We start from the raw sequence: 71499 nt of genomic DNA, 5'->3' as shown, positions 1-71499 counted from the left end.
CTTCAGAGGGATCAGTATAGGCATGATGACCATCCTTAGCATGTGAAAATTATTATGATTTCAGGGACAGGAAAACCAGGAGAGAGATGGAGCAAGGGAAAAGATTTCTGGTACATATCAGGGCTGGCAGAGATAATAGCTGACGTGTAAATAAGGATAAGGGTGGAATCTGAATTCACTAAGACCAATAGAAGCTTTGTTTAAAGAAGTTGCAGAGAATGCAAGATGAAAGCTGGATTGGAAAAAGGTTCAGAGTATTAAGTGGACAAGAGAAACTCTCTTCAGGAATGGGTAGCTATTGGAGTTAGTCTACCTAATGAGTTTAAAGAAAGGTGATAGTGTTGTCTAGAGACCAACACAGATCTATGGGAACATCTGGGCAAAATGGCATCACAGGAGGTCAGGAGCAGGTATGGATGGATATGGATCCAGGATTTGTGCTAGTGGAAGGTTGAAGAGAGAGAAGATCCAAATAGCTGGGGCCTTCAAGAAGCAGAGGGAGAAATACTGCATGACAGAATGGCAGAAGTAGTACAGGGGGCACAAAGGCATTAGAAAAGCAAGTGCTGGGAGATGACTGGCTTGCCCAGATTCTGTTTAAACCCTACAGACATACCTTTGAAATCCATCCCACCTGACACGGTGAAGTTTAGTGCTTCATTCTGCTCTGGAGAGTGAAGGTTTGTAAGAAGACTGAGACAGCTTTAACCCAGCAGTGATCATGCTGTACTTTCAGCTAGGCCAGGTTAGATGAATGTCCTGTTGCACAGAGGAGGGAAAGTTATTTTAACCAACAAAAGATAGTGGATGAGACTCTTAAGGTAACAATTAGAAGGTTTCTAAATTCTATCCAACAAGTGGATATGCTCTGAAAAGACACTTTGCTTCGCATGACATTTGGGAACACTCCTTAGGTGGCTGCATGAAATCAGGTCCTGTGCTGCTGGACTTCTGGATAGAGATCTCTCTCCTGGTGACTCCACCAGTGCTATGGGAAAAACAACCTTTGAAAGCAGAACATGGCAGAAACTTTAAAAAAAAAATGTTTCAGCAAATTCCATTACTGAGACAATAAAAGAAGTGAAAGGATAGAAATACCTGATCTGACAGAGGAAAATAATGCATTAATACAACCATATTTATGAACAGACTTTTTAAAAAGGGGTGAGGGAATGCTTTTGGTTAGTCCCTTTCCTTGGCTTTCCTCTAGCGTATGCTCATGTTTCTTCTGGCTTGTTTGGTGTTCCGAGCATCAGGATTATTGCAATATTCTTGAAGCTTGAAAGCAAACGGGAAATCAGCAGTCCCAGCCCTAACCTTATTTCCTGTGCTGCAATGCAGACAACCCAAGGGACCTTTAAGGTCAGTAAGAAAGACATTCCCTATCTTTATATTTAGAGGTTTTGTTGTTTGGGTTTGGGTTTTTTTCTTACTTGTTCAGCCCCAATGTTGGCAGCTAGGACTGTATGTATTGTATGATTTTTATCTCTGGCCCTACCCTCCTCTGTGAATGGTCAGCTTTGTATCTACTGTCCTCATCCTCTGCACTGAGGTCTGTAGTTGAAGGCAACTTAGCTGTTGTTAAATTAAAAAATAATTTTAAAAGGTAAAATAAAATCTTACTTAGAGTAAAGCAGTGGTGTTTCTGCAGGAATGCTCAGATATAACAGTAGGAGCAAGTGCTGAATAGCCTCCTTTCTTCCTTCTCGTCCCATCTTTCTCGCTCCTGAGACAAACAAATCTCCCTGTTGCCCTCCATTTTTGCCAGTGATCCAATGCAGAGAAAGCCTGGCTCAGGATCCTGTGCTTCTTCAGCCCCATGTCCAGCTATGCAGTGTGTATCTGACTGCACAGTGAAGGTGTGCTGCAGGTAATATAGTCCTTGTCCTGATGGAAGATGTCCACAGGGAAGAGCATGAAGGGGAGAAGTTGTCTCTTCCTCTATGGCCAAAATGTTTCAAGCCAGAGTGAGGCAAATACTGACAGTCATGGAGTTTTTAAATAAACAGATCTCCTCCTTCTGCTGGAAAGAAAAGTGTGACAGGAAGAGATCTTTGATTCTATACCACAGCCACCCTACAGCTGATGTGTTCACTTCTAGTAACACAAGGAGTAAGTTGATGGATCAAGCAGAAAGCTGTGATTGCCATACGATTTTGTACTGGACTTTAGATTTAGGCTGGACACCTCCCAAGCTGGTGCAAAAGTGACTCTTGGTTTAATTGAATAAGCTCTTTGTTTTTGTCAGTTGTACTATTTTGTGCACTGTTCAAGCAGAAGAGTTAATCTTCAACACACATTGTATTTATGGACTGCATGTTTATGATCAAGTCTCTTGAATTCAACCTTTCCAGTTAGCAAGTGAAACTCTGTAAAATTAGATGAGGGACCTATCCCTAACATTTCTATATGAACTTTTAACTGTTGCAAATGCACATCATACTGTTTTGTTCAGAAAATTATATACTTTTACCCAATGTACTGCTACCTAATTGTTTTCCTCCAAGACTTTCTCTGCAAGTCCTCTGAAGCAACCTGTGCAGAACTTAATAACCAGATTTTAAACATTGTGTTGACTTCATTCAATCACTATTTGTAGTTTGGATAATTATCTGAAATGTCATCTATCTGGAATGAATAAATAGCATTAGTAATTTGGTAAAGGTTGTATGGCCTCTTTTGAAACAGTAATTCATTACTGTTACTTTTATAGTAGCTGTGGTAACAGTCAAACAAATATACAATTTATGGGGCCACTTCTTAAAGCTGTTAATCTAATGACCACGTTCAGATTTTAATTAAAAATGTCTGGTAACAGCGGAAAAAATACCTGTTTGGCAAACTGTCAACTTTCTTTTGGGATAAAGCTCATAATTTTTTTTTTAACTTATGAAGTTTAAACAATAAGTTTGCTTTCCATTTCATATCATAAAGCAATCATGACATAAAATATGGTACATTCTGCTAAGAAATATAGGCCAAATTAGTTCATTTTTTGTAAACTCTTTGTCCAGGTCTGTATTTACAGCCTCTGACAGTTTCAGATATATTTTTATGAATTTAGTTTTAACTCTGTAGGCTGGAACAATCTATCACTTAGTGTACATCTATCACTTCAGTAATATTTTTTTCAAAGATGAAGTAAGGCCAAGTAACCTGTTGTATCATGTATTTGTTTCTTTTTAAATAAATGTCAATTATATATTTGCCTGAATTTGGTTTATTGAACATTTCTAGGTTGTTACATTTCTGGATTGAACAAATACTTTTGCACTGTGAATCATCAGTTGAACATTGTTTTCTTACAACTACTGATGTTTTAAGCAAGTAGAGCCTCAGTGTGATGTTAACCAGAATATTATCTCTTTGGGTTACAGGATTTTCTTACATAATACTCTTTGCTGTTACTTCCAGGTTTCAGCAGCTGTTAAACAAATATTGTCATGAAGTGTGTGCAGATTTCAGTGTTTAATTTCCTCTGTGCTATTGTTTGTCATTCAACAAAATATAAGTATAGAAGGTTGATCAGTAGGAAAAGTACCTTCATTAAATGGTGTCCTGGAAAAAGCTGTGCATTTATAATTGGCATTTTCTCTAGCTTTTGCTTCAGAAGAGTCAATGTAGGAAGCAATAGTTATTTTTAAGGTACAAGTTTTTTTTTATTTGATGGCATACTAAAAATATCAGAGGTTCATGGATAGGCCAGATTTGTAATAGTGTCTGTGCTGCTCTATGAGGAGCCCAGAATAGACTCTTGGTGATCTGTGTTTTTCCTAGTGGAAAACTGGGAGTTCCTGTGCTCAAGGTATTTTTTTTTCTTAATACTATTTACTTAATATTGTTTCCTACTTAAGTAGCAACCTTTGTGAATCATATCTACTTTGTCTCAAACTAGTAGTGAGATCTTTGTGTGGTAAGAGTGTTTAAATGGAATTTATCTGTGAAAATTGTAGCAGGCAAAGAAGCCTTGGAGAACAGATGAGCCATTAGGTAGATGGAGGAGAGTGAATCTCATGGCTTGAAATCTCTGACAATTCCTTTTAGTTGGAGAAATGTGTTTACAAGCTCATTAGGGACATTTGCCAACTTTTGAACATCGCCTAAAAGGCAAATCTCCCACCACCTTTGGGATTTAGGGCTTAAACATGGAAATGGAGAGAGTTGCCTGTGAATTGTAAGGCAGGTGTCTGACAGTGAGCGTCAGCATTTCAAGGAGGGAAAGGACAAGGAACAGAAATGTAGAGTAACAGTCCCTATCTGTTAAAAAAAATAATCACTGAAGGTGAAACATAATGCTCTGGCCAGAATGAGCCCTGAGCACAAGACTGTCAAGTGGTGTTCCTAATCCTACTGCTGCACATGAGTTTTTATTGAACACGTGAGTAAGCAGGTATATTTTAGTAGATGTTGTAACACAAATTCTGCCTTGAATTAATCAGATTTTTTTTTCTAAGTATTTTTTTTCATAACTTCACAATGAGTGATGCTATGGAAGGGAGAGGAAATGGAACTATTGAATCCAGGATTTTAGAAAGAGTATAAATAAAATGTGAAGGCTATTAATTAAACTGGTTTCCAAATGAACAATCTAATCTCTTGTCTGTGTAATTTCATTATCTGCAATTTGAAAGGACTCATATTTTTTTCCTCCAGTGTTTTAACAGCAGATGTGGGCTAGACTAAGTGCGTTAATTGAGAGAGATTGTTTTTCCAGTTGCCAAGAAACGGACAGTTTTCTTAAAGAATGCAGTGTTGTACTTAGAGTCTCAGTGTCCCCCGGTTCTCCTGCAGGGTTTTAGGAAATGGATGTTCTGGTAACTAAGTTACCCCTGACAGCAGTGGCACCAGCTCGGCTCCACTAATGGATGGAGAGATCCATAGGCACTAGCTGTTGTTCAAACATGTTGAACATTAAAAGAGAAGCTTTTTTGTTCTGCCAAGGACTTTATACCTTCAGGAAATGGAATTAGATTTTCATGATGAAAAGAGAAGATGTATTTAAATGAAGATTGCTGTTTAAAAAAAAAAAAAAAGCTTAATAGACTAATAATAAACCCATTCCAGTCTGGCTGCCAGCTACTGTGAACAACTATTTGTGCATGTTGTGTGAGTGCTGTGGTTGCATTCTGTAAGTTTGCTCCCTGATGCCAGTGATTCTGCTGTATTGTTCCTGTCCTAATATTGACAGCAAAAAGTGGGCCAGGAAATCCTGAATCTTTAACTCATAAGAATAATGAGCCAAGAATTCTGATTAGCTTTATGAGTTAAGAATGTTTAATGGAATGGGTGATAGATGTTTGATAACCTTTTCTGATGTAGTGTGCTTTTTACAGTATTTTTTTTCCAAGCTACAATTATTCCACTTTATAACTGAGGGTTTTGTGCTTCTTAAATTGCAGTCATCATTTTGTCAATCACTCATGCCTCCTTGTGTTCCCAGCTGCTTGCTTCCAACCCATCTTTCCACTTTCCCATTTCCAGTGTGCCAGCTTCCTTCTTATGGCACTTCAGCTCTGTAATTCTGTTCAATGTTCTCTCTACCATGGCTTTGAGTGACAAACAGAGGAAAGCATCTTCTTGAGGTGCTTATTTTTCAGCTTAATGTGGACCCTCTGTTCCCCCAACAGTCTTGGTATTGGCTCGTGTTAAGGGATGAGACACCTGTTTCTGTGTGCTGAGCAAGCAACCTTTTCCTCCCTCAGACCAGACCTGCCTCATCCCCAGAGCTGCCCTCGGGCTGACCTGCTCCCTCACTCAGGAACAGGGGACAGGCCCTGCCAGCCATGCTACTGTGCTGGGGGTGCAGCTGGCTCCTGTGGGAGCTGGAACTGGTGCCCCCCAGGCTGCATGCATGGAGAATGGGAGAGGCTTGATTTGCCTGCTGGCTTGTGGCACATCTCTGGGCTCTGTTCCTACCTGGATTTCAGCCCTGATGGTGGGAAAAGTTTCCATTGGAAGGGTTTACTTTGAAAAGGCTTACAATCTGCATTAGCAATCTGTTCTGGTTGGGCTAGCGGAAAATGTGCCAACCTCCACCTCTCCATGTCCCTTCATGCCTTTGGGAGAGGCAAGGCTTCCTGACTCAGTGATGTTTGTTTCTTTTTGTGATGCACAGTCATCTGTAGCAATCACGCAAGATTATTTGACTTTCAGCAAACTTAATCCTGAATGATTTGGAGAATCAATACAACAGAATTTATATCAGAGAACATTGGGCCAGATTCACAAAAGGATCTAAAGGGCTAAAGTGCAACTTAAGGGAGAATGTATCCACAAGCATCTGAGAGCAGCCTCCAAGACCTCTGCTCGACCACTTGTATATCCAGGTATCCATGTTTTTGACAGACAAGCTATGTAGACTCCTGGAGTTGGTCAGAGCCCCTGCAATTGTGGATAAGAATCTCTGTACGTTGTCCCCTCAAAGAGCCTGCATGTGTGAAGTGTGATGTGAGCATGAGTAAGATGTGGCGATTAAAAGAAGGTCAGCAAAAATTACAGAACTTGCAGCCTCGTTGTCCTTGAAAGTTACAGTAGGTCGCAGGAGGGAGCATCATTTTAGAATAGCCCAGAGGCCCTCGCTGAGAGAAGAGAAATGAGCTCAGCACCCTTTACAGCTAAAAGGAGCAGGAGGTCACATTTTCCCCTGCACAGGAAACCTTAAACTCTGCAGTTCTTCTGCTAAAGGGACCCCTTCATCCTCCTGTGTGAAGACCAGCCATGGTGTTCCAAGGAGATATGCATGGGGCTAGGAGAGTCTGGCACTGTGGTCTCACCATAAGAGACATTTCCTCCAGATGCAGATCTTGTTTCTGGCTGTTCAGGCTGAAGCTGCTTCTACATTTAGCATGAATGCTGGGAAGGCGGCCATCCATCCCAGTGTTTGCACAAAGTAGATCCAGAGTCTGTTCCTTGTGCCCTGTGTTGTTGTTGTGGTATCAGGTGTAAGTTTGTTCTGTCCTGAGGAATGATGTGGACATTTCACACCAAAGCAGATTTGGACTATAGATTTGGTCTATACCTTGTTTTCTGGATGATGCTAAAATCTGGGGAAGATTTTCAGGCATTCTTCCACATGGATGTTGTGAATGGTAACCACAGCCATTGGAGCCTTTCACTGCACAGAGGATGGGCATGCAAATTCCATTCCTGTAGCAGAGCATCACCTGTACCATCAAAGCAAGCAGCCAACCTACAAGCCTCAGCACAATCTGTGTCTGTCATCATAATGCTCAAATAAACTGTGCAATGAGTTAGGGCTGTAATACAGTAGGCCCTGGAGATGTGATTTGCGAGAGATAATGTAGTTAGTTACTATATGATGGAAGAGTGTTCTTGGCATTTTGTGAAGATAAACATTGCAACTTGGCATTTCTCTGTGAGCAATGAATTTCTGCCTGCAAATGTCATTGCCCCTCCTTTTTATCAATACTTCAGTGCCATTTGGAGCTGTTGATAAGCTGTATGTCTTCTCTCAATTAGAAGCCACTGGACAACTCAGCTGGCATTCCCTTCCCTCATCTGTATCATCAGACAACAAGTTCACTCTTCAAAAAGCAAATATTTTTAATATTCTGGGTAAGCTACAGGGTTAAATTCTCATTTTTTCTGTCCTTCAAACAAACTGGTAGTAAGAACAGGTGCAGAAAGAAATATGCCTTTTGTATTAGTAATAGTGTTTGCTAGATTTCAGTCTAATCAAAGACATTTTCAAGCAGCCTGCTGTGAATCTGGGTTCAAAGTATCTACTATTGAAAATCAGAAATATTTGACTTGAATCTACAGCAGCTAAATATAAAAGTGTGATATTCTCTGCTCCTTCACAACACTGGGAAGAACTCCAAAGGCCTGGGCTGAAGAGAAGAGATGTAATGTCCATACATGGGGGTAAAAATAGCATGAGGGACTGACTGGAAATAATACATTCAGCCTACAGCCATTAAAGGGAAACAGTAAGTCGAAGCAAATGCCTTTTGACACTTTGTTTATGAGACTTCTCAAAAGTGCTTGTTCTTACTCTGTCACTCGCTATCTTGAAGCTGAATCTCATTCTTTCAGGCAAGGCAGAAGTACTTAATGCGTCCCTGTCCCTCTTCGCGTCTGCCCATACTTGTCATGACTACACAAAAATGTAGCTTTAGCAAAGACCTGTTTATCAAATCAAAGCATCTTGAAGGCCTATCTTGTTTCTATTAATATCAGCTACATAGTATGAAGTTGCACTTTGTTACAACAAAAAACTTGCCTCAGTCCCACCACCTAGACATGTCCCTTCTGTCCCTGCTGCTTTCTCTCTAGCTGGCACTCAGCTCTAATAGTTCATAATAGGCTCCTGTGCATCATCTGTACAGTCATTCTCATCCTTCAGCTAGAGTGAAGCCTTTGAGGGGAAGAGCGTTTGCATTTTGATCTTCCGATAAACCTTTTTTATTACTATCATCTCCCTGACATTTTTTCCTTTACTGTGGCTAAGTAAAATGGTATTTTCTTCAAGTTTTAACACACCTATAAACTGTGAGAGTAACAGGCTATCAAAGTACGAAAGATACCCTGCTGTTTGCTTGTTTAGAGGTTTGAGGTGGGGTTTTTTTGTGTTTGTGGTTTTGTTTTGTTTTTAAGGCCATCACGTTTCAGTTACTACTTTTCATGCATTCACCCCTTCTCCAAGGTGTTACATGCAACTGTATATGTTTATGGCAAGAGTTTTCTGTGCAGTCAGTATACACACAAGAAGCTGATTTTGATGGTTGTTCTGCAGTGGGATACAGCTGCAGAGCACACCTGGCAAGGTAATGTGAAGGAAAATTTTCACTCATTTCATAACAATGCCTGGAACTACAGGATCTTAATCCTTTCCAAATTTAAAACAAATGACCTCGAGCTTCTTAAGAAGGAATTTTTGGGTTTTGTTATTTTAAGTTGGTTGTGTCTGAAGGGAACCACATGCTGTGATCTTGAGTCTAAACAAGCTGTGAAAAAGGTTACACAACTGCGTGCAAATAAACAGCTGTTAAAGCCACACAAATGACAGAGCCAAATCTGATAGAAATAAAATAGCAGAAACTATGTTCATACTTACTTAAGCTTCAAATGACAAATGATTTTTTTTTTTTCTTTTTTCCCCTTTTTCTGTCCTAGGTTGAACTGATTCAGATGCTTTTCTGGAGGGGACAGAGAGTCCTGAGAACAGCCTGGTTTACAAAGAGGTAAGAGCTCTCTGGAAAAAAGAAGCCAGGCTGGTGCTACTCTGTTCAAGGTTTGTTTGCAACTGTGTTTTTGTGTAAGTGCATATGAACCTTTGAGGATTGCTGCTATTTCACATTTTAGCTTTTCCTCAGATGGTGATTATTCAGAAACAAGTGTGGGACACTGAGTCCGTCAATTAATTCACTGTATTCTGCCATTGTAAGGCTAGCGCTGGTCTCATGCAAGATGTGTTTGGTATACAATATGCCTTTCTTAGAGTCAGTCTCATCATGATATTGGATTAATATTTTGTGATATCCGTTTTAGCTGCCCTTTTCTGAAATAGCCTTTTTTTTTCTGCTTTGCAGAAAAAAAAAAAAACCAATAGTAAGGAATACTGTCATTTTGTGAGCAAAAAGAGGTTGGAGAGACAGTGAGCTCTTGTGCCAGCACTATAATCGACTGAAAGGCAGAGAGCCATGCTGCTCCCTGGAGCTCCTTGTACATTCACTAGCTCAGAGCACAGTAGCTGGAGTTTGGGTCTATTGACATCCACCATGTACTTCTGTTAACCAAAACTTCACATGTGACTATAAACCTGCACTTTCTGGGCCTGTGATACCTCCTCACTTGTCTTACTGAAGTAATATGGGAGAAGAATTGAAACCAGATCTCCTGAAACTAGACTGCAATCTGAAGAATCATTTCACTTGTGCTCTTGCTGCTTTTCTCCTCTAACCCATCTCTCTCTCAAAATCAGAGGACACTGATCTTCCAGCTTTTACAACCATTTCTGGAAACCCTGGTTTCATTTGTCCATGCACGATGCTTTTTGTGGAAACAGAAAATCAGTTTCTAGTATTTTAATCCTAGTGCTTCCATAGAAATATATGCTCATACTTATATCTCTGCAGGAGGAATAAAAAGTCTTCAAACACCAAAAATTCTGTCTTCAGAACAAAATATTTATCTGAAAAATAGTGATGGAAACTTATTGACTTATAGAGGCTGTAAGGTAGCATCACTGGTGTTCATGTGGCTTACATTGGTGCTGATTTTTATTTCTTCCATGTGTGGAAAATATAAAGGAGACATCTGTGCTATCTTTTCATAGCTGTGACTACAGTCATCTTTTCAGGAGTAGCTGAGTTGGATAATTAAAGGGCTGAATAGCACAGTTCTTCATACCTCGCATCCTTCACACTCCGGTCTAAAGCACAGCCATGATCACAGCAGGACTTTTTTGAGAAGAAGCTAAAATGGGAGGGTAATGTAGCTGGAATTTATCGTTCAAGTCTCCCACTACTCTGAATCTTATTCCATCTAAATGCTTACTCCAAGTAACCACAGTATGTTTCACTCAAAATTTTACTAGACACATTAACTGTCCATTAATGGCTCTTGCATTGCTGATGTATTTGTAGCCCTAAGGAAAGGGAAAGCAAGGCCACTGTGATATCAGTTTATGTAACACAAAATTTGTTTCTTGGAAGGCTCAAGGCCATTAAGGGTAGAAACTACATTAGAATATGTTCCATATGGCAGTTTCTCAGGTACTGTGATAGCTAATCCAAGTTAATAATTAAAATCCATTTCTGTCACTATTTCCTTCTGCATTCAAAGAAGGGCTGGAGCTTTTCTTTTAATATCATGCCACCTTTTTCTCAGTATGTGACACTGTTGTCATTACCACAGCACACTTTTTTTTTTAATTATGTAACATTTAATCTGGGTAAACAAACAAAGGGAAGAAGGCTGGCTTATTCTTCATGATATTTTTAAGTTGACCCCACAGTGATATTAGTGATTGATGGAGCACAAATAGCACTCGCAGCTTTAAGATTCCTTTTCCAGAGTAATACTGGGAAATGTCCTCTGCTCCCTTTCTCCTAGCCACATGTTTTGAGGTGCTATGATCTTGGCTTAGGCAGCCACAGACAGTGCTGTCCTTGTGCTCAGCAGCATTGGCAGCCACTGCACTCAGTAGGAGCTATTTCAGGATTTGTCTGTGCCAGAGGGACTTTCAGAGGTTGAAGGTATAAGACTAGCATAATAAGGAGAATAAGTTCAACTTTTGTTTGATGCTCTTTAAGTTTTGGGATATTTCACCATTTTTCCAGTTATAAAATATGAGGGTTATATCCATCAGCCTGGCAGAATGCTCTGATCTTATCACTGGCTGGTGCATTAAGAAGCCCATAAAGGAACCATCAACATTACAAATACAGGAACTAGGTGTAAATACTTAGAAATCTGAGCTTCAAAGATTAATGTACCTCAGGTGTTTTGGTGTGTGTGTGGTTTTTTTTTTGTGTTTTCCCAGATAAAACCTGTTCACTGGGAAATTAAGTCCATACACAAAATAGGGAATATTTTGATGTCCTTCTTGAGTACAGAGGAATATCACTTTGGTGCTCTATCACCTAAACAAATGAAAATGTTTGGGCTGAGTTACACGAAATGTGAAAGAAAATGAACACAAATCTCTCCCACTTGGCAGGGCAGCTCTTCAGCCTCTCCTCATAGACTCAGGTAGAGCTGTGAAGGTTTGCTTGAGACAGAACTTAAGTTTAGTGATACCTGGATGTGACCACCAGCTGATGTTCACAGGGACTCCACAATCTCAACTATTTGCCTTTGGCCTCTAAATGCCATGCTAATTTTTCCTTTTAAATTAATTTCCAAAGAGCTGCTGTTGGAGCAGCTGGAGATTCAGGAACACCTCTGTTTGCAGATGCTTTCACACACTGTCAAGAGTGGCATCCAACCTGCTCTCTGATGTGTGGGTTGATTCACTTGCCTGTGCCAAAGATTTTTGTTCTGTGCTTTTTCTACTGCACGACTGTCAGCTTTAGAGGTCACAGCAGGAGCCCTCAGACCTAATACAGCTGCGCCTGCTGCTCCAACAGCTACTTTATATCCCAGGCAGGTCACAGCACAGGACAAACAGCAGCTGTGCTGCCAGTCTGTGAGTCAGAAAGCATCTTCCACCTGGGAAGAAAACTGTTATGCCAAAACACATATTTTAATTTTCCAGAGTTAAGAAGATGGTGATCAGTTAACTTCTACTTAGTGTTGTGGAACCGTGTGACTAGAACTACATCATAATGCTTTAAAATGGGCGATACTGTCAAATTATAACTTCTATATATTTTCACTTTTTTACTAATATGAGAATAAGGAGCTAAATGAAACATCTTCACTACTGTGTGACTTCACAGCTTCAACAATCTATTACTGAAGGTTTACCAATGACACAATCATGAAACCAGCTAATTAGAGAAAAATGAATCTAGCCTGAATCTCTCCTCTTTCAGTTTAAAATCATTATCCCTCCTCTTATTGTAACAGGCACTGCTAAAAATTCTGTCCCCATCTTCCTTATAGGCCTTTTTTTAAAAATGCTGAAAGGACTGAAATGCTGAGTAACTTCCATGCATACAATAAACTAATGCAGTCAAGGAAGCGTTAAGAGAGTCAAGAATCTATCTGCATTTAATATATTATTGCAAAAAGTATTTGATAGTATCTTATTTTTTGTGATTTTTAGCAGAGGGGAATGCTGTCATACACTTCCTGTCTCTAATCCATTTCCTGTGTGTTAACAAAGGGTAAAAAAATACTTGGGTACAGTGCTAAAGCTGTGCTGGCTTTATATGAAGACAAATTCCTGAGGCTGGGTTATTGTGACTGGTCTGAAAAAATGTTGTGCATTCTTCTTTCTTCGTTTAAATAGAAGCAGCATGGCAAGTTTGCGAAGGATGGGGGTGGAAGAAATGTTTGCTGTTTTCAGAAAGTGGGCGAGGAGCTAGAATACAATTGAAATTAGATTGTTCAGATGGTCCTTTATGGTACAGATGAAACCTGTTTGGATTGAGTTTTTTAGGTACTTTATTTTAATTGCCTTGATTGTAGTTTTTTTGAAAACTCGTACAGTCTACTTGAGGGTGAATAGGAGCTCAGCTGTAACCTGGCAGGAGAGGATGAGGAGGGTGGTTTGGGCTCTGGCGCTGTGGCTGTGACCAGCACAGGTCCTCAGTGCCAGCCTGATTCTGCTGCCTTTGAAGTCAGACAGAAAACAGGAACGGATTCAAAGTGGTTTTTTTTTTTTTGGAACCACCCTTTTGTCAGAGAGCACTGGTTCCCTAAACGCCATCAGCGTGTTGGGAATAAACAAGAACTCCTCTGCTCTGCTTTTATTGATCATTAATGTGCTTTGTGAAACCCAGCAAAAGGGTATTAACAGTTTATGTCTGTGCCAAGGCAAGAAGGTGGAGTTGTGTGTGGGAATGCAGCTTTGTCTAATCAGGTTTTATAATTACTTTGATACAATTTTAGCTAAAGCATGTTGGGTCAAGCAGTTCCTGGTTTAATACACTTATTGTTTTAAGTTGAAGAATTAAGAATTTACCAAATATCCATTCAATAACCATTTTCTACTGTTGCACATCGATCGTCTACAAATATGCATATAGTAACTGTATGTTGTGTTTTTATTTGGTTTTGCTTAAGTAATTAGCTTTGGATGTCATAACTCCCCTGAAGTCTACTAAACTTTTTAATAGGTTTTAATGATGAGAGAAATCAGTCTCCAGTTTGATGTCCTAATAAGGGCAGGTGAGCACAACAGTAGCGGAGCTTTTCTACCTCTCATATCACAGGCGTGGTTAGTTTCAGTGTTTTCTTGAGTGGCCCATTAGGTGTAAATGAGAGGAGTATCCTGTATGTTGAGGTGTAGCCTGGCAGATGGGGCTGTTGGATGCAGAAGCACCTCGGGAGCGTGGGCAGGTGAGTGCCCTCAGGTGGGGAGGACCCAGGTACAGCACTGCACAGCAGCTGGAAAACTTCACAGGAGTGATATAACCTGCAACTGGGACACACCACCCAGCCTGGGAATTTGTGCAGAAGCTACGGAGGGTTTGTAGCAATGAAATGTTATTTATAGGCAATGGGAAAGTTTATCCTTTGTGTTGGCAGCTGCAGGTGAGCAAACTGTAAAACTGTATATTCCTTTATCCTCTTTGTTCAGTTGCTACACCACCAGGCTTTCTCCCCAGAAGCACCTATTTCTTTTTCTTGATTTTACATCTCTAACCCAGGAATCTGTCAGTTACTCTCAAAGAGTTTGGAGACCTGCTTTTTAGTTTTGTTATACTTTTTATAACTTTTTAGACAAATCCAAGGCATTTCTGGGGACTTTTTTTTTTTTTTTTGAGAAAGGAGCAACTTAGTATAACAAGAAATTAATGTCTGTAACAAATTAATTACAGCCTACGAAGTGGCTTGAACTTTTTCAGCTGAAAGCTGCTTTGGAAACTTAACATGGGATTAATATTTGAAGTACTCCTGGACTATCAAGAAGTTAATCGATGGACTGTAAGCTATACCCACTTAAAAGGCATGGACACAGAAATCAGTGCATTCTCCACAAGAGGCTCTTAATGATTTCCTTTCAGAGGCTGTGCACACTATCTTAATTATACAGGAGCCTGCGTAAAGGTACCATTGGAATGGATCCAACAAAAGCTAAAGCAAACAATATGACAACAAAAAGGGCACTTGCGTCATATCACTTTAGCATTTGTAATACAAACAATAACTGCCAAATAAAAAACTTCTAGCCTATGGTGTGCTTAATAGTGCCAGGATAATCATTCCTTCACATGTAGTCATTAAAACAGACAATGCCATTACTGAAAATACTGGGATGGACTTTCTTCTTTCATGATTTGTCTACATAAAAAGCAAGACCACCTTTCAGCAAGGAGGTACATCTCCTGTGGTGTTCTGCTGGCTTCATGAGGTTAATCACCTCTACATTTCATAGATAAGACTTTGAGTGTGCTTCTCCTGTGTGCACAAGTGCACATATCCACTGAAAATTGCATCAGAAAGGCTGGGCAATAAAGTTGGCTGTGAGACTGAGGTGCTGGAGTTCTCTCTTGTTAGAGGTGCCATTACTTTCTGTGAAGGGTACATTTTTGAGATATACAGTAATGGTTACTTTAATAATTTTTCCTACATGATAAGTCTGGTATTCTGATCAAATCCACCTTGTGAAACTAAAGCTTCCCAATCTATTGTTTTAGAGACCCCAATTTTAACAAGAGATGTTGGGCTGTGGTAGTGCACTATTAACATGCTTTCTCTAATGACCAAGGGGAAAAAATGTCCAGGTCTTTACACATTGTTCTCTGAAAGGGTACTGATGTGACTTCAAATGTCAGGTCACTCTGACATTCCTCTGCATCTTTGAGTGCATTAGGTATGTTTCAGAGCCAGGCAACACCATTCAAATGTTTCTCAATACTGCTACCAAAACAAGTTATCACAGCATTTCTTAGTACAATGTTACTGCCAAACCATCTGAATGGTGTCAGGGGCTTCAGAGGATGATTAGTAGCATTCCCCTTCATCCCTTATCAGCTTCTCTTACCTTCCTGTGACTACTTTGGGGGCAGTTACTACCCCTTAGAAGCTTCAGCCCTTCATAGGCTGCAGTGTAGAGTACTGCAGTGGGCTCCAGAGCCTCCTCCTTCCACTTCTAGGGAAGAAGACCCCACCTCACATGCAGGACAACCTCCTGTGCTCCCTTCAGGGGACACCCAGACCTAGACTTGTTGCAGGCATGGTGATTTGCTGTACCCCGGTGTGTTTTGAGGAGAGAAAAGCACCGTTTTCCTCTAGGAAGATGAGAGTAGGCACAGCCTCCCTCAAGCCCTGAGCAAGTCAAAAGCTCTGAAAAGGGGGTGTGCATGGCAGGATGGGCACAGCTGAGCTCACAAGATTGATAGCTGTCAACATGACAGCAGTGATACTCAATACATGTTAGAGCACCAGAGTATGGGAAAGAGGAAGGAAAGAGCACAACTGGCATGTTTCTAAGAACAAAACAACAGCCTCCATTTGTGCTGAAGCGTGGGGCTCAAAGGGTTGTAGTGAATGGCAACCAGTCACCAGCAGTGTTCCTCAGGGCTCAGTTCTGGGGCTGGTTCTCTTCAATATAACTATCAATGATCTGGATGCAGGAGTTGAATGCACTATTAGCAAGTTTGCTGCTGATACCAAAATGAGAGGTTCTATTGACTCTTTTGAGCGACAAGAGGCATTGCAGAGGGCTCTAGACAGATTGGAGCATTGGGCTATGACTAATCAAAACACTGTTTTGATCAAAAAAAAACTATTCTGCACCTAAGATGGAGTAACACTGGGCAAACATATAAGCTGTGAGAGGAGTGACTGGAGAGCAGCCCTGCAGACAGGTGTCTGGGGGTGCTGGGTGGCAGCAGCTCAATATGAGCCAGCAGTGTGCCCTGGAAGCTGAGAGGACAAACTGCATCCTGGGGGGCATCAAGCACAGCATTGCCAGCCAGTCAAGAGAGGGGACTGTACCACTGTATTCAGCATTGGGGCAGCCTCACCTTGAGTACAATGTGTGGTTCTGGGCTCCACAATTTAAGGAGGATGCTGATGACCCAAGCCTGTCAGTGTTTAGGAGGCATTTGGACAATGCACTTAATATGCTTTAACTTTTGGTCAGCCCTGAATTGGTCAGGCAGTTGGACTTGGATGATCATTGTAGGTCCCTTCCAAATGAAGTGTTCTATTCTCAAAATAGTTTTAAACACTAATAATACATTTCTTTGACATCATGCAGGTTTTCCAAAGCTAGTAACATCTGAGATGTGAGCAGTGTTTGAAAACTGAATTCCTGTTGTTGTCAGGAAGCTATGATTCAAGGCACAGTAACCCATCCCTTCCCATAGTGAGACTAGAAGCCTGGTGGAAAGGACATGCATCAAACACATCATCACAGTCCAGAGCATGCCACACTAACAGCAACAATAGGAGCCTTGGTAAAACTGTCATGTCCTTATCCTTCAGGTGTTGTGTTCTGTAGTATCTCTCCTAATCAAACTCTTAACTTTTTTTTTTTTTTTTTACACTAAAGGCAAAATCCTTCTGACCCTTCCATGTCTATTGTCCTCAAATTCCTACCTGTGATAGTTGACCTGTTCCTGTACTAAGTGACTGTGTGCGTGGAGAGATGCACAGGTACCAGGGCAGGTCTGGGAGCTCTGCTGACTGCAGGGACATGAGCAGCAGGAGCTGCCCTGGAGTTTAACCAGCCTCATGGGGAACATGCAGACATTGGCTATTCCTTGTGTACATCAAAGAAGGAAAGTTTTTCTCTGGTTGGCAGCTGATTTTAAAGACATGAGTTTATTTTTTTGGAGACTGCACTTAGACTTACAGTTAACATTTTAATTCATTAAATGGATGGGAAAAATCACTGGCAGAGTTCAGGGCTTGGAACCATATGAGTTTGAATTAATTAATGCTCCCAAAGGCAGTATTAATTTACATCCAAAGGGGACTGAGCAGATAGAGCCCTCTGATAGTTTAGGATCAGAAGGCTTGAACTTCCATGTAATGGAATAATTCATGTGGACATCACAGGTTCCGTTCCCATTTATTTTTGGTATCGCATTCACCACTACCACTCCTTGCTGTGCTCTTTAAGGAGCTAAATTTAAAGTTAGACTCTGTGCACAAAGGGTTTGCCAACCTGGACCACAGACAGCTAGTACAAAATATGTTGGTTTTGTGACTTGGCTTTCTGCCTGGTGGGAGTTACTTCTGTTGACCACATCAAATGAATTCACATAAGTCACCAAAGAATTGCAGGCCAGGAATGGCTCTTGTTTGCTACCAGATCACACCAGCTCCTGAGCAGTCAGCTAGAGAAATAACCTGTACTCCAAATGCTGGAGTATCTATTTATAAACATTTCAAATATATATGACAAGATGGAGTTGTTAGACTGGAAAATCCTCTTTAATGTGATACAATCTGACCATTAAATCTTTATGGGGTTGAAATAGCATAGTGACTCATCAAGGAGTTATTGAACTATGTAAATAAATCTTTCTTTAGAATATATTGATCAGTGGTGAAGAGCTCATGCAGTAAAATATGCTTTTTTAGTCTCTAGGCAGCTTCACACAGGAAGTCTGGCCTTTACACAATTCTTTGACTACCCCTAAAATCAGAAGTAGTTACTTTATATATACTGGAAGAAAACCACATTGTTTTCTTCCTTTTATTCCAGCTTCATTTTAAACTGACATTATAAAAACTGACTTTTATAACATAGATAAAATTTTCTTCTCTTTCCTGCTGCAATATTCTTTAATTGACAGCCTGTTCTTGGCCAAGTGTTAGCTTGTAGGAGCTGTAATGCCTGGATCCCATTCTTCTGTGTGGGCTCAACCCGCTCACCCACCTCCTGTGCTCCCACTGCTAAGGAACGGGTTGATACCGATGCCATTCTGAGCTGTGCTGTTTGAACTGGTGTCTCAGAACTGGGTGAATGAGATTTATAGCAAATAATGTGAAGACATCAAGACCGTCTAGACCATTTTAGCTGTGATTTGACTTGGAAATTCTTACTGGTTTATGTTTAGAACTTTCTCTTGATGTTTTTTGTCATATCACTGGTCACAGCTATAGCATAACTTGGTCAACGCCTTAAAGTTAATAGTATTATCACTCTGGAACTTCTTGTACTTGCCAAGGAAAGGAAATATGTTAATTTTAGAGCTGAGTCAAGCCCACAACTGAATTGGCACATTGGGTAAACATCTGATAGCACATTTTTGTAACTAGCTGGTCACACACACTGAGCTGTTCAGTTCCAGATGACAAGCAAGGGATGTGTCCTCTGGGCTTGCTCATACGCAACCTTTCTGTGGACTTTGTGATGAGGAATGATTCTTGAGCTCACATTTTGTGGTTTTTGTTTGGTCAGTTGCTTTTGTGGTGGTGGTGGCAGATTTTTTTGTTTCTAAAAATCTTAATTTCCTAAGAAAATAGAGATTATATAGATTATTTTCCTCTCCTTTTCTTGTCATAATTTCTGAAGTCACTGGCCAATTTCTTTCCAATTCTAGAGAGGGAAGAGGACTCAATGATGTTAAGATTTCAGCATATTTCATGAAAGAGATAGTTGGTGAAGGCTGCACCATGAAATTGCTCATTATCAGACAACAGGCAATATACAGAAGAGAGATACACTACCAGTGTTCCAGTGATGGAAGACTTAATGGAACAAAACCCACAAAGGCTACATCCACAGGAAACTTGACTGCCTTCATTGTGGAGCTGATAAAACTCATTCATTGCAAAAAAAAAAAAAAAAAAAAAAAAAAAATCCATCCAGAGAATTTTCTAAATAGATTTGGAATGAATGAAATGTATGTAAGTTGGTCAGACCTGGATGTGATGAGTTGTCTTACTTTGTCTTCCTGCAGATCAGTGTTTCACAGTGGATAATGTAACAGCTATTCCATACCTCAATGCATGTTAAAAAGCTTAATTATTCTAAACATGCACAGTTTTATCAGTGATCCTAGTGAGAGCAGAAACAGGACTCAAACATTAGTGGAGTACTTTTGAATGTGAAGAATAAGAGGCAGAAAGATCTTTAAAGTGCAAGTAAATATCTCTCTATATTTTTCATGGGTGGTTTCTTCATCAGCCATTTGGAATACCAACATTTAATATTTATGAGATGGGAGAGTATTTTCAAATGAAGTTACTGTCTTAAAGTTCTTCAACTGTAAAAGTAAACCACAGAATCCTGTAGCATAGGGCAGTATAGGATACAGGTGCATAAAGAGACATAGTCCCAACGGGGGGGTGTTCAGAAACAGAATGAACACAGTTGCTAAAATTTAAGAAGGTCAGCATTGAATGAGAAAATTCACAGAATCAGCTTGAAAGTTAAAATGTACCACAACCTTTATTTCCTGCTTCTGTGGATTTATTTATTTAGCCTGCTCTCTTGGCAAAGATATAAATGTCCTCAAAAATTACAACTACCCGTTGCCATAATTTAATGACATGAAGTACATTTACATCTTGGAAGATTTAAAGCCACTTTTACTCTCTGCTTTTCTCCATGGTGTGTGTTTTTTGTTTTTTGTTTTTTGTTTTTTTTTCATACATTTACACATATTTGGCCTCAGTTCTCTCCATCTGATTTGGTGGTTCAGCTGTAATCCACTTCAGTACAGATATCCGGCTCTTCCTTTAGAAACTTCCCCTTGCTATGCTATAGCTCTTGTAAACGCCCTGACGGAAGTGGGTTTTTTTTCCTCCTTCCTCCTGCTGCAAGACGGTCCCAGAAATACAAGTCACTTTATAAAACAGATGACACTTGTCTCAAAAAGAACCCAAAGAGATGTAGTTTTGCATCAATGCATTTGTTTCTTACCTTATAGAAATGTCATGCATATCACTCATGTATAAACAAAGTGACTGGCAAAGCTATACAGGCTGTCCTAACATTTTAATTAATTACAGTAAAACTGTCAGGTTATTTTCCATCCTTTCTACTCCATATATTTGAGAGAGAACATCTGTCGGTAACAGTGATGGTTCCAAATCAAGTACATGATTCTTTATGGAGAAAGATATTTGAATGACACTCCAGATGTGATTACCTTCCTCTAGCAAAATTTCACTTCAAATATGTAACTTTAAAAATGAATATTTAGAAAAAATATGAAATGCATAATATTATTGTTTCATGGCATCATTTTAATTATTTATTATTTTATGGTATATGTATTTTATAGGATTTCTGTTCTGCCTTAGTGATACAGTATTCCAGTTAGTCACTTTGTTTCCTGTAAGCTGTGATGATATGAAACAAGTGAGATTTTCTTTAAATGTGTTAGGAAAATCTTCAGATGGCTAAAATGGCAGACATTATTGGCATGATCAGTGTCAGCACTGAGAGAGACAAGGCTCTCAAAAAGCCTAAAACAATAAATAAGTAACGGCATACAAGACAGCACCCTCCCTCCGCCACCCCGCCCCCAAAAAAAGAAAAAAAAAAAAAAGGAGAAAAAAAGGCATTTCCACTGACAGAGAAGAGAAGTCTACAGATGTTCTGTGGGACAGAGGTGCAAGTTGGTGGGAGACATTTAGAGAAACTGGGAAGTTGCCAATCCAACCTGAGGAAGAGGTGGCAGCACCTCCCCAGCCACGGTGGCCTCAGAGACATTCTGCAAAGACTGATCTCCAGCCTTCTGCTTTCATTTGCAGATGCAGGATGTGTGTTCTGGAGAAATCACGAAACCAAACCGTCCACCCCTGCAGTGGGCAATCCAAACTAAAATATTGCAATAGGCAGTGCAGGCCCTTTGCCTTTGACGTGGAATAGATACAATGATGCAACTGATGTCTGGACAGGTTGCCTTTTTCATTTATAGTATAACAGAAGTCTGAGTAGACTTTTTTATAATAATATTGGCTCAGCAAGAAATCGCTTAATTTAACAAAGTGCATTTACTAAAACAGACCTGTGGAAACTATAAAGATGTCCATGACACTGGGTTTTGTGTTTCCTCACGCATTCTCCTGCTCCTAGACGTGGACCCTGCCAAAGCAAATAACTGTGCCGTATTTATCATTGCTTTGTTACTATGTAGGACTGTTTTTCATTAAACGCCTGTTAAGGTGAGCTATTTTTTAGCTTCTCTCCTTTTCTGTCTGGAAAAAGCCAATGACACGGAAATCCAGTTGTGGTCATGAAATGTTACTGATTTGGAGCTGCCTGTCCCAGGATCAGACCTCCGTTAGGCAGTAGTGTGCAGTTTCTCCCCTTGTCAAGAAGTGGTTGTTACTGCTGTGTGAAAGTCCAACAGAAGGCTTTTGTCTTATTGTGCCACTTCTCTAAATGCTACAGGTTTCAAAATTACTCCCATTTCTTCTCTCAAGAGAGGGCACTAGGCACATAGAGGGTTAGTTGTTTGTTTGTTTGTTTGTTTATTCTTAATTACCCTGTCTAGAATCTTCTGTGTTATCTGTTTTTGTGGCTGCAGCGTCATCTCTGTGGTGAGCTCTGTGCAGTGGGGCTTTGGGGACTGGTTGGTAGCATGTTATCCTGCTATAAGAGATTGTCCTGGTGGGGTGGGCTTAGCTCACTGCTGAGCTGGGAAACAGAGGCAACAGCTTCCAAATCTGGCCATTCCAGACCTCACCAGCACCTCTTGATCCATTTGCTCCCATCTTCCTCTGGCGGTGGGTGTCTGTAGTTTTTGGGAGGCAGCAGAGGAAGAAGCACAGGCTCTGACCATGCTACCGAGGGCCCAGCTATATAGCCTGCAAATATCTTTGGTTTCTAGAAGCTTATCCCTATCCCTCCATACCATAGGGTAGTATTGATAGGATGAGAGGAATTGGTCTCAGGTTGTGCCAGGGAAGGTTCAGATCAGATATTAGGAAAAAATTATTCACAGAAAGGGTTATGAGGCATTGGAACAGGCTGCCCAGGGACGTGGTTGAGTCACCATCCCTGGAGGTGTTTACAAGACATGTAGATGAGGTTCTTAGGGATGTGGTTTAGTGCCAGTGCTAGGTTAGTGGTTGGACTTGATGATCTTGAGGGTCTCTTCCAACCAAAATTATTCCATGATTCTATATAAATGGATTGTGTAATCTTTCCTGAACAGTGAACGTACGGATCTAACAGGGAAACAATCTGCTCAAAAGCATGGCAAAGCACAGCCCTAGCATAGCAGGGAAGTGTTACTCACAATGCACTCAGACATGGGAACAAGTCCCCAGGGGAACTGGTGGAAACACCTAACTTATATATTTTGAATTATGTAGAAATGTAATTTTTTTAGATAATCCTGCATCTGAAAGAATCTTCTGCATGCAAAAATTGGATTAACTTATTTTCAAAGGTTTTTGCTCTTTTAAGAACAAAAGAGTGACTTAGTGGCATTCCTTGGGTTAACTTGTATCTCTGTGGGTGTCTATTTCTACACACATTTACATATTCAAGGCAAACACCCAGATGACAGCTGTGAGAGTTCCTTTATTATTATTCTTAAAATGTGTGTGTGTGTTTTACTGTGATGTCTGGTAGTATTGTTAATGGTGCTGCGGTTATAAACCTTCCTTTCGGAATTCATAATGTACTGTAAATCACAATTTCTCCCTTATCTAATTGCTGCTTATGCATTTTTATTTCAATAGTTTCAAAAATAATTTGGGGAAAAAAGAAGTTAGTCTGATTTAAGTGGTAAGGTGGCTTGACAGGATTTATTTCTTTGAAGTATGACTAACAAACTATATTCTGAAGCAGGAGAAGCTTTTGTTGCAAAACAAACCCACTTTTTGATTACAAGTATTAAAAGAAATACCAAGCCTTAGAAAACAGTTCTACTTAACACAGGAACTTAGTGTGCAACCTTTATTCATTTAGAGTCAAAGGGAGTTTGCTGGGATGGTGTAAAGGTGCAAGTGAGAGTTCAGTCCTACACATTGCAGGGCTTCATTGCAAAAAGCTACTGGCTGCTGTTTACATTACAAACGTTCTCTGAATAAGTGTTGTCACAACAGACAAGCAATTATAGACAATGTCAGTAATTTGTGGATTAAGAACTCCTTAACGATGTATTGGCACAGCAGACAGTAGCTGCTTTTAGCTTGCAACAGCTCACCCTTGGCTGTACCAGTGCAACTGTTACTTCCCAGAAGCTATTGTGTTCCCTGCGAGGCAGAATAATGACAGGGGTTAAACTTCTCGCTATCCCTCCCATTCCCAGGCCTCTCCAACAGGTCTCCTCCAGACAGCTTCACCTGTGAGAGTCATTTTTAATAGATATGCCTATTTATGTGTATGCAAAAAACAGAAATATTTTCCATTATGTCAAAGTAATCCTGTGCTAGGCTTTTGCCAATAAAGCCAGAAAAATCAGATTTTGAGATTCCAGTACTGTAAATACACCTGTGAGGAACTTCAGCTGAAGGCCAAGCCCCAGCATGCTGTGGCAGAGGGTGCAGGACACGCTGACTCTCTGACTCACCCCTCAGGACACCCATGGCTCAAGACATGCTCTTTATTAGCTTATGCCAAAACATGTAGTGTGTGAAACATTCTGTGCTGAGAAAATGTTGATAATTTTGAGGATCAGCAAGATTGATTCAAGTGTATTTTGCTCTTTTTTTTTTTCAAAAATACCAACATTTTAAAATACAGTCCTGAAACATGTATGGCAACGCACACTTTCAGGAACAAATTAAATACAAATACACTTTCTTTGTGCTACTGTTCTTTTTCTTTAATCTTAATACAAGGCATTCAGGAAATTAGACCAAGTTTAGGAAAATGGATCAAGTGATGAGGATAAATTAATCTTAGGAAGGCTATGTATCTGTAAAGTAGTGGATAGGTTGGATGGGTTAGGAAAAATAAATGTTTTGCTCTCAGTCAATTTTTTTTTTTTAATTTTTGTAGGGGAAAAACATTACAGAAATTCTTTGATAGGTTTGAACTATAAAGCTGGATAATGAAAGGATATTTGCTGAGCATGTCACACCTCCTTCTCAGATGCAGGGACTCATCTTTTGCTGGGTTTTCAGTTGATTCTGGTTGCTTGAGTTTACCCTGGACCAGATGACAAAGGCTTCAAGTGAATCTAAGATGCTAACAGGTATTGTTTGGTACTGCCGCTGTCCCTGCAGATCTCTGCCTGTGCTCAAGCAGAGGCTTATCTGATGTCCCACCCCGAAAACAAGATACAAACTCGTGTGTGTCCAGCCAACTTACTTGCTGTCTTGTGCCTTCCCCATTCCCAGAAGAAAAAATGTCACAAATACTCTTTTACCTGCTTTGCCTATGTTCTGGTTTCGAAACATCCTTCGCCTGCCCACGACCGGCCGGCCAGGCCAAGGCCGAGGAGCGCTGCTGAGCCCAGCTAGGCTCAGCCTGCGGCCAAGCGCGGCTGGCGCAGGGTGCCCTCCCAGGAGACCGCAGCCCTGCCGCCCCTTCCCGGCCGCGCTGCCCCAGCAGCGGTCAGGGTCAGCCCGACACCCCGACCCCGCAGCCATGCCCGGCCGGTGCGGCGCGGGCGGCCCCGGCAGGACGGGAGCTGCCGCCAGCCCCGCTGCCATCACGTGGCCGCCGAGTTTTCTTCCCGCAGCGGTATGAGGAAGTCAGAGCCGCCGCCGCCGTCCGCTGCCCGGGCGGGCGCTGCCACCGCCGCCTTCCCGCGGCGCGATATGTGAGTGAGTGAGTGAGTGAGTACCCGCGGGCAGCGGCGCCGGGCCGGGCCGACCCCAGCCCAGCCCCTTGCCCTCCCGCTGCGAGCCGGGCGGGGCCGGGGCTGGCAGCTGTGGGGCCGGGAGCGGCCGTCCGGGGGAAGCTGGGCCGCGGCAGTGAGTGGGTCTGGGGGCGGGCTGGGCTGTAATCGCGGGTGGGTTCGTGGTGGGGGGGATGGTGAGCGTGGGGCGGGGCAGTGTCGCTCCTCCGGGGCTGTGCGAACAGCGGCCCCGCGCCCCCCGGCGGCCCGTCTCCGGTGGCGGCCCCCGGGACGGACGGCACGGCTCCCCTTCCCTCGCCAGGCTGGCTCTCTCGGGCACTCGCCTCTCGGCGTGAAACCCCCGCCGTCCCGATGGAGGAGTCCCCGGCGGTGGAGGAATGGCAAGGGGCGACCCAGAAGAGGAAGGCCTGGGCTAAGAGCCGGGACTCCTGGCAGGCGTCGGAGGCGGAGGATTTCTCGGCAGCGGCGGCCCGCAGCGAGGAGGAGGAGGAAGAGGAAGAAGACGAGGAAGAGGATCTCGCCAGCGGAGAGTTGCCGCTGGCCGCAGAAGCAGGTCAGTGCCGGGAGCGCGGCGGGGCTGGGGCCGCAGCCCGCGGACCCCTGGGACCCCCGGGGTCCCCGGCAGCGGGAGCGGCCCCTGACGGAGGGGCTGTTACTGACCATCAGCTTTTCTCTCCTGCTCTGCCTTTAAGGTCACAGCGTTCCCAACGAGAAGATCGCGATATGGCTGAAGGACTGCAGGTGGGTGCTCCCGCCGAGCTTGCCTCTGCCCTTGTCCTGCCGCCCCGTTGCCGCTGCCGCCGGCGAGTCGCTGCGGATGCGGGGCCGGAGCCCACGGTCCCCAGGCGGGTGTCGGGTCGGGCAGCTCCCACATAGGGGAGAAGAGGAAATTTCGGCGGCGTCCTGACTCGCGGGTTGTCGTGGGCATCTCTGCGCTCTGGAGCGCTGTTTGTCATCGGCACTGTCAGGAGCCTTCTTCGAGCAAAAATACCCTTCGGTCTTACGGCGGTTATACCCTCAGTTGGGGTTACAATGGGAGCAGTGGCATGTGTATGTGTAGCTAGGGAAGAGCTGGCTTTGGCACCTTTTCTCTTTTTGGTGTCTCATGTAATGAAGCTGAACACTTTCAGCCACTGGGGAGGAACTTAGTTTAGGGTAAGGATAGTGGTGTTGTTTTGGAAGCGGCTCTGTTTCTTATGGAGGGGCTCCAGTTTAAAGCATCCCGTTGCCTTGCCTTATTTTTCCTGCAGACTTAAAGAAACAGAACTTACACGGTAATGCCCTCTGTGCTTAGGGGTCTTGAAGATCGATGGCACAATTTAAGCTAATTTGACTTATCCAAGTCTCTCTCCTTGTCTGTCATATGGACCGACATCCTTAATTTACGATGTGGTGTATATATCCCACGTTTCTGTTACTATTACAAAATATTTCCTTGGTGTTTGGAATGAGTTGATGACATTACTTTTTCTTCATCCTCAGTCACACAAAAGTGTAAATGCTGCATCCAGTAGCTACTGTTTTTGTCCTGTCTTTTTCTCTATTCAGTCCTAGCAGCCCTTCGAGCCAGAATTGACGGGGGAAAGCTAATAATTAGCTTTTAAGTAGTTAACAATGACATTTCAAGGCCTCCCCTACTTGATATTTCTGATTTCCTTCTCGTTTTGAGAGCAGCTACATTAAAATGAAAATTTAACTCTGAGATTAGCTGTGCTGTTGTGATCTTTTTATCCAGTAAGCAGCTGAGCTGAGCTTACTCCCATAACTGAAGTGTGGGTTGCTTTATAGCTACAGGGTCCTTGGTATAATTTTCCTTGGATCTTTACAGGCTGTGCCTTGGAGGGGGTTTTGGCAGCTAGCAGCTTGAAATCATACTGTGTCCCTAAAATGCGACGTTCATGTCTGCCAGGCTGTTCTTCCAGAATGTTAGAATGGGAGAAGATTTTTCTGACTTTACCTGAAATCTGATATCCTGTTTGTTGGTCTGGCAAAGTATAATCTTAAAAATAATTGTTAACGATCCCAATGCTTTATTAGAAGGATTTTTTGAGTAGAGAGGGCAAAAAATAGAGGAAGAAGGGGGAAGAGGCCCTTGAGGGAGAAATTCCTCCTAATGCTGCAGTGCTACTTCTCTCCGTATCTGCAGGATTTCTGTCTAGAACCTTCCCTTGTCCTGTCACCCTTGCCTTATCCATACAGAATTTAAGGAATAGCACAAAACTGCAAACTGACAACATGAACACCTAATAGATAGTAACAAATCTTGAATAGTAACACAAAGCTTGTGGTTTTATTCATGTGCTATGGTAACTGTCTGTTACTAAGACTGGCACCAAATGCTTCTGCAGAATGTGTTTGTATCTCTGGTAGTTGATTTGCAAAATATGGGAATCTTATTTTATACTCTATTTCCATATTTTAGACATAAGGAAATAAAGCATGAATTTACCCTTTTGCTAATATAGAGATGCAAATTTAATTAATGCATGTTTGTGAAACCCATTGTGGCCTTTCCACAGAAGTCTTTTAAAGTATAGCTATCCAGTGTTGTAAATCTTTTCAGAAGAATCTTGGGTTCTCCGTAGATAAAATTTGCATTTCTCTAAAGATCTTTTAAACTGTTAAGCTGTTGAGATTGGAGTTAGCCTCTGACTCTGTAATGTGCAGAGTGTGTGCATACACGATTCAGTCTGGGAGGTGCAATCCCAGATGCCTTGAGCAGTCCCTTGTGTTTTACAAACGCAAATGATTTAATTTTTTTTTTTTGTATCGAATATACATGCAAGCAGCAGCTAGTACATGTAGTAAAATGATTATACAACTTGTACGATTATAGAGTGACTGTATGTATCTAAACCCTGATCCGATTGTCTCTTGATAACAATGTATATAGGAAAAGAGGACAGGGTGTTGTTTGAAAAGGAATACTTAAAAACAACAGTTGTTGTGAAATTTGCAATTGTTGTCTTCCCCGAGAATTCTTATTTGTTAAATAACACTGTTTTTGTTGTAGAGCTTTGATTGCTACAAAGCATGGGCAATAGACGCAGACTGAGCTTCTGTTTCTGGCCCATCGCACCACATCATTGTTAAGAGTTAGCTCTGTTGCAAAATGTAACCATTACTACAAGTGAAGATTCAGTTACTAAAATGAAGTATTTTCTCTGTTATGTATTTTCTGAAAGCAGTCCTTTCCATTTTGTCTATAAGATTTTGTGAAATGTACATCAGAAGCAAATTAGCACTTTTAAAATTTCATTTTCTGTTTTGAGTTGGCAGCAGCACAAAAAAATGTAATATCAACCTGCTGCATAAATAGATCTACTTGTAAGATTTATTCCTTTGTTTGTTTCCAAAAGCATTGACACTGTTATAATATGGATAAAAAGAATTACTAGTTGTCCCTTGGTATTCGGGTTAGCAGTTTGGGGCTCTTATTACTTGGCATCTATGTTTCACATCTGCTTTGGAGGAGAGAGAAGTGTGCCTAAAATCACATGCTATTTAACTTGGTATACATGTGTTTGTTGCTTTTCTTTTTGTTTTGTTTGTTAAAAAAAAACAACAGCAAAAACAAAAAAGGTAAGTATGTATCACACTGTAATAAGAATTATGATGGCTTAAGAAATGTCAGATGTTACCCAGAGTTTCTGGTTCATTCATGTTTTGGGAATCACCTACCTTTGAGAAAGGCATACTTTTCTCTCTCCCCAGTATTTTGAAAAGGCATTTTGAAGTAATAAGAAAGCTTACAAAGTTTTCAGTTTTAACTCTTGTAAAGCTAAGACAGGAAACACAAGTGTTTGTATTATACTGATAGAAAAGAAACATTTTTTGACGACTCCATGGTGATGTGTATTATTTTGATTCACTGTATTTAAACTCTTCCAGCAATACAGGGGATGCGGGAGGTATTTAGGAGCCATCTCCTGTAGATACGCAGGAAGTGAGTTCTTGAAATGCCTCAGAAAGAAGAGATTTTTTTGCTTCAAGTTTAAAATAAACATGGCTCCTGCCCAATTAATGCTTTTAAACCTGAGGTCTAAACGCTCTTACAGCACAGTGCAAAACCCTCATCCTATTCCTGAAGACCAGCCTACCACAACTGGTAGCTGAGTAAGCCAGCCTCTGGGATGAGAGGAAGCCTTGAGGCTCCATATGCCCCTCTTACCTGCTCGGTACCCGTGGCAATGTGGGCATTGAGAGTTCATTAACTTCTTTTGTGAGATACTGAGATAAGTTATTGCCATATGTGTTAAAATACAATAATAAATGAGTGAACACAAATGGAAAACTGTAGGGTCCAGGCACACAGCCACTCACTTGCTCTTTGCTCTGGCTGGGCTCTGCTTGCTCTTGGCATCCCCAGCTGCTGTGTGAAGGCTGCTGGGACATGCTGGGGACCTGCCGTGGAGCACCTCCGGCCGGCAGATGGAAAGGGCCCACACAGCCTTCCCCAGTGCACGAGGCTGCTCTGAGACAGAGCTGGCCAACTTGGCTCATGGGCCTCGCTGGTGACAAACAGCTGTCCATGCTGTTGTCCAAGAGTATTTTGTCTGTGGTATTTGTCCCTTGTTTAAACATGTGTCTAGTTCTTAAATGAAAGTTTTTCAAAGGCAGGAGGTGTAAGGCAGCTGTGCCTGTGTGCAGCAATGCAAGCAGGGCAGCAGATGGGTGGTTGACAGGGCTGCTTTTCTGGTAGCTGCTAACATGCTGCAGAGGTGACAGGCTTAATATTTGAAAGAAAATGCCCGCTTTGGCGGTTGCTTTTACCATTTTTCTGACAGCTGGTGCATGCAGCACTGACCTTGGTTGTCAGAGTCACTGCCAGCAAGTTTCTGTATCCAAAAGCAGACACGTTGAAGTAGCCACCACGGAAGGAGGGGTAGAAGCGTGGGAGCGCACCCATCAAAGCCAGAGAGTAAACAACCGGCATAGTTATTACCTCAGAACATAAGGCTTATTGTAGCGTGACAGGTTCAGACAATATGCCCTAAGCTTTTTCAAACCCTGAGAGGACAGACGCGCCGGAACCCAGGAGATCTGAGCCTCGGCAGTCTCTCCCGTCACCTGAAACACGCTTGTGCGCATGGGTGCTCTGGCTGTTTGCCTTGGCCTCTCATCATGCTGGTCTTTGCTTTTCAAAAGACATGTTGAAGTGAGCTTGTTCCCTGTCAGCAGGCCACAGGTGGAAAGAGTGAACTCTTTTCAGAGAGGAAAGAAAAAAAAAAAAGGTTGTGAAATGTTAAGGTCTGTTAGAAAGGAGAGATGCAAACTTTTCTTGCTTTATTTGGCTGTGGCACCAAAACAAATACTGTATCAGAGCACTGTTTACTTTCAGCTCTTTGGGCTGGTTTATGTGTTTGTCTAATTAAAAACCCAAATGAAACATAGATAATATAGGCACATAAATCATCTGCTTTCCCCTTCTTTATGAGTATTATATTTCTGAATTTGTTTTGGGCTTTGAGAGTTAATGCTGCACTACTTAATAGTGACAGGCCTTTGGTTAAACACGTCTCAGAGACAAGTTGTGGAAACATCCAGCTAATGTCAACAAGTGTAGCGTGAGCCCAGAAAGGGTTTGGACCTGTCATTTCAGTGGTTGCTGCTGCTCCATTTGGGCACCATGAGGTTCAGCAAATCCCCTGCCTTTCAGGGGGCAGCAATAGGAGGGATCATCCAAACAAGAGCCAACCTAAAGAGCCTGTGAAGTATCAGAACTGGCAAGAGACAGCTGACATAGCTGTTAAGATATTTATCTTGTGTCTGATCACCCAATACAGCTTTCCACCCCTCTCTTCAAGAAGTTTTAGATGTGTAGAAAAATGGCAACAGTTTTTGTTGTATAAATGAGATCAAATCAAGTCATTCAAAAACCTGTGCTCATTTTTTTCTGGGTGTTCTGCTGAGAAGCCCGTTATCTTTCTTGACAGAGGGCTGGTGACCCCAAAGCTTTGCTGCTGACTGGTGTCTGAGCATTGCAGTTATTATTAACCTGTTTTGTTGTTTCTCCCTACAAGACATATTTGTTCAGAGGGCTGGGGATTGTTTAGGAAGTAATTGCCTGTCCTCAGATGTTTGTGCTTTCTGGGGGCGGAGGGAGGGACAACTGCTGCTATCACAAGCTTGTTACACGCTGTAAGGAAGGACATGAAGCAGCAAGTTTTTAAAGTATTATTAATCTCTTCTGTGGTTTCAGAACGCCTCTGGGAGCCTCCCTGGATGAGCAAAGCAATCCTCTGTTGAAGGGTAAGGAAAGGCTTTACCTACTGAAATCTCTCTTGCTGGGAACTGTGCTTCTGTGGATGTTCACCTGAGACCTCAGCTCTCTGGCAGCAGCACCAACCACAGCCTGGTTGGTGTTGCCGAGTTGTTCTCGCTGTGAAGCAGTTGTGCCTGAGAAACTATAGAAGGGGGAAAAGATCCTGAATAAATATTCCTGGAGAGTTTAGTAATCCCTAAAGCCAGAAACCCAAAATGTGCACAAAGAGGGGGTTGTAATTTCCTCTCCGAGCTGGCGAGCATTAGGCAGTCTCTGTCTCTTGTAACTGGTTGCCACACCTGAAAATTTTACTATCTGAGCAGAGCTGGATACTAAAGTTCAAAGTACAGTGAGAATGTGCAGGTAGTGACAGGGTGCAGAGGAATTACTGGCTGTGCCTGGAGTCTTCGCTTCAACTCAGTCTGGTACAGGGAGAGAGAGGGGAATGCCTAAGCTGGACTCAGACTCTGGATCCCCCTGGTAAGATGTCTGGAGGATAGATACATTTGTGCCTTCTGATCCTAAATTGTTGGGTGGTACCTTCAGTTTCCCATGTGCAGTTAATTTGCTTGTAGGTTGACTTGGGGGTGTTTCTGAGGACAAAACTAAAGCAGTGTTATAGACATTCTCTTTCCAAATAATTTTTCTATGTTCTCAAATGTAACTTCTCACTTCTTAGTGCTTTTTTAGCGTTTCAGTAATGCAGGAATTGTAAATATAGCCCGGTTATAGCGTGTTGTATCAACTGAAGTGTCTTGCTAAATTCTTTAGTTAAGCTGTTGAAAAGAAGACACTGAAGCATTCTAGTTGTTGAACTGCTAACTGTACGATTTCAGGCATGCTGGTGAGAAATGGAGGAAGTTTTGAAGATGACTTATCCCTGGGAGCTGAAGGTGGGTGTGGCAGTATTATGACTTTTTTTTTTCTAGAAAAAAATATAGTTTAGTCATCTGATTTTTATTTTGAAAGATTGCATTTCCCTTCTGGTCAAAGCTGGCTAGAAAAACTGCATGAAGCACATAGAAAAATACAGGAGGATTTGCTTTTTGAGTTTATTAGACTATCACTGGTGTTAAACGTTCTTGTCTAACCCAAAGGTCAGAGGCAGCCCTGAATTTGCCTCTGCCTTCTCATTTTAATGCTCACAGTGGCAGCAGAGCCTGCAGCACTCACTGAGGCTGTGAGAAAGTAGTTTCTCCTACTTGATCTTCTTGTCCGTGGGTTACTCTGGCAGCCGTGAATGCCCCACTTCCCCTGAATCCCTTGGAACTGGCATGTGCAAGCTTTTGAAAGGAGAAATAAAATTCTGTCGGCCAAGAGGCAAACCCATTAAGGGCTAAGTGCTTTTAAAAATGAAAAGCACCAAAGCTAAGTAAGTACTTTGGATCAGCCATGACATACACTTAGCTGTCACTAGCCTTTCTCTTTTGTTTTTTAAGGGGAAGGAGATGTGTGTCTGTTCATGGTGGACTTTTTTGCTAGAAAAATACTTTTAACCTCTCTGTTGATGATGGGTTAGAGGTGTCCATAAATGAACAAAAGCACTGTGGACCCTATTCTAACAGCAGCATCCTGAAATAAAATAGCAAAAAAGAGTCTCACAAAGGGGGCTCTGGCATTATCTGCAGAATAGGGAATATAAGACAATATCTTTGTCAAAAAAATAAAAAGGTAAAACCACTCCCCCCCTTTAGCTTTTAATGTTTTTCAAACTACAGTTTTTGCAATAGTGTCAGAACTTGTATAGTAGACAGCCTTTTTTTTCCACAGCAGTATTACCAGTGGTGTCAAAGTAGTGGGACAGGGTCTGGAGGAAGGAAATATCTTTAGTTTTTAAAGTTTCAAGACTTCTAAGGAAAACAGTTGACCTGATAATTACCTTGATCTGATAATGATGGAGATGCAGTAAATGAGTCCCTTATTGCAATAGATTAAATAGGATTAAATTTTCGTTTTGACACTCTTTTCTGCCTGTTAGATTGCCTGCAGTACAAGGATTTAATAGAAAAAGTTTTAACAATAATCCCAGCTCTGAGCATATGGAAAATAAGTCAAGAATCAGTACATTTTAAAACATCATGTCACTTTTTTCTTTTCAATGTTTTCCCCTTATCATTCCCAAGGATTTCTGGTTTTTATGAGCCTTTAGTGTGATTTAGGCAGAAGGTCGTTTCTCCCGTTTTCAGATGACAGAGAACCCTAGAATCTCTGGTTGATTTTCCTGGGTAAAGACACAGGTGTTTCTGCAGGGCTTTGTTTCCCCATCTGAGAACAAGGGGACAACAAAGCTGGTTGGCACAGAGCTGCGCACCCTGCCAGACAGACAGCCCCACTGAGGCTGCTGTGAATGCCTGCCCTTGTGCATCCATCGCTGCCCGAGTCCAGAAACAAGCCAGAGCCCTGTTTAAATGGCACAGAGGGCATCAGGCCCTGTAACCCCAGACCCTACTGAGCTCTTAAAGTCCATGGTTTAGTTGTTCACACCAGCCACCAGCTGATCCATATAGGTAGGCTTACCTTCATGTTATAGGCAAGAATATTAAAAAAAAAAAAAAAGGTGTGGCATCTGTGTTTTGTATATGTTTAAGTTTCTTTATGATGCCTCTGAAAATAAGGGGGAGGTGGTGAGGTTTCCATGTTTGCTCTGTCTTGGTGACTGTGCTCTCTGGCACTGCAAGTTGAGATGCAGGTTTTTTTCCTGGCAGCATTTGACACCATTCTGCTCTTTTCGTAGCTGATTCTGAGGGCTGCTACAGCGTATGCACACTCCATGTCTGGATCCTGGGGCAAGTTTGTTAATGTTGAATCTCCTCTTTGGGGATTCCAGAATTTAAGGCTGGTGCTCAACTCTCTGGCTTGACAGGGTGTTGATTTTCTGAAAGAATAATGCTGCCTGAGGTGTTCCTGTGTGGAGCTGGGCCGATCCACCTGCCTTTCGTATGTGCTTTACTTTATCTATGAGAGCAATCCTCCCATGCCCGCTACTCCTCCTCCCCTTCCCGCCCAAGAACAGCCCTGCAGCTGGTAATTGCTTCTTCAATTGCAAGGCAATAAATGGTTTATATAACAATTACTAGCTTACCACATGTAAGATTTCAAGTTAATATGATTAGTGACAGTATGTAAGCACGTGTCCATGTGAGATTTTAGCTTAAACAGAGCCTGAATAAACCAGATTGTCTTCATCTCAGCTGTGTACTAGAAACACTCGACAATCACATTTATGTGGGAAGAGAGAAACCTGGCTTATGTGGGAGTTTTGGTAAATGTGCTCACTGCCTGCTTCTTCATACCTGTTGTGGAAAGTGTAATCCTGAAGAGATCTGTGTGTAACTTCTTCTTGTTTCCCTACAGCTAATCATCTACGGAGTGATACCCAAATGGAAACAGGGTAAACTTCTTTTTTTGTTATTTTTTACTTCAAAGAAATATTGATACTGAAGTGCAGGAGGAAGAGGGAGCAATGGAAGTTGTAGAGGCTACATCAGAGCTACAGCTCTTCTGGTCATGTCACTTTATGTGAGATGGAAAGAGAAGACTTAGCATAGAAACAGTCATTATGAAATGCAGAAAAAAAACAGGTTTTTATTCTTCCAGCAGACCTGATGTAGATTTTTGGGTAGCAGGAGGAGAATGGAGAAATGCCAAATCTGAGTAACCTAGTATGATTTACCTCCTTTGCCTTACTGATCCATTGCTATTTCAGAAATCTCAAGGGAAAATTAGTTTTACTTCTCAGACCAGATATCCTTTGAGAGTGGGAAGAAAAGACTGAGAGTACTTGATTTATAGGGAGAGCTTCTAAATTAAATGTGCTGTGACTAAAACCCCTGTTGAGACTTCAGCAAGTGCCAGCACAGCCCATGTGGGCAGTGTCCTCGCTACTCCTTCTGAGCCAGGCCCCACAAATGTGCTTTTAGGTGAATCCACTGTCATCTTTGGTTTTTCGGTGGTTGTTCTGTTGTGTGTGTGTCTTAGGATTTGTACAGTAAAATTCACCCTGGGAAAGTTTGTCCCACAGAGAGATTGTCAGTAACAGTACGTTTGAGACCGAGGTACCACCTAATGCTGAGGCGGCTTCTCCAGACTCAGGGAGGAAATAGTTTGGGATTGGGAAAGAAACCAGCCGGCAGTCTTGATTGGAGCTCATCTTGCTCCATTTCCTCCCCCCTGGAGCCTCTTCAGCTTCCCTGGCCACTGCTGGGACAGCTCACAGTCTTGCGTGGGTGGCAGTCAAGGGTGAGGGGGAGCCAGGTACCTGAGGCATGGAGGGGTGGTCCTGCCATGGAGAGGTGGTCCTGCTAGAGGAGGCAGTGGCGTGGGGCAGTGCAGGGAAAGGCAGGACAGGGCAGCTCAGCAGAGGCTGGGCTTCCTTGCTGGAAGAGGGTGGGATCGGGGAGGGTGGGGCAGCAAGGGGAGATCAGGGGTTTGTTTATTCAGCTTGCATTTGCCTTGAAATTCTTACCGTCTATGTACATTTTTACTGAGGCGTCTCAGGGTTCGCTTTTGTTATTGTATTTCAATAAATGACATGGCTAATATAAACCAGATAACACTGAAAGGGAAAAGAGAAATTCAGCAGCGCTGGAGGCTTAGCTCTCCTCCGAGACAGAGCAAAAGGAGTTTATCGCAGGGGTCTCCTCTGTTTGTGTTGACAGCAATGGTGTGCTGGCGAAGGAGAGGAGGCTGCAGTTCCACCAGAAGGGGAGAAGTATGAACTCCTCCGGGTCTGGAAAAAGCAGTGCGACTGTTTCAAGGTAAGAGCGTCCTATGCTTTGAAGGTCATGGCGCAGTTGAGTGGAATTTGGCTGTGTTTTGCTGGCAAAACTTACTTCTTCTGTTCCTCAGTTAAATGGACTTGGCTTGATTTATGTGCATTGTTGCATTAAGTAGCCGAGAAGGGAATTTTCATTTGGTCGCTTGAAAAACTGCTGTTTGGTTTTAGTTGTGGTTTGCAGTAAATACTAACAAATGGTTCCAAATGTTAGAAACATCTGAGATTTTAATGACATTTTAAAATTGGAGCTCTGCAGAATAAGGACTGACTTTATAAATTAAAGGATTGGATCTGAGATGTCTCTGGGCTGATGTCTCTGGTGATGTGAACCAAAACTTCAGATGCAGAGATCTCCACAATTATTTCCTAGAGTAGACTGAGCTGTAGGAGTCAAAAGTTCAATAGACCAAGCTGGCTACTGGGCTGAATTAGCAGTTGTACAGAAGGGACTGGGTCTTAAAAAGAGACAAGTAGATAGTAAACATATTTTCATTTGTCTAGTGTTTCTGAATTACTGGAGCTTTATGAGGAAGATCCTGAAGAAGTACTCTATAACCTTGGATTTGGAAGAGATGAACCTGATATTGCTTCAAAAATTCCAGCAAGATTTTTTAATTCATCATCATTTGCCAGAGGGATAGATATCAAAGTATTTTTGAATGCCCAAATACAGCGCATGGAAGTGGAAAATCCAAATTTTGCTTTAACAAGTAAGTATGTTTTTGAAGCAAAGTTCATTTTTAAGTTCTGGAACTATGTAAGCAACCTCAAAAGAAGGTGTATATGTAGTGTTCTGGCAAAACCCCTTTACAATCTAAAGGCCAAATTCCATCCAGAATTCATAATAAAACTCCTGTTTGGTCTTAAATATGGCAAGAGGGGACCATCAGTGTTGTACACCTTGGGGTGAGGGAAGAGGATTTTTAGTGGGGGAGGGAAATGAAAGGCAATCCCGTAAGATGTATTGGTTTCTGGTTTGTATCATTCCTGCTGCTTGCTTCTAAGCTTGTCTTCTGATGGAGCTTTAGAGCACTGAAACAAATAGCAATATCTGTCTTTTTCTTGTGTTCTTCAGTGTCTGGGTGGGATTTTTGAAATGTGTCAGCAGCGACCTACTTCTGTAGTTGCTGAAATCTGGGCCAGTATTTCTATTGACTTGGACAGGAGCTTTGTTAGGTCAGTAATGAGTGCTGCTGAAATGAGGGCATAGCTGAAATGTCCTCCTGTACTTGTAGATGGTGAGAGTGAGGCGTGTAACCCTTTTCTTCCTAGCACCTTGTATATTAACTTGCACTCATGTAACTGTGTCCCTTTTTCACTTTATGAAAGTTTTCTTTGCTGTTCTTCTTGCATCTAACACTCTTGCAAAGGTTTTTTCCATTTTTTTCATACTGTGTGGTATCACTTATGTTCTAGGACTAGGCAGTGTTCAGTCAACCTTTGGGACCCTTGATACAAGTAGGAGGAGATGTAGGGTTGGGCAGAGGTTATGATGAAAAGTCCCCCTTCAGGTATGAAGAAAGGGCTATCTCTGAGAATGCACACCATGGTGTAGAGATGGATCAACAGGTCTTCATAAATGCTGCCTTATGTTTTTTTTCTTGTGCAGGTCGTTTTCGTCAAATTGAAGTGCTTACTACTGTGGCCAATGCTTTTTCTTCATTGTACTCTCAAGTCTCTGGGACCCCTTTGCAGAAAATTGGTAGTATGAATTCAGTGTCTTCCAGCAAAGAGGCATCCAGCCCTCCCCCTTTAAATCGCAGCAACACAGCCAGTCGGTTGATGAAGACCTTGTCTAAGCTCAATCTGTGCGGCACACAGCAAGCTGATGGTAGCGGCTGCTCAACTCCTTCACCTGTTGAAAAAGGGAAAAGTCCAGCTGAACCAGGGAATGAAGACAATGATGTTAAAAATGAATCTAAATTACCAAAATACTCTAAAAAGAAAGACTCTTCCTCTTTTTTGGCTACTGTAAAAGAGGAGATAGCCAGTAGTCAGACAAATGCTGTGGACACACGTAAACCTGCAAACCTTCCTGCTGGGACTGATGACAAGCAAGAGGGTGCTGTGCCTCCAGCAGATGTGCCAAGCAGCAGGTTGGCAAGCACCCAAGATAGACCATATGAAGAATCCAGTCTTTTGGACTCGCCAAGCCTCAGCAGCAGTTCCAGTACATCCAACAGCAGCTCCTCGACGCAAAGGCTGCCCACGGCATCACCAAATAGAGACCCCTGCGCTCTGCTCGCAAACCCGTCCATAATGAACCTAATGCTGCAGCAGAAGGACTCCTTTGAGATGGAAGAGGTAGGTGGAGATAGATGGCTTTGTTTTCGCATACAGTTTACATAACTTGCTGGCTGCCAGCAGAGGAATGTTCTTTCCTGTGTAGCTGACAGTGTTTTCTCCAGGAATGCTTTGAATTCTCTGAGTGATAGGACAGTTGTCACTCTCTCTCGGTAGGCTGCTCTAACTGACCCTTTTAACAAAATAATTTTGTGTTGCTGTTGTTCCTGAGAGTCAGCAAGAAAGTTCTCATTCTTTTTTTCGTCAAGCTCAGGTAATTGCAGTCATTGGCAAAACTACTAAGAACCTTTCCTGTGGAAATAGATCTGCCTTTGCCTTTATATATATATAAGAACGTTTTTACTTTGCTTGAATTGCTAACTGGAAATCTTTCTTTTTGTTGACTAGAAGTAAATTTAGTTTATCAATTTATATTAAGGATAAATTTGTGGATGGAGCAAGAATGTTGTTGCATGAAAGGGAAAGGGGCCATCAAGTAAGGTGAGGTGCTTATTTTGTGCAGCTTTTAGTTTTGATGGCAATCTACAATATGTTGATTTGTTTGTTCTCTGGATATTAGCACACTGAAAGTTGCTGTTTGATGTGCCTTTGGTTGTGGCTTAGTTACATATTCTATGCTAGCTGCCTTTTAATATCTTCATAAATGCATGTATCCATTTTTTGACTGATAATTGTCATAAAGGGGTTTTAATTCCTGGTCTTCTCTAAGTTTTTTGTTTAATAGGCTAGTAAGAATGCAATTTTGGGGCATAGATTCACACCTTGAATTCTATGATCTGCCTTAAATTAAATCAGCAGGTATTTAGGTGGGCATGTTCTGAAGTGGCCATTGTTAGCAATTCAGCAGTTATCTTCTTCTATCTATGTGAAATAGACATGTAAGATGAAGTATTGTGATTTAATTGGTGAAATGAGTGAAGGAAGTAAGTGAATAGAAACCCCCCTGAGTTCTACAGTGAAGGAGGAAGTGATGATTTAGTAGGTGCCATGTCTAGTGTTATATTTGCATTACAGGCTTTTGAGGCTCCTCTAGATTAACTAATGTTGGAGCTGAAGGAACTCATTAAGTAGAAAGAGGTAATCCAGCCTCTCGTAGTTCCTGCCACTTGTTTGTGCCTGTGTATCATCACCCACATCTTGTGTGGCCATCTTCTGAATCGGAACAAAGGGCTGGTCCAGTTGAGAGGGGAGAAAGAAACCCAGTGTATTTTCATGTATTTATTTTTCCTGGCTTAGTTTTCAACTGGATAATTTTCGTGATCCAGTTTGTTGTGTAGCTGCACAGATGTTTGCATTGACACAATGGGAGAGGTCTGAATGCCAATGCATTTTGCTGTATTCTTGATAGCTGGGCTGCTTTCATGTATCCCAGAGGAGAAACCCATTTTTTGGTACCCTTGAGCCAAGTCGAAACAACTCATTAAAAAAAAAAAAAAAGAAACTTTCCTTCAGAGTAAGTTGGACCGTAAAGGGTTATGACATGAAGAAGACTTGCTGAATTCTGCACAAGCCAAATGCAGTGGGTTTGTGAAGTTTTGGTTGACACACTTTGCAATGATGCCAGTGCATAAACACAGCTGTTTTGGCAAGACCAGATGTGATGTGGTAGGAGATTGTGGTGAATCTTTGTTTATGTAATATAGTACATACATATCAACTGCCGTCAGATCCCTGGGAGGGAGGGATTTGGTTTTGTTGAAGAAACTTTAGAACAATACCTGGCAGTGTGATTTTATTTGTGTGCGTCTCTAAGGAGGGTTTAATGAGCTGTATTAGAAACAGTGATACTAACTCCTCCCCTCATTTTCCCAGCTTGGCTAGGAGTGCATTCATTGACATAAGAAAGATGACAGATGTATCAGGAAGCTCTTTCCACACTTACAAATGCCTTGAAGGTCCAGGCGCCCTTCGGAAGCCTGTGGCTGTGGAGATAGCTAATGTGGAGTGAGTCAGGGCAGGATTTCCCCCAAGCACCCGCTCCCAAGCCGGCCAGTTACAATCCCAAAGGTCATTTACCAGCATCAGTGTTGGCCGAAGGGATGGGGACAGAGCGAGGAGCCCTGCGTGCTGGCTGAGCTGTGGCCAGGATGTGTGTGCCAGCCAAGGACAGGCGGTTGTTGGGGATTTAGGTCAGAAGAGGCTTTGGGTGTTGGGAGGCTGAAAATTTAGCCATCGGAAACTGGGAGGTTTGAGAGGATCAAGACACCTTTCCTGGAAGGCCAGTCTGTCCAAAAGGCCTGTAAGATTACTTGCTGTTCTTTATTTGTTTATTATTGTTTTAAAAGGTGCTTTTCCTAGACATAAACGGTGAGTCCCTTCTATGCTTCACTGCATTTGGACAAAATAAGCATTTACCCCTTTGGTACAGCCTTTTTCTCCTAAAGGAACAGAAGCGTCTTGATTTATCGTGCAGGAGTAATGCTGTTCACTTATTAAAGGTGAAAAATTCAGGCCAAGTACCTCTCAAAACTCTTCTAATTAAGAAAATGCACTTTGGTAGCTGCTCTGCACACAGTATCCATGCAAATATAGTTTCTTCTTTAGCCAAATACTAATTGGGCTTAAAACCATCAGTATCCTGGTTTTGCATTTTTAAGTTGAGCAAAACTGGAGATGAAAATTTCATTGCTTGGTAATTTTGAAATTAGGCAGGCAGCCCATTACAGGGAAGGATTGAGGGGTATTTGGGTTGGGATTTTTGTGCATGTAGACTTGCATGTGAACCATGAGGATTTTTTCTGTGGCACACAAGAGAGAACATATTCTAGCTTTTGAACTGAACAAAGGCCTCCCTGTTGAGATTTTAGACGTATTCTTTTCATTGTTTGAATGGTTGTATGAGAACTGCTTTCTTAATAAGACTGTGTTTCACAAAGTGATTAAGTAATAGGATTAATTTTCATGTAGTTTTAAGTTTCCCAGTTGAAATCTGCATAGCTCTGAATATATTATCTTCCTTTTTTGTACTGATGGACACAAAAAGTGTTTCAATGAGTGGTGGTGTGCTGAAGTCTGGAGTAGGGTCTGGATCATTCCAGAGGATTGATGGCTTGTGGGAAATACTTGGTAGGGCAGTAGATGACAACCCTTACATGCTGACCTCTTGATATATTTTTCTAAATGTATTTTGCTTTTTCTTCAAATTCAAGTGAGAGGCCAAGAGTGCTGAACAGAAGAGACAGTAGTAGTGTGAAGGCGGTCAAAGCTATTTTCACACGTCTCAGTCTTTGATCAAAAAGGAACTGAGAACTCTCAGTAGTGTCATAGGATGCGATTTCCTGGTCTTTTTGCATTATCAGTGTAACTGAAGGGAAGCCCCATGCTGTGAGAGAGAGGTGCTGTCTTAAGGATCCCAGTTGTCATGCAGAGGCATTGCTGAGTACCTGAGAAATAATGCTTTGATTCAAGGAGGTACGATTTACTGCCTCAGTCATTATAGGCTGTCAGACTGGAGAGAAAAAAACGAACAAAACAAAAAAACACAACCAACCAGAACCACAAAAAAAAAAACCCTCAAACAAACCCTTCCTGCATGTGCAGTGTATATAGCTTGGGCATTCTTAAGCATGGGAACATACTACAGTTGTCCTGACAAAATATTAATCTCCTCTTCCTGATAGATCCAGAGCACAGAGGGGGATCTGCCGCATGTTCCAGCTTCTCAGCAGCTGGCAGTGACCAAGTCAAGGAAAGGTGAGTAGACTTCAACTCCTGCTGAGTGTCCTTCTCTCTCTGAAATGCTCATTCAGATATTTAAAACTTCTAAATTTTCTTTTCTCTTTATAAATAAAAAAGATTTTCAGCTAAATCACAGAACATTACTGCAAAGTGGCAACCAAATTACAGGGAAGGCAACAGCCCTATAACCTCACAGGCTGTTTTCACTTTTGTACAACTGATGGTAGCTCAGAGGAACTGAAATGTTAATTCAGATTGCATGGGATTTTCTTTCTCTGGCAGATCTTGTAATTTAAGATACCCATTTAAACTAAAATTATATTGTTTTAAACCTAAATTGCATGATACATCCAACTTTTTCCTATGAGCTACTGCTCCGCCTGCAAGCCAGCTGCACAGAAGACGAGTCTCTCACACCCACAGGGAAGCTGTGGTCCTGCACATGGCAAACTGTGCACTGACTCTTGTAGCTCAGTTCGTGCTCTCATGTCAAATTCTTATTTATGTATTTTATGGCTTGGGACTGGGACAAAACTGATCTTTAAGTTCATTTTGTGAATTGTTATTTGCCCACCGTTGGCAAGTGAAGTCTGTTCTTCAGCTGTTACGTGTGATTAAAGAAGAAATAGAGCTTGTTGCACTTAGTGAGAAGCTTAGCTGTGATGCAGTTTCTTGGTGAAACATGACTAGCATCTCTAGATACTAACGAGAGGCAATAACACTTGTCTTAAGAAGCAGAGATCATCTTCTTTGCTTTTTCACAAATGAACTGACAATCTTGTGAACTGTCAGCTGAATTGCATTAACATGGTTGAGAATGCTCTGGCTTAAGCTCTGAAAGTTAGTGTCTGGTTATTAGGACAGCTTGTGCTAACTAGTTCAGCAGCTTTTTGCACAAGACAGCATTGCACTCACTAGTCTTCCTCTGTTACAAACGTAGGCCACCAGGAAGGACCACCAGAAACTGCATCTCTGACTGATCCCAGCATTTCTCCCTTGGCTGTATTTTAAAGTTCATGTTTTACATGATTACACGTTAAGAGATGCACTCTTTACAGGGCAGGTCTCTTGTTTGCCTGGCTCCAGCAGTTTCAGAAAGAGCTCTTCAGAGAAAGGCAACTTAAGGAACTAGGAGCTGTAGTCAGGGTGGAGAAAAATATGTTTTTTCATCTTCTGAAATGCTAGTTTTGTGTTCTGTGTTCCCAGTAGCTATCTTACCCGTTTCTTCTCCATGAAATGGGGGAAAAAAAGCCAGGTGGTCCTGTGTGTACCTGCTGAGTGGTACTAGCAGTTCTAGCAATGGGTCTTCAGTATGGCAGAAGTGGGGCATGCTGGCATATGTTTGCCACCCATTTCTGAATACGCTTGGCATAGATTAGCGCTGACATTTTGTTATTATGCAAGTATTGCCTAGAGTTTTACATGAATTACCTTACAAAGATGTCACTGCTGATGGTAAGCCTGCACATTTGCTAGAAGTTAGTCTGAGACCAACATTTTATTTCACCTTGGAGATATGGAAAGCTTAGGACTTTATTCTTATGGGTTTCAGTAACGTTGCCAAGAGGGAGAGCATTTGATGGAGAACTTAGCCAGAATGTTAAAAACAGTAGTAATTTCTTTTGCAAGTTGTCCACCATGAGACAACATAGAGGCCAGTTTTGTCAGAGCGTGAGTGCTCACCAAGTTCAAAGGCATCCAAAGTTAATAGCCACTTATTAAAAATGTGTGCCATTGTATATGAATGTGAAATGTCATTCTCACTAGCAATCTCTTGAGGTGGGGTCAGTATGAAATTCAAGCACTGGTCTTCTATTGCAGTGTGATGTCAGTTGGCGATCCCCATACAGACCCACCTCTTTCAGTGGTCTTGACTCTACTGTACATAAGAACCCATAAACAAAAAATTTGTTCCAGATGAATGCTTCACCTGAGGGAATACATTTGTAACTTTTTTTTTTCATTTAGGGGTATTTCGGTGTCAATTAGCAGGGTTAGTGGCATTTGGTACAGACTATTATAAACCTTGCAGTGTCATTTTACATCTACACAGAGGAATGTGGATGCTTTCTCTGACATTCACAACAGTTTGTAAGGCATTTTAAGAGGGCCTATAATAAGATATAAAGTATTTGTATTTTTTCTTTAAGACTCTCCTACTGAAACAGTCTGGAGACTTAAGATATGCTTGAACAACACTGAGTCTACCTCTGCTTAGACTACCCATTAAAGTATGTTTCTTATTTCAGATTAGCTTTGTTTATACGTGGTAAGCTTAGATTTTCAAAGTGGTTTGCAAATGAGTGCTTTGCTATAGTACCGTCTTTGTTTATGGGATACAATGAATTCTGTATTGTATTGACTAGCATGATGTACTTTTTAGGTTATGTCTTCTGAATGGTACTGAACTGGTTTATCCATTTTGCCCAAAATTGGCATTTTGTTGTTTGTTGCATGGGGTTTTTTTAGGAATGCAGCAGAGAAGAATGAAAAGCTTCAGTTGCTCTGCACTATAAGCATACAGTGCTGCTAAATGTCCACTATAAAAAAACTTACTGCAAAGTTATCTGGAAGGAAGGTTTGTTAGTTGGAAAACAAATTCTTCCTGACATATTTATACAGCAGCACCTCCCATTCCAAAAATGCCCAACAAACAAGACAAATATGGGTACAATGTGTAAAGAACAAAGTATTCTTGAGGCATTGTGATTTGTGAGTGTCTAGTTGCCGACAAAAGTTGCCCTGTGAAATTTTGCATAGCCACAAACCTGTTTCTTTTAAGGCATCTGAAATTGACAGTCAAAAGCAGTGATTAATTTTGAAAATTTTGTTCTTTACAGTGAAGAAAGCACATCATCAGCACTTCCTGTCCTTAAGATATTATTGTATTTATAGCCCTCTGTGGGTGCAGCTCCACAGGAGATTGGAGATGGGGGAGTGAGAAGAAAACATTGGAACAGATTTAGTATTTGTGGCAGTCCATGTTTATCTCTCTAGAAGCTGGGAAATCCCCAGGGATGCTGCAGAGTTTTGGCAGCAGGGTTCCGTATCAGGCTGGTTTTGGCAGTGCTGGGGTACAGGGTGCGACCAGTATGGGAAAAAGGGGCAGCAGATATTTAATCCCATAATGGAATACTTTATAGCTAAGTTGGGAATGTCAGTTTATTAATAATCTTGTGAAACACAAAGTACATTAGAGCATTGCGGGTAAAAGAAATATAGATGTTACTAAAGCATCATGGGCAGTTTCCATGTGTTTCTCCTCTTCTTCTATGTGAGCAGTTAGGTGACACAGAAAGTCTAGGACAAGTACCTGATGGGACCATTTGGACTGGTGAGAGTGACAGTCCATTGGTAGTTGAATATTATTTTACAGTAGATGAATTATTCCATTATTTGATAGTGATTCTCTGACAAATTGGCACTCCCACATTTTGTAAACTGCAGACTTCCTTCTTCATCATCTGTTCTTGTTAAAACTTTTTCAGCTTATTTGATATATTTCTGAATACCCACATTTCTCTGGCATGTATTCAGTGCTTAAATATATACATTTTTTTTTTTTTATGCAACTTCAAACAATAATCCAAGGTGCATTTTTGTTTATGCTCTGTTTAACTGGGATGTGAGTTTGATTGTTCCTTCTGGTTTTGTTCATCTTGGCTGGCTCCTTTTCCCACAGTTTCCTTATTATGCTGCCTTTGGCCTTCTCCCGCTAGTTCAGAAGATTTCCTCTACATAGTGTTGGTAATAGCTTTGGGCTGCAGAGTGTCAGCATTGTGCAGTGACTTTTTGCAGAAGGTACAGTTCACTTAGTGGGGGTATGCAGGACAAGGGATGGTCCCAGATTTGCCCCTACAGCCCAGTTTTTGTGATGAGTTTTCTGCATCCAGAGTGAAGAGAGAGGAGCCATATTTCATCACAGGAGGTGTTTGAATCAAGTTCTAAATGTAACTTTCCGGCGTTTTTAAAAAAATGTTTTCATGCTTCCCCCTTGTCTGCTTGAATCTGACCTGTTGACTGGCAGTATCTGTCACATAAGGCTGTCAAAGCATGTGCATAAATAACAAATGCTATAGAAAATTATCTAAACCACTGATTTTTACTTTAGTACTGTGTGTCCAAGGAGGCTAAGAATTGATTTGAGGAGACATATATAAATTTGTTGGGTTTGGTTTGGTGTTTGTTTTGTGTTTGTTTGTTTGTTTCTGTTTGTGTTTTTTTAAACAGCTGAAAATTAGACATTGACTGAGAAGGAAAAAGAAGGGAAGGTCAATATTTTTCTTGAGCAGTAATAAACTTCATGCACATGAAACCAGGTGCCAGCACACGCACTGATGAACTGCTTTATCAGAACTCATTGGAATCTCTCCCCTATGGCTAAGGCTTTCACCAGTAGTGCTTTGTCCTTTTAAATTAAAATTCACCAAATAGGGAAAGAGACAGTGAGGAGGCCAAAGCAGGTGACTATTCACCTTGGAGGAGGTGGCAGCTTCCCAACAGCCTCAGCTGTAGTGGCAGCCTGTTCACGGCATGCTCTTTCAGCTGTATTAATTGAATCAGGCAGTTAATAAGAGCTAGTCCAGTTCTCAGGGAAGTCATTTCCATTGTCTTTACTGGGAGCTGGGTGGGAATGTCTGTCTTGAGGTAAAAAAGTTGTTTATCATTGCAGGATATTGTGGCTACCATGATAACAGAGCAGCAGCACAATTTGAAAGACACTCCCTAAAAGCTGTGTGAAGTCGCTGATAGAGAAATTTAATGGGCAGTTTGCCTCTCCTGGTGCTCACAAGCTTCTGGGCCTGTGCAGGATTTTATTTTTGTTTTAGTGAATTGTTCATCAAAATTAATAATGAAAAAATGAGTTCTGAAAATCTAGCAGTTTCAAAACAGGTTTCATAATGCATTCCAATGCATTGAGCTGTGAACTGGGATTAATTATATGATGACAGTTAAGCGGTTGAAGGAATGTGGGGCAAAATTCTGTGTTGAGCATCTGAGAAGACAACAGTGAGCTCTCGCTACACGGTGAGGAGGAGGAGATGGGGGCTTGGGGGCTGGAGACCACTGTGGTCTCATCCCATCTCCAACCTTTTACACTTCTGTGGAGAACTAGAGGTGAGGTGTGGTTGTTGCCCAGGCTGCCCTCTGGCTAAGTGAAGTGTTTATGGTCCTATAATGTAAAGCCTGTATCTGGTGAGTGCCTCCTGTGTCTAGCAGGGAACAACATTTCCTGCAGTACTGTACTGCAGAGCTTGCTGAGGTGTCCTTGGAAAGCAAGTTTTTGGCTATAGTGCTTCCACCAGAGGAAAGCACTCCTGGGTAGCACTGAGGGTTTTAGAGTCTCTTTAGGCTATTTTAACACTTACCTAATCTAAGTAGAAAGGAAGAAGCAGGAGGATCTTATCTTTTATGTAGAAAATGAGCACTGGGAATGTGCTTTGGCAGATTGCCTGTTGATGTGTCAGAGATGTTTCGTATTTGTCCTCTAAACCAGCGGAGGACTGTCTCTAGCAGTTCTCTTAAGTCCTGCGCATCGCCCCCTCTGCTCAGGTGATGCTGTTCTCCTGGGTGTACGGGCTGGTGCAGGCTGGCAGGAGACGAGTGATCTCCTTTATCTTCATGATGTTGGGGGGGTGTGGCGAATCTGTACGTGTCAATGCAAAGGCAACTGTTCCACTGCTTGCATGTGCATTAACCAGTGATTCAGTTTTGTGGAAGGAAAACTCCAGCAGTGACAACGTCTGTAGAGTGGGTTTTTTTCCACAGTACAGGAAAGAAAAATGTAAAAGATGTTTCCTCTTCCACCACTGCTTGAAGTTTCACTAGTAGAACTTTGCATGAGAAGAGCTTTTCCTTTAAACAACAATCTGTTTCTCTGTATTGTTCAAAGTGGAATTTCAAAAGTAATTGTGTTATCCACTTAAGATTACTTTGATGTAAAAGGAAAGCGTGTATTGAATGTGATTGGGCATGAAAGGTGGTGATTTGCAGAGTAATTACAATTGGGTTTTGCTTGTTTTAAACAGATCAGCTCTTACGGACTGCGAGTCAGCACTCTGACAGCAGTGGGTTTGCTGAGGACTCCACAGATTGTTCTTCGTTTAATCAGCTTCAGGTAAGGCTCCCACACTAGGGTTGAAGTATTACAGATCATTGTGTGACAGTAGGGACCCGGGGAGGGATGTTGATGTGTGACTGCTATCGTGACCGTCAGTTTAGATCCTATAAAACTTCTCATTTTCAGAGCTGGACCTGCTGAATCCCCTACAGAACTGTGTTAAAATATTAAGGCCCTTCTGCCAGGATAGTCTGGGTATCCTTGGGTCTGGAATAAGCTCTAAGTTTAATATGTCCTGTTTACAATTTCTGGTATACCTTTTCTCACCAACTGAGTCTCCAGAATCACAGTCCATTCCTCTCATGACTGCAGTGGGTAGAGATTAAAGTAATGAAAGAATGTAGCTTTTCTGCTGATAATTTCATTTCTTGTATCGTTTTTGCCTTCCCACTCATATTCTTTTGTATATTTTTCTATATTTTTTTTTCAGTTAGCAGCTGACAGAAAGTGAAAACAATTTCATACTAACTTAACTGTGAAGGTATATTAATGTCTAGTCGATCTTGACTTCCCACAATCTTTCTTGTTCCAGTTCCTTTGATCTCAGTCCCAGAACTTGCTGTGACACTGACCAGAGACAGCATGTCTTAGCGGAGGCTTTTGTTCCAGCATGGTGCTTAGGTGTCTGCTTGATACACGTTTGCTCAGTGTTGTACCTGATATTTGTGAGAGGTGTTCTCTTGCCTCTCCTAAAACATTCCCGCACTAATAGCCATGATTTGGTTGGCCTGTCAATCAGCCAGAAAAAAGTCTTGAGTTGGATCCTGGCCTCAAGGCCATCAGTTAGCTGTCTGGGACCTAAACCACAGCCTGGGGGAACACAAAGTTAGGAGTCTAAGTATTACCAGTAATTTCATTTCTGGAGCTTGCAGCTGCTGAACTCTTTTTTTATGCTACAGTATGTTTTTTGCCTTGTGACACACAAATATTTTTTAAAGCTGTTTGGCACTTATTAGGAAGAGATTCCCACCCTCCCCATCTGTTAGTGTTGCTTTTCTGTTTTGGTACTGCTATTCTGTGTTTTCCAGTTTAGTAGTTTTTCAACTGGGTACCAAAATTAAAGCCAAGACAGTGCTAGTCTTTGTATCTCCCTTATAAACATCAGCTTACACTTTCCAAGAGCAGGAGTGTGAATAAAGGAAATCATGAGCCTGAGTCTCTGTAATGATCATAATAGTCTGAGATACTGGTTCTGCTCTCTGCTAAACTGGGACTGCACTGAAGTTGGCAGGCATGTTAGAAAGAGCCTCAGGTTAGAGTTGCTCACTCTTGATCTTTATATTGGTCACAACCTGATTAAGAGTTCATTAAAAGCATTTTGCAACTAAGCACCCCTTCACTGGAAGACTAGTGGAGTTTATTTTTGTTGGCTGTAAAGGGAAGAGATTTTTCTGCTTTCTGTTATGCTGTTTTGAAAAGATGTATTGAGACTGCATGAGATTTGTGGTATGGAGTCACTAGGCTCTCTTCTGCCACCTTTACTGCTTTATTCAGAACAAGTGCTGAGCTGAATTCAGAAAATCCGGGTGAAGGATGAGACTAGGGGAAATGAGGACTTGGCAGCTAGCAAAGAGAACTGTGAAAAGAAGATGAAGGGGATACAGAGGAGGGTATATTGTTTCTTAGAAGTGTGGTAAGTTGGTGCCATCTACTGTTAAATAATTGACTCTAGCAGACATAGCATTCCTGTGAAATTCAGGAGAAAACTCAAAAACTGGAACCATATTGCCTTTCATCCCTGACGTCCAAAATAAAGACTTCAAAGGGAGATTTTGGCATTAAGGTGGGATATTCTGCCGAGGAGTTTCATGTTGCCGGTGAAACAAGAAGAATTCTCCATCCAAGTTCTTGAAGTTTTGCTTGCCTGACTTGTAAGCAAACAATGTGATGGAAGATTAGAGACACAGATACGCATAAATGTAGCACACCTCATTTCACCTAGACATTTCAATCTTTTATTCTTTTAAGACGTTTGACTTGAACAGTATCTGAACCTTGTACAGTCTTTCATATGAGTTTGTGACTCTGCCAGTGACTGCAATGTCAAGCACATAATTTAAGAAGTTGACATTCATGATTGGAATTTTCTTCTAGATGGTTGGAGAAGGAACTATTGCCTGATGTACTAATCTCTCTAAAAGAAACTCATATTTAGTATCCTAATGGCAGTGAGAACTGCAGAAATTAGAAATGGGAAAAACTTCTCTAAATTTCTAGTTCATATGTCAGCTATGGTGAACTTCCAAGACCGTACTTAATAACACATATTCTTATGAAAATGTCTGGTCCACTTGTAAATATAGTAGTCAATCAGGCCAGCCTAAGGAATGTGCTTTGTAATCCATAGATCTCTCTTTTTTACCTGTCTCAGAGATGCTTTCCCTGCCATTTGTTACCTATTTAATTAGCATCTCCCGCACACATGCTGTTTTAAACTGTGATTTAGAATGAAAAGGGGAAGAAATATTAGGAAGAAGAAAAGGAGGATGGATGCTTATGGATGCAGTCTTCAATAGCGATTAGCAGCCTTATGTGAGTTGCCAGGTCTCAGACAATTCTGTGACTTAAAACAGGCTGAGTATACAGGAAGACTGGTTTTCCTATTCTTAGTGTTGTCCCGTGACACTAGTTTCCCTGCAGTCTGCAGTTCTCCTCACTTCTCTGTATGCATTCCCTAATACCACCATCACTGTGTTTCAGTGTTCACTGTGAAACTTTGTGTGTGGGAGATGCCACATGCTTCCACCCTGCTATCCCTTTGCCATCACTACCTGAAATACTGGCTTTTTACTCTTTTATTCTGCTACTCCTTCTGTTCTTCTGGCAAGAAAGTGTTTATTGTCAAATCAAAGAAATGTGTGAATAGTTTGTTTTTATTTTTTTAACCATCTCCATTTGGTGTTGTACTTCAATGTGCTTCTAACATCTCTGGTATTCTGGTTTCGTGGCGCTCATTCACTGTTTCTCTTGCATTTTGTATTATTCATTCTACTTCTCACCACAATGCTCAATGAATATGGACTTGGACTCTCAGCCTGACCCCTGGGAAGGCGGCAGCTGAGTGTCCAGTATGTTCACCCCTTTGCTGGCTCGTATCTTCCCTAGGTTCAGGAGTCTTTGCAGGGCATGGGAAGCAGTGCTGACAGCTGTGACAGTGAGACAACCGTGACGTCACATAGTGAGGAACAGAAGACCCCAATAGCCAAGGAACTGTCCTGTTTCAATAAGTTTGAGGAGGAGGAAGAAGAAGAAGATGATGATGATGACGATGATGAAGAGGATATTATCTCTCAAGTAGAAAGGCGAAAGGTAGGGGCACCTTCTGAGAACAGAAGGAGCAAAGACACAAAAGTTGACTACGAAACTGAACAAAATCAAGGAGGAGAAAGCAAGTCATCTCATATACTGGAGACAGTCCGAGGAGAGGTCAGCTCCAAAGAGGAGGACATTTCTAGTGAGCAGAAAGAATTCAACCTGCTGGAGGAAGGCAGTGTGTTTGAGTTTCCTCAGTACCACACGCACCATATCCTCAAGTCAATGGAGTCTCTGGAAGGCGGCAGCTCCTCCCCATCTTCCGTGGACAGGGTGCACGTCGCCTTACAAAGAGCTGAGATGAGGATCATCAGTACATCTGATTCCAGGGCTGGACGCACTCTGCTTAAGTCAAAAGATCTCCTGAGGAAGCAGAGACTCTGGTTTGCTGAATCGGGCTATCCTCTGAGGCGGTCTCAGTCTCTCCCAGCTGCATTGCTGAATCCAGTGAAAGTGGTGTCCTCTGTGAATGTCCAGTTAACTCCAGGAAAAGAGACTCTGTGCAGTCCTCCTTCTTTCACCTACAAGTACACACGTGTGGAGGAAGATGAGAAACCAATGTCTGAGAATGACAAAAGTGAGGCTGAGGCAGCCGCCAGCCCGCCGGTGTGCAAATCCACGCTGTTCATTGCGCCTTCATCCTCCAAGAAAGAAGTGCCCCAAACTGGGCCCAGCAAACTGTCTGAGGAGCCCAGTCCCACCAGGGTACAGAGCTGCCCGCTGCACACGCCGGCACATATGTCCCAGTCAACGTGCTCCCTCCACTCCCTCCCTGCCGAGTGGCAGGACAGACCCCTCTGTGAGCACATGAGGACGCTGAGCACCCACAGCGTCCCAAGCATCTCTGGCTCTTCCTTTGGCACCTTGCTTTCCCCGTTTGGCTGTCCCTTCTCTCCGAGGCATGCTGTGTTTCCTCATCGATCTCATGCCCTCAACCCTCCCTCCACTGTGGAGATGCAGCTGCGCAGGGTCCTACACGACATCAGAAACTCCCTGCAGAACCTCTCACAGGTAAGGAGAAGCCAAATTTTTACCTTGGGCAAAGAGGCTTCTTATTTTATCCTTACAAAACCAGAATGTTAATCTGAACATTCCTTTGTATGGTACAGCAGATCAGGAAAAAATTGTATTTTGTGCAGGTTTGATTTGCTGCTGTTTTAGGAGCTTCTGTTTAAAGTGGCAAATTATCATCTTTCCTGTGCTCCATTATTTTTGCATTTAATTTTTTCTTGTTGCAGTTGGTTGACCCAGATTGATTTTTGGTTTCTTTTCTTTTTTTTCTCTTACGGATATTCTTCGGTGGGAGGAACAGAGTACTCTTTATCAGCTATTATTTTAGGGTGATAGTCATTAGCTTTAGATTTGAAAATACATATTGACAGTCCTTTAACCTTCCACTTGTCTTTGACATACTCCACATCCAACTGATAGAATTTTTTTTTTTAATTGCAAGTCCAATGGTTTCAGTAATGATGTCAATGATTATGTCTGTTCCATATATATTTCTGTGCTGTTTTGTGGCAACCTTTTGCATGTTCAGCTCTGGTGCTAGTCAGCATGATCCTGAAGTCATCCGTCTTTTCTTAAGAACCAGTTTTATCACAGTGTGTGAAATTTTGTCCATCTCATCACTCAGAGAAGAAACACTTTAAAATGCAAGCACTTTTTTTTTTTTTCTGCCAGTTTTTGCCACAACTTCTGCTCTCTCCCTCCTGATCAACAGCTGTCCTTCCTCTGCCAGCCCTGTGCTGCTGTTCTCTTAGGTGGCGATCCAGCTTAGAAGCCTGCAAGCTGCTGCAGGAGGCTACACGGGCACAGCAGACTTTGTTTGCTTATATATGAATACATGAACACTATTCAGTCGTAGAGCTTCAACAGTTTCTGTGGGTTTTACCCAAGAACAAACATACACCTGCCTACACCATATTGCAGGTGGTAGGCTGTAGTGGGCTTTTTTAGACCCCTCTTGTTTTGCTTTACTTTGCCACTTGTCAAAAGTTAGAGGCTGTTCCATCCTGACTGTATTGGCTGGCTTTGCGTCTTGGAGCAAGCCTGGGCACTGGGACACAGCTCTGCAGTGGAAATCTGAGATAGCTGTGGTTTAAGTCAGTCATTGCTCAAGGTAGTGGACAGTGTGCCTCAGAGTAAGCATTTGCAGAATTTAACCTTCTTTGTAAAATTTCCTCTTGGGAACCAATTGCAGCCTTAATGTGGGTAAGGTTATAGTGTGCTACAGCACTTTTATCACTTATACTGTGCTAACTAAACCTGCTGAAGAAAAAGTCTTCGTGTTATGTCCATAACTTATCCTCAAGCTGGTTTGCTTAAAAAAAAAAAAAAAATCAGTATCAGAAGGGATAATAATATCTCCTAGCCCACTTGTTCTATTTTCAGCGTAATTCGTCTAGACTAGTTCCAATTTGGGGGCTTGGTCCTTCTCATTACACAAGTTTGTATGGAAACATCTCACTTAAAATACACAGTTCCCTGGTGCTGCTTTTTATTACTGCCAAGATCAAGTTTGGCCCGTAGCATACTCAGCTGCTAATGAAAAAGTTGAGATGTTTTGAATACATGACTCTGATTTTAGGAAGGAATAAAGAGGAACAGATAAATTCCTGATAGAACAGAGAACTGGGAGAGGAAAAAAAAAAAAACAAACATCCACTTGATCTGATCATGTTTGAGCAAAACTCCTCTGGGTGAATGGACATGCTTCAAATTTTCCATGCTAAGTCAATAGTCCTTTTAATTATTTCAAAATTATATTGGACAAGCTATCTTTTTCGCATATGAAAAGGTGAATGTTTTTGCTGTTTCCACTGTTCCTTGTTGTGTCATGTCCCTACATTTAACAGCCCCTTAATTTTATCTGCTTGCTCCGTGTGTTGATGCAACATGCGAAGATAAATTCTTCAACCCTCTTCATGAGAGTTGATTATCATGCAGGGGTCTTTGGATGTAGGCAATGCAGTGAGATTAAAAACCAAAATCAACCAAAAAAAAAAAAAACAACTAAGAACTGAGCAAAACCCTGTGACAAACATGACTGTAATAATGATTTGAAAATGTCACACTTCAATTTGCTCAGTTCTGTTTTCCGAGTTGTTCTTACCATTAGCTGAGACTACTGAGTTTTCAGGCATAACATGCCTGCAGCAGGAAAATTCGGCTTTTACTCCTACTTACAGTGTCAGATGGGATTAATTTGGTTTTTCACCTGCAGCACATTTGCATTACAGAGCTTTGGTGCACATGCTTCAGCTAAGAGCTGGCAGTGCCATTTTGTAAGGTTTCCCTTTCCTGATATAATATTTACATAGACAGCAGAAATTGCTATGTCAGCAAGGTTGTGTTTAGCAGTGGCTGCTGTTGGAGTATCTGTGCGCTTGGGAAGATGAGTTCTGAAAGGAGATAGTTGACTTTCCCATTTCAAATTGCTTGTTTCTTTTCTAGTACCCTGTGATGAGGGGTCAGGATCTTTCAGCGGCCACCGGTTACACTACTCAGAGATCATCCATTCTACCTCTCTACGAAGTAAGTGACCGTGTTCATACAGTGGTACTTAGTCAATATGAAACACAAAGAAACATCCTAAATGTGCCACAGATTGTGCTAACTTTGGGCAATTCTCTGGTTTTGCTCTCAAGAGATAACAGATGACTCCATCCTGCAAATAATATTAAAAATGAATTCATCTAAATACATGGAAATCCTTTCATGTGTATGCTTGTATGATACATCTAAAAATGTTGCTTTCTTGAATTAATGTGAGTTCACAACATGCAGCCTCTGTAGTATACTGGAGTTGCTGAGGTTCTGCTTGGCTCAAGGGCACATGTGGTTATAAGATCCAGACTTATTTAAATTCAGTTTTTCCATGTAACACAATATTATGTTGTGGTTTTTTGGTTAGTGCATTTTTTTTTCCTTTATCCTCCAGAATACTTTCCAGGAGCTACAAGTGGTAAGGCGAAATCTAAACTTATTTAGAACCCAAATGATGGATTTGGAATTGACTATGTTACGTCAACAAACAACAGTTTATCAGCACATGACAGAAGAGGAAAGGTAAGATGCTCTTTTTAAAAAAAGAAAGTACTTTAGCACCTCAAGGAAATTTGTTGTTGCTTCTCAAATCAGAGCAAAACAACTATTAGTTTTGGTTTGAACAGGGTTGGAGCTGAGTTTTTGCCAAAAACTTGTTTACTCTCTTCTTTACACTTCCTAATTTCAGAGTTTTTTCCTCTTTGTTTCTTCTGATCCCTATTTCTCATTAATTGATGGGGTTTTTTTCTTCATCCTTTCTCCGAAGTGATTTTACAGCTGTGGATTTTAAGGACTTTTATTATAGAATACTTGAACATAGGATATGGGCGTAAAAAATTATTAAAGGTTTTAATCTTAGATTATTTTTTCCCCCCCCCATCTTTGTAGATGTAAATAAAAACCGAATATTTTAGTATTCAGGTGCTTTTCCAACTTACAGTGCCTACTTGTCAGGCTGCAGATGGCATTCACATTCTGGCTCCGTGTGTTTGTGCTCACCATGAGTTGCAGCAGCCGCTGATCCGGAACAATTTTCAAAACTGCTTACATATTTACTTTAGTTGAATCAGCTCTTGACTAGTCACTTTAAAAGTAAACGTGTTTGAAATCAGTTGGCTTTCTTATGCAATGGCATCCTGGCCAAAATGTAGGTGTGACTGCTTGGGAATCTAGTAACAAACAGAAGAAGTAATATGCAATTACTGCATTGCTCTGTGATTTTTGTTGTTACTGGTTTTAAACTGGATTTGATACATGTATAAATGCTGACTTCTGCTTGCACATATTTAAGCATTTAAAGCTAAAATTTTCGGAGAACGTTCTGTGATACACTATGTGGTTTAGTTTTCTCCATGGAGTGATACGTATTTTCTATAAATGGAGAAATATTTCTGTCTAGGCGTTTAGCTAATTTTTCCCTGAAACAGGAATTTTCTGTGTTGCACTTTGAATCCCCTTGTATAAAGTCCTTTCCTTGCGGGACTGTCCTGTTCAGTTCCCCCTTTGTGGTGTGCTGCTGAGTGCAGTAAACACCCTTGTTCTTTTTGTGATGCACTTGGTATAGATACGAAGCTGATCAGCTACAGAGCTTGAGAAAGTCTGTTCGCATGGAGCTACAGGAGTTAGAGATGCAGTTAGAAGAACGTCTACTTGCTTTGGAAGACCAGCTGAGAAGTCTGCACATGTCTTCACCTTACAGACCTCAGACACACATAGTAAGTATTTCTCTCTCAACAACATCGTATGTTTTCTCAATGTAATGTTAGTATCTCATAACTGTTAAAACTTTTAGAATGCAGTGAAATCTGGGCAATCTGATGATGCCGTGTGTATTATCAGGGGTCATATTTTACTGGTTTCAGTCTGTGGTTTGTCTGGGGGAAAGGGGTGTGAATAGAGGGATTTCCTTGGTGTTGTTGTGTATCAAGACATATCTTCTGGAGTGCTAAGTCTGAGATTTCAAACCTCCTCTTCTTTTTCTTTGTCATGACCCTGAATTATCACAGTTTTGGTAGGTAGTACTCATGTCTAAAATCCTTGAGGATTTTGAAGTAAGGACAGATGGATCAGAAACATGCAGTGTTTCTCTCCCAAGAAATGGGTTGTTCTTCCCCTCTAGCTCTGCTAATCCATGGGGGACAAAAAACAAATGGACAAAAAACAAACAACAACAAGAACCAGCCACAACCAGAAACAAACAAGCAAACAAACAACAACCAATCAACAAAACAAAACCAACCAATCAACCCAAACCAGGAAAATACAGTCGTCATCTTCAATTTTCCCCTCTATTGCTTTTTATAACTGCTTCAGATGAATGTGTGGCTCCCTGCCAAACAGTGGGAAAAGCTCTCTTACCACAGACGGTCCCCAGAAGCACAAGAGAGGGGATAAAAAAGACACTTGCATGTTTGTTGGTGGCATGGTGATATACTTTCTCTTCTTCTTCACTCAACAGAAGACTGTTCCTCTTTTTTCTGCTGCAATTCTGTCATCAGCCAAACAAATGAAGCACAAATGAAAAGTATCATATGTTCTTCCTGCATTTAATTCCTCTTTCTTAGCCAATTCTCTTCTGTAGAAGCAGCACAGGCCACATCTTCCTTTTCAGTATTTTGTCATGGGAAAAAAATTGAAATGCAAGAACAGGAAAATATGGTATTACTGTGATCCCAAGCCAAACTTGCATTCTTTGAACCATATAAAAATCTTTTTATTTGTAAATCCTTTTATAGAAGGAGGGCCAGCTTTAAAAATGTCTGAAATAAACTTTCTCCAGCCAGCTTTGCTTCGTGTTTCTAAGTTTCTGCTTTGACAGAAAGTCATCTGAGACACAACAGGTTCTTATATTGGCTTCTGACAGCTCTATAAAAATCCTCAATGCATTAACTTGACTTAATTTTTCAGGGTATGTATGGAAGCAGAAGTGCTGATAATCTATCCTGCCCTTCTCCATTGAATGTCATTGAACCAGTAAGTAATTGTTGTGTGCTGTATGTTTTACTAAGAAAAAGAACTGGGAAGGAATTTCTCAGAAAAGGTTGCAGGAGATTCATTTGACACAGTTTTGAAATACTTTACTGACCTTAGTAGTTCTGTTGAGAACAGCTGCGTTTTTCCTTAAGCAGTGTTAAATATAGGCGTAAGTAGCTGTGAACTCTTGTTAGTTTTTAAAAGGAATACGTAGAAGTGAGATGTCGTTGGCATTTAGTTGATGCAATAACTACATAGTGAGTTTTCCAAGGAGAATTATTTCTTATTTTTCTGTGCATTTTATGCTATCAAAAACAAGTAGTTCAAAGATTTCAGGAAGGAAAGAACAAACTTGAATTGTTCTAGTAAAGAAAAACAAGATCAAGCCTTTACATGTGTCTATGTCAACGGCTCTGGCAGGATGCATCTGTATTGCAAAAGTCAGTGGCTTGGGGAACTGCCTCACTTCGTATTTATGTTGGCTTTCAAAAAAGCCCATTCCTTTTTATGATCCTCTTTGTTGCAATCATAAAGGCAAAGCACGTATTTATTTTATAGCTGTATTTGTTACATGGACAGAATGAGTAAGTGAATGAATAACCAGAAAGCATAGTTGTGTCTATTTGTGACTTTTTAATATGCATATTTAGGACTCTTTCTTTTCTGAATCCTTAGGTCTCCGAACTTATTCGAGAACAGTCATTTCTCAAGTCTGAACTGGGTTTAGGACTAGGAGATCTTGGACTGGAAACTCTCCCGGCAGAGGGTACAGAGTCGGTATTCTCCCATGGAAACTCTGATTCCTCTTCAGTGTGCTCTGGTCACGCAGGTAGAAAAGCTGGTGTTGGATCATCTGAACTAATGGGAAAGTCTAAGGGTCAAAGCAAGAAGTTATACCGAGCATCTGTTGCCTTAACACCAACTCCCCCGGTGAGAGCAGGTGCTGGGCAGCAGGTGGAAAGCTCCGAGGAGCTTGCAGACTCCAAGCCAGAGGTGGAGCACAAACTTGATAAAGTCCCTCTCGTGCCTTCGGTTGATGAAATCCACAAAAGCATGGAGCAGGAGGAGCTGCAGCAAGTCATACGGGAGGTGAGGAGAGAGGGGCTGATGTTTGAACAGTGTTTACTGAAACCTAGAGACAGGCTGTCTATAACTCTTGGCCACTGGGGTTTTCTCTTTCCCCTCAAGCCAAGGCTCCATACTGTTACTGTACTATTTCTGAAGGCTCAGAGCTTGTGACTCGATTTTCAAGCCACAGTTGTATTCTTGTGCAAGGCAGTAGATGTTTTTTCAGTGATAGCAGTTAGCACGTAACTTGATTGCTTGTTGCTACTATAAGTCTGGGTGAGAAGGAATTTGCCATCTCTACTACGTGGTTAAGCAGCAATATTTCAGAGTCCCAAGTGAAAATTTCTGTGTCATATGTGCTTGCTAAAAAGCCAGGTTGGTGTTACTTTGATTAATGAATTGCTGTTCCTGAAAAAACTCTGTAGTAAATGTTAAAAATACTTTCCCAGTCCCTCTGCCCCAAACTACGAAGATCTGTAGAAGTGTAAGTGAAGCAAGCTCCTAGTCAGATGAGAAGTTATTTTAGACTTTAAGACTGATGTTGGACCAATGCTGTTGAACTAGTTTTGTTGGCAGTCAATGAAAGTGAAGGGTGCTTGGTTATTTTTCCTGTGGGCCAGGCTGAAAAACAGGACTAAAACTGGATGTTTTGTTTGTCAGTGACATGACAGAAAGCCTTGTGGCAAGCAGTATAAATGGGAAAAGGAAGCAAAAGAAACTTCTTGTTCCCAAAAGCAGTGCTCATGAGAAAGTGGAGCAAGCAAGCTCTCTGTTGTGAATACAGAAATGGGAAATGAGAACCTGTGAGTTTTGTTCCTTCTCCTTCACTGGAGAGGCACCACTTAGCCTTTAGCTGGAAGTCATTCGACCCTTAGCCTTTAGCTTGTCCCTTGAAGCTTTTATGTGGCTCTGCTGCAAACCACTGGAAAGGCCAGGAGGGGTATCATGCTCAGGAATGTACAACAGACCGGGCTGTAACCGCCATCCAGGTCTGCTTGTGTTGAGTCTGTATATAACTGGAACCAGCTTTGCCTTAGCTTTGGTTTTCAAACAGATGAGAGGCAGGCTGCTCATCTCATGATAGAACAGGAGCTGTGATCCCAGAGGAATCTTTTGGCACAGCTTCAGCCCTCTTCTCTCAGCACAGAAAGAGGCAGGGTGTACTGGACCATAAGCTTTCCTTTCACTCATCATCTGACCACAAGATTCTGCTGCGTCTGTCTTTGCAAAGTGGAGACGTTTTCTTGGCTGACTCACTGTGGGCTTTGCTATGCATAAGCACTTTACACTTGCACAGTGAGATTTGTGAAGCAGTAGAGCATTACTGAGGGGTGTTCTTATAGAAGATGAGGTCTGGAAGGTTGTGAAGGTACTTACTTTGTTTACCTTTGGGTAACACCATAAATAACCAGAGCTGAGAGTGCAAAGAATAATATGTAACCACAAGCATTAACGGCCAGTGAACTGCTGGTGTTAAAAAAGGATGCAATTTGGCAGTGAGGTGAAATGGAGACCAGCTTTCAATAAGTAGCCTTATGATGCTGAATAGTACTTCACCCCATCAGTAGCCCCATTAGAGTCAGTGGGATGAATTATGGAAAGTGGCATTATCCTGTGGAAGGACGGGCACCACAGTCAGCTCGCAGTGAGGTACCGGCAAACCAATGGCCTCATCATTACTGTGCTCAGCATTAGGAGCTGAACACCTTCTGACTATCACTGATCTTTACAGATCTTTCCAGTGGAGCTTGTGATGCTACAACTTTAAACCTCCGCTTTGAAAGCAAAGGAGTGAATGAGGCAGGGGGGCAAGCATTCAGTTTTGAAATGTATTCCCCCTCTGCCACCCTTCTGCCGCCATCTTCTCTAAAGCAGCTAAAATTGAAAGGAGTCTTGGGAAAGGTCTTGTTTTGGAAAGGTCATAAAATACTCCTAGATGTCCCAAATTCTGGTTCATTTTTCTTTTCTTTCATGCCTTTTTTAAAGGGATTTCTTGCCGAATGCGTAGAGACTGGCACATATTTATCATGCCTTGTGCTCTGCTGCTGATTCTGAAGTTAAGCCAGGATATTGCATTTGTATTCAGCCCTTCTGTAAAAACCTGCGTGTCAAAGGAGTGGTGTCGTAGTGGAGGATTGCTAAAGGAGAAACAGAGAGGAAGGAGAGCTGTAATTCAAATGTGCTGTAAGAGCAGCAGAGACAATAAAGGGAGCTGGAGTCAAAGCACAGAGTTATTTCAGCCAGTATTTTCTCTGAGGTTAGCCTGTGTGAAAGTCCCTCTTTAACTTCATTAATTGATAGCAAATAAAGATGTGTACTCTTTGCACAGAGATTGTTCTTTGGGTTATGTGGCACTGAGGACATTGTAATGCAGAAAGAATCTGCACTGAACTGAGAGGCTGCTATTCAAAGATGAGTAGTCAGCAAATAGCTGAGCTTAACTCACGTCACAAATGTTTGAGCACACAGAGATGGTCCCTCAGTTTAACTTCATTGTCAGCCTGGTTTCTGCTCTCATTCTCAATGTGAGAAGTTTTGCAGGTCAGAATGAAGATGCCTTGGCTCGAAGCTCCTGGTAGTTTCTGCAGAAACAGAATATGCTATTAAATACTGGTCAGGAAAATCTTTTGTATTTCATAAGAACTAAAACAGAGCATAAATTGAAATGTCTTCCTTAAGTGGCCTTGTTGTTAGCAAAGGAATTCCAGTTTCATTGTCAAAAGAAGAAATCTGGTAGGTTGCATTCTTGATATCTGCACTCACAAATGTTAAACCCTTGCTTATTCCTCCCATTCTCTGTAGCTGCATGACCTTGTGTTGGGGAAAGAGAAGTCAGGCAGTGTTTCAGAATATGCCTGGGTGGGTTGTAATGCAAGTGAGCTTTGACCTGTAACTATTTGCTGGCATTAGAAAACCCCATGGTGTTAACTTGTAGCATAAATTGACTAACTCCCACAGAAAAGCATTCAACAATCTGAAATGTTAAAACGTTGAACAGAAGCCCTCTTGTTTTGAGGAAACTACAGCCTGACCTCCACAGAAGTATCACATGAAGCACACACTGCTTGACTCGTAGGTCACAGTCTTACTAGGAGTGCCGCCAGGCCCTCTCTGCTCTTCTGTAGTTTCAGAGGTGTGATAGTTTTAAAAGCTTTCTGCATGAGAATGGTACAGGTTTTGGTTTTGCTAACAGTTCTCTATTGTAAATGACATTTAATGAAGTTACACTTTAAAGAAATCTATGTTTTTCCTGTTAACATCTGTTTTAAGAGGCTGTAATGGGTCTTAATGGGACGGAGAGATGGTTTTATAGAGAATCTTCCCTTTTCCATTCAAATCCATGTTCACTCAGCATCAATCAAAAATGTCTGTTGGTTGTTCATATTCCCCCTGTGCAGGCATAGAATTCCTCTTCTTACTATCTTGAGCATAAAACTCACCAGCTGGTGCCATGAGGAAGTAGCACAAGAAGAAAATAGAGTAGAAAATAATTATTTTGATTTAGAAAATGTAACTCATATCAGGAGCATGAGGACTGTGAAAGCTTCACGCTCATTTTCCATCAGTAGATGAAGAACACCCATCTCCAGAATTGTCGCTGTGGCACATTTCACTCTCAATCAGTTCATTATTTAGCAGGAACGTAATATTGCAGTTATGCTAATTTTTTCGCAGGGAGAAGGATCACTGGTTTACTGTAGTAAAGCTCTCTATGAATGTGGTACTGTTTTGTTAATGCAATATTGAATGTTAGTGTTGTATCAATGTAGTGTATGTACCATAAATGAGGGAGTTCTCTCCCCTTTGATATGATCAATTTTTCACTCAACTGCTAAACGTACCGGCGGAGCGTTCATTGACTGCCTCTCTCTTTTGTATGGAAGAAACCTTGGCAGTGGGCTGTGCCTTCTGCAGAGTAAATGGGAAGGTGCACCTTGCCCTAAATTGTGTCTAATGAAAAAGGCAAACATTGGCAATTGTCGTGACCCATGCATGGGACTGAGTCACTGCAGGAATTGATGCCGTGCTTGCCACGCAAGAATGGCCGTGATGAGCCTGGAAAGGAGGGAGGAAGCAGTGGCAGGGAAAAGAAGCAGCAGTGTCCTTGTTCTGTCAGGGCGGGAAGGTGAGAGGCAGAGGGCTCAAGTGACCCACCAAGGTCAAGCCAGAAGTTGTTGGAAGAGCTGAGGACAGAACAGGAGCTGCTTCACCTCGCCATGAGACTGTCATACTAGACCATTTACTTGCTGATTTGGGAAGCTTTTATCAGTTTTCTTTGGAAAATGAGGTTTATTTTTGTCTATCTGGTGAGGGAAGGGCACTGAATAACTGCTTTGTAGTGTAGTCACAGACCCACCCTGTGTGATACTGGAGAAGGAAAGTGATGAGAGCAGTGCAGGGCTCTTAGGACAGTGGCCTGATAGCTGGGGGGCTGTTTCCCTGTGCCAGTGTTTCTAAATCCCAAAGCCCTTACTGCACTGACAGCGGTCCTAAAGCGTTGTACATCCCTGTGTGCATTGGTGTAGACATCCTTAGGACTTGAGCCATCAGTAAGCCAGGTCCTGTGACACACTGTTTTTTCTTTTGTCAGTTAATCAGCTAACAACCCAACTGGAAACCTGTTTCCCAATAATATTAGAGTCTCTGAATTTCTGCTTGATGCAAAGCAGTAGTGAAATAAGGAACTTTGCCACTAGTAGTTTAGGGATTGAATTGCTTGCCAGTGAGAACAACGGATAAATAACCTGTTGCTAATGCTGTTGCCACCCTTCTGACGTTGTTCCTTAATCCTTTTGACGCACCAGGAAAAGGGGAAACTTACAAGAATTGCAAGATGATCGTGGAGATGATGAGAGGGCTATGCCATTGGGAAGGCTGGGTTTGAGTAACTATTATTCCCATGGTATTGGTGAGGCATCACAACATGAAGGGATTTGTTACTGGCAATACCAGGATTAGAAATTTGAGCTTTTTTTCTGGCATTGAATCTTGTGTTCATTACCACTACTCAGGCACTTGAAAGCTACTTTAAAGTGACACTGTGAACAGTATTTTCTTCAGTCCAAGATCAGCTATTCATGCCAGGAAATTATTTGCCCTTTTCATAAGAAGAAGAAAAGTGGGCTTAACTGGGCTAGTGGGTGCCCCAGTGAGTGACCCCAGTGGCTGGGCTCTGGCTCTGACCCCGCTCCGTTCTCTTACCATCATCATCCTCCCGGTGCTTGGAACAGTGTCTGACTTATCAGTGCTTCCTCAAGTGAAGACAATCCAAAAAATGAGTTGGTGCCAAAGATTTCTCATACTTGTGAGAGCAGCCCGTGTTATTTTTCTTTGTCTTGCCCTGCTCCTTTCCAGCATAATACGCTGTTGTAGAACTGGGGTTTGCTCCCTTTTACGTAGCCGTCAGTGCTCTGTTCTTCCTCTGTTCTAGCCTCAGCCACACTCAGGTGCCTGCTCACAGTAACTCCTGGGTTTGTTTTATGCAAAATTTAATGAGTAAATGCTTTGTCACAGTCCCGTGAAAAATAGTCTTTGCTGGCATAGATCATACCCAGGGGCCAACTGATGGGGTGAGCAACAGTTCAAGTTCAGTGTTTGATGCTGAAAGTATGTAATTAGGATTCATCTCCTTTTGATTTGTATGAAAACAGCAGCTCATGTTCATAGGCGTGGATCTTTCCTAGTGCGCAATTCATTTGTGAGGCAGGTCGGTCCCGCCTGTCTTTTCAAGAGATAACAACTACTGTCAAAAAGTGGTGCATTTGGGGTGCTTTTGGTGTGTGTATCCTGAAATGCCATTTTCAGAACTTCAGCACAGTAAAAATGTATTATTTCTTAACTTAAAACTATTAATCCTAAGTGTAAAACACAGATATATTTACCAAACAAAACAAAAACAAATAAAAGCCAACCAACCAACCAAAAAACCCAAAAGCACCAGAGGGTTTGCATTCGTATGATTTCTGAGAACTTTAAAATTATGGTTATTTTTCCAAGAGAAATCCTCTTATATTTTTCCATTTGCATTTTTTTGGCAGTTGAATTTTTGCTGTTGTACATTTTCGTGTGTCAATAATGTCAAGCATATCTGCAATATCATTTAGTTTTATCCGTTGCTTATATAACTTGCTGACCTTAAAACTTTGGCTAATCCCTTTCAGATCAAGGAATCTATTGTTGGTGAAATAAGACGAGAAATAGTAAGTGGATTGTTAGCAGCTGTATCACCCCAAAGCAGATCTGCAACTGCAAAACAAGATACACAGCCATGAAACGGGTACTGCAGGTAATCTTTGGCAAATGGCCACAACCAGGTTTTATTTTGTTTGTCACATGAAATATCATTGTTAACTTAAACCTTGCTTTGTTTGCATTTTCCCCTTGAAACATAAGTGATCAAAATAGAAGTTCATTAAATACAGAGGATACTGAAAATCCTGGATAGCTTTGCAAGATCAACCGGTTTATAGTTCGGCTCATGCTATTGTCAGCTTTCTTGCAGTGGTGTTTGGTTTTGGTGTGCTCTGTGATGGCTTTGCATGTGAATATAGCATGTGAGAGGATTTCTGTAGTTCGCCTGCCTTGGCCATGAATGTTATCAAAATACATACTTAAGCATAACAAGCAGACTTCCAAAAATCTAATTTAGATATTTGTCTTGCTTTTTGTTTTCTGTAAGGTTGGATGTAGTCCGAAACGCTATGGGATTCTGCTTTGAGCGGCGTACACTGGCAAAAGAGTCAAGTTATTTTTGCTTCAGGAGATGTTGAAGCTGCTGAGATAGGCTACTGCATTCAATGCTTGATTCTATGGTGTGTGCCTTTCCTTGAGTTCATTTATAAAGACTTAGACACTTTAACTAGTTCATTACTTTCCTTAAAGCATCAACAAAACTGTGGGTCTCTGAAAGGTTTTGTATTTATTTGTATGTCCCTGTTGTAAATTTTTGTGTAGCTAATTTCTTTCTTTAATGATGCATCATGAAACTTGAAGATTTCCAGACATAAGCAATTTATAAATAACACACACGCATTCAGCCTAGCTTTTTTACAAAAATTAAAAAAAAAAAAAAAAAAAAAAGACAACCCCCCCCAAACACTGACCTCTATGAGGTATTTATTGTGCAATAACTGATTCACTTTAAGAGCTTGAAACAACCAGTAATGGTTTCCACTGCTGTTACTTAGTGCCACTTCAAAAGAAGGAAACAATCCTGATGTAAAAATTGCTGTTAATTCTTGGGGCGGTTACTATTAGCAGAGTGGTAGAATGACATGAGGTTACTTAAACTACTTAAAGTTCTGACACTGAAAGCCTTATCTTTGTGTAGAAGACAACTTTTAATTATTTTTATTTGCTTCCTTACTGTTTGCCCATCCCTTTATAGTAAAGTGCCTTATTTTAAGCACTCTTTGTGTTGACTGCTTTCAGTCAAACCAAGAGAAGTTCTCTTCTGCTTCCTGTTAACCAAAATGCAATAAAAGTACTGATCTTCTGAAAGCAATTAGGATGTGCGACTTGGAATGGATGAACGACCTTGCTTGTATTATGGAGAAAATGGAAAAAATCTCTTTTCCTTCCCCATCCGTCACTGAGTGTATTTTCAGTTAGCCTGGTGAACACATATTTGTTCCAGTGGAGCAAACTGGAAATCATTGGAGGTTTTATGTGGTCAAATAGACATGTAGTGGATATGTAATATCCCATTTTGCTGTGTTTGGAATCTCTCTATTCATTTGCCATTTCCATCTACTAAAACTCTTTACACTATGTCAAGGTCTTTAATCAAAAAATGTTTCAAATATAACAATATGTTATATGGAAAAGTTTATAAGATTTTAAATTGTGTTAGGAGGACACACAAGGGCTGATTTCTTAAACAAAAGTGTATATTAAACCAATAAAATATTTATTTTGCCTATAATCTGTGTCTGTTTTTCACTGACCATGGTTTACTCTTAAGCAAAGTAAGTAATATAGGTTTGATCAAATAGTGCACAGAATGGAGAACAGCAGCAAAGCTCAGGACCTGAGTTTCCAAAAGCTTTCAGATGTTCAGGGGGTACTATATGCTTAGGAAATGTGAATTTGAGAACAATGTTGGCACTTAAAACCAAAGTTTTTTACTCCTGTTGTGGTTCCAAGAATTTGGTTGGTCTTGACCTCTTCTCAGAGTTGATCCCTGTGAGTGGAACCAGAGCTTTGTTGAAAACCTTATCCTACATGTTTAAAAGTTGAAATATGAGCTCCGACAGCACTTATGTGTGGCAATCAGTTCAAGGTGGTAAGCTGCATTAGGTTTCTGCTTTCCTTTGGAGCTTGCGTGAGCAGGCCGTTGTATTCCAGAATGCCACTGGAGAGTAACCAGCCAGACCTCAGTGCCTGCAACCTTCCTTCGCAAATGTCCAAACCCAAAACCCACTCAAATAATTGCAGCAGCAGATGCTCCCCTTATACCCCAGCCAGATTAATTGACACACTTGACCATTAATGTAGGTCCCATGCCTGTGTGCTACTCAAAGTGGCATTCCAAGAAAGGTGACAACTGTGGCCGTGAGGGAGTGATGGAGAAAAGCAGCTCAGGAGCTGGCTGCTGCTGCACAGCACCTGCCAGCAGCATCCTCCACGCAGCCTGGCTCCTCACAGCTTGGAGGTAACGACCCAGTGTGCCTGGGGTGCTTTCTCAGCGACAGAGACTAATGTTTAGTATGTCCTGAGGAATGAAAAACAGTGTGAATTTTTCATTCAGCTGATGGGAGGCAGATTTGTGAAGTTCTTGGCGTAATTTAAAATAAAGGCACTTCAAAATGACATTTCTAAAAACTCTACTGAAACTAATGAATATACAAGCATCTGTTTTTCCATAATCCCGATAACAGATTTTTGCTATTCTTAAAGATAGTTCGAGCTAATACTTTCTGACTGACATTTATGTAGTTATAGGAATGTCTATAAACTCCTGTTAGAAAAAAAAGTGTAGTGCACTGCTGTCATGTAAGTTAAGCTGTACTGGTATCAACCTCTATTGACATTTCTGCTTGTGCCTTAGGAACAACCATCATTATTACTGGACACATGCCTAACCTGGGTGCCTTGCCCTTCAGCAATGTCAATTCAGCTGTAATGATTTTCTGAGCATGGACAATTTTTCTTTTATTTAACAACTGAAACTGCTACTTTCCTTACAAATTAGTGTTGTCTTTTTTTTGCCAGCCTGAAATTTGATGTGAATTCTATGTAGATTGAAGCAGCTTTATTGGTGGCTGATAAATAATGGTTTATCAAATTTGCTGTGAATGAAGCCAACAGTAATGCCAGAGATATTTTGGATGCTTTTCCAAACTTCACTGTGATAGTGGTCTTTGGGGCTGCCAGTTGGCTGCAGGAATATAAAGCCAAGGGCTGTATTTTGGAAACGCTAAGAGCTAGCTATTCTCAGTGGGTGCAGGATGGCTACATCGCTGTTGGTAATAAAATTGACTTGTCTTCAGCCTGCTGCCTGTGGCACAGCTCAGAGCAGGCACAGGTTTGGGGCCTGGTACTTGGAGATTTTTTTTGTATTATTATTTTTTTTTTTAAGGTGAGTGAAAACATGTTTCTAGCCCCCATTGTTGTGGTGAAAAGCTACAAAAATGACCTATGCTGAAATGACGTGGGGACATCTCAGCATTGGGCGGCTGGAGGCAATAGCTGGAAAGGTGGGAGCAGCCCCTGCTCTTCCTGGGTCAGCACTGCGATGTCTGGGAGGTGCTGCTGCTGCTCGCTGTGGGTGCAAGACCTGAAAAGGAAAGGACTGAGGATGACCATGGACCCAGCTATGTGGCTGGGGGTGAGTACGCAGGAGAAGAGGGTCCTGCTGCTGGTAGTTCTGCAATGCTGTTTGCAGAGAGGGCTTGGAGTGGCCCTGCTGAAAGAATTGATGGGCTCTTGAAGTTCTATCAGGCAGTTTTGCTGAACACAGCCCTCACAGGAGGGAGGCTGCCCTGCATCTCCTTCTTTCTCTCAAACTGTGTGGTGTGCAAGCCCTCAGCAACTTGCTCTTGGAAGGCAAGTGATGCCCGAGAGGCTCCAAGCCATGCGTTTCCTAAGGACCGATTTGCTCTGATTGCTGTCTCTTTTAAGGTGAGAATTTAAAGCCTTGCTGATGCAATCCAATCACTGATGCTCACCAGTATCACTCTACTGAGTCTTGAGGGGCAGCGTTTGTCCTGCCTTTGGATTTTGTGTACTGCTGAGCAAATGTCTAACACCTATCTTATAGCACAGGTTAGACATTTTAATGCAGTTATACCAGAGATGAATCTGTTTTAATGAAATTTGCCACAGGAAGATACTGATTAGGGAGAGAGAAGAAGAGACCAATTTGGAAGCTGGAGTAATTCAAGCCATAACTAGCAGTGTAAAACAAAATTGCCCCTAAACTGCTGGCAATTTTCTCTTTTGGAAGAGTTTCTTCGATAGGGAACAAACCCAAGACTCTGAAACTTGTTTGATGTTGTAAAATAGATGGTTTCAGTCCAATACAACACTTTCTCCTGAATTAACAGGATAATTTCAAAATAATACATTATTTGATTTTCAGGAAAAACAAGAAACTTACATTGCCTTGGCATAAGGCAAATCTACTTTGATATTTCATAAGTAAATTTTAGATCTGGTGCTAATCCTTCATACCATAGCATAAAAATGCACAATAATGTTATGATAACAATTGTAACAATAAAAGATATTTAAAAAAAAAAAACAAACCAGAAACAATATTACTCAATAATTCTAAATAGCTTGTGTATCATGCAATTCTGCATATATGCTTTCTGAGTGATGGTGAATATTATATGCAGAAACATATTTCTCTTTTTTTTGACAGGGTAAAAGGGGAAAGGCTGGACAATGCTGAAGTAATTAAATGGTAGCAAGGAGAAGGCAGCACAATGAGAACCAGGCATTGCCTCAGTGAGTGAGGAGCTGTTCTGCTTATTGTGAAATCTTTGGTACAGATACCTGCTTTCACAGGTATCTCTAAGTTTGTGAGTACTTTGTATAATAATGTAGAGTTTCTCTTTATCTTCTGAAGTAATCTCGTTTTCCTTTGGTTGTATACTGCAAGTTATTAGGGAGTCTTAGAGTCAATTTATTAAGAAAACATCCACATAAATATTTCTGTTTAGTTTTCTGTGTTCGACTTCAGTTTTAGATTTTGGTTGAAAAGGATCATAAAGACATGGGACTTGATTTTGAAGGGCAGTGTCCTATATTTGATGTTAAATAATGTAAATTTTATATGTGTACTTAATAAATTAAATATCGTGGTGATGTGGGGTGCAGGAAAATTTACATCTAGGCTTATTTTTGCACTGGCATAAGTAATGAAAATAAAAGCCTAGTAAAGAGATGATTGCTTATTCTTAAATACAAGGAGTGTAGTAGCGCAGGCTCATGAAACACTTGGAGTTTTGTTGCAGTCATTAACATGGGAACAGCCACAGCAGATGAAAACAAAGGTCCAGCCCCTTCGATTTCTTCACCCCCTCGGTGGCCAACAGCAAATGATGCCCTTTGGAAGAGTGTTCCCTGGGGGAGTGTGGGGAGCATCTCTGCCATTCTCAGCAGGTGGTGGCTCTGGGATGTCCTGGCCAGTGGTGGTATCCCTGATGGATTTCTTTTCCATGAATGTATCTAGCTTTTAGCCTATGTTTGTACACTGAATTTTCTGACTCAGACTCCGCAACTCTAGCAGTTAATTTCTTGTCTGTCTCCTCCGTGTTCTATATTTTAATTTTGGTTTTTTTTTAAAAAAAAATACAGTAGAAACTCAATTTTATATTTTAATTGTTTAATTCAATGATATAGTCAGTCTATTTTTTCATTAAAGATTTATTATGGAAATAAGATAATATAATTTCATTCTAAAGTCTATGTAAACTGCCAACAGTAGTTCTGCTTATTGAAAGATATATTAGATTTACCCTGTTGTTGGTAAAGAAGCAAATTCTAGCGTGACTGCTGGCTGAAATATCTCCCTAAAACCAGTACCAGAATTTTGGTTTCTGCACTATTGAACTGTAGTCCATATTATACATGAATCTTTCGACTGTCTGATCAGGTTACCTACCATTAATCCAGCTCATTTCCTGTGTTTTGGATA

General features: G+C 41.4%; 1 protein-coding gene across 3 annotated transcripts; it reads left to right on the top strand.

Annotated features, from left to right (window-relative positions):
* Positions 1-24373: 24373 nt before the first annotated feature.
* ITPRID2 (ITPR interacting domain containing 2) lies at positions 24374-67278 on the top strand. Of its 3 annotated transcripts, none has more exons than XM_082056296.1 (19): positions 24374-25268; positions 25609-25860; positions 26000-26048; positions 31510-31559; positions 32409-32465; positions 34927-34963; positions 36231-36329; positions 36851-37059; positions 37959-38653; positions 42274-42346; positions 48361-48449; positions 51558-52775; positions 55221-55301; positions 55708-55835; positions 56878-57028; positions 58221-58286; positions 58962-59375; positions 65516-65640; positions 66034-67278. In XM_082056296.1, exons 2-18 carry the CDS (start codon positions 25659-25661, stop codon positions 65624-65626), a joined length of 3729 nt encoding a protein of 1242 aa, XP_081912422.1. In that variant the 5' UTR covers positions 24374-25268; positions 25609-25658; the 3' UTR covers positions 65627-65640; positions 66034-67278. The 3 variants fall into 3 exon arrangements, with proteins under 3 accessions (XP_081912422.1, XP_081912421.1, XP_081912420.1); XM_082056295.1 differs by having other exon boundaries at positions 24374-25276; XM_082056294.1 differs by having other exon boundaries at positions 24374-25422.
* The last annotated feature ends 4221 nt before the right edge of the window (positions 67279-71499 follow it).

Source organism: Streptopelia decaocto, assembly GCF_964273445.1.
Source record: "Streptopelia decaocto genome assembly, chromosome: 6".
Classification (NCBI taxonomy): Eukaryota; Metazoa; Chordata; class Aves; order Columbiformes; family Columbidae; genus Streptopelia; species Streptopelia decaocto.
The sequence above is the reverse complement of the archived record's forward strand: the minus strand, read 5'-3'. Positions and strand labels throughout refer to the sequence as shown.

What these genes read in the sequence shown, in the direction of transcription:
- ITPRID2 (XM_082056296.1), top strand. Translation starts at nt 25,659, where the DNA reads ATGGAGGAGTCCCCGGCGGTGGAGGAATGGCAAGGGGCGACCCAGAAG. An exon ending in AGTGACCAAGTCAAGGAAAG is followed by an intron (nt 42,347 to 48,360) that starts GTGAGTAGACTT and finishes TGTTTTAAACAG; the next exon opens with ATCAGCTCTTACGGACTGCG. An exon ending in CCCTGCAGAACCTCTCACAG is followed by an intron (nt 52,776 to 55,220) that starts GTAAGGAGAAGC and finishes TTTCTTTTCTAG; the next exon opens with TACCCTGTGATGAGGGGTCA.